Source organism: Haliotis rufescens, unplaced genomic scaffold (genome assembly GCF_023055435.1).
Source record: "Haliotis rufescens isolate VD_foot unplaced genomic scaffold, xgHalRufe1.0.p SCAF_119, whole genome shotgun sequence".
NCBI classification, from domain to species: domain Eukaryota; kingdom Metazoa; phylum Mollusca; class Gastropoda; order Lepetellida; family Haliotidae; genus Haliotis; species Haliotis rufescens.
In genome coordinates this window covers 122,399-186,049 of record NW_025963801.1, presented here as the reverse complement: position 1 = coordinate 186,049, position 63,651 = coordinate 122,399, and the positions used below count along the sequence as shown (strand labels likewise).

Below are 63,651 nucleotides of genomic sequence, written 5' to 3'. Positions count from 1 at the left end.
GCACAACAAACTTTTGATCGAGACAAATCAGAGTGGCTTGATGCCATTTTAATGAGTATGAGAAATTGTTAATGAGTTAAAATAGAAATTTCATCTTAAACGACCTTCTCCTTTCAATCACTTGTACATTGAGAATGAACATATCCATACATTTCATCATATCCTGTAACACAAAGGATACTGTGCCAAAATTTTCCTTTGGAATTTCCCCTTCCAAATCATAATAAAGCCAATTGGCGCATCACAGAGGAAAGTCACAAATAAATGAAAACATTAATTGAGTTTTACTAACAGTTGTAAGTAGTTTCAAATCACCACCAAGATTAGAATGATGAATTTGAATTTAAATTTCATTGTTAATTAAAGAATGACTATGGGTACACCAAAGTAGAAAATCTGATTACTAAGAACATGATTACAGTTATTGTCACTGTTTTGTGTAAACTACCGGGAAAAAGGAAGAAAACACCCGTGTTTTGTGGCGGTTAAAAATGACACAAACACGAAATGCTTATTCGATGATGATGTAATTGATGCGGGTGTCATTGGTTTTTTGCAATGTTTCTACCACTGTTTTCAGTGCAGTAACGTTTGATAACGATGGTAAGTTAAGGACATATTCAACTTTCAAGTCATATCCTTTTTTTCCGGCAGATTAGTTCTTGGCACCGGGTGCCACCGGTGGGACTGGATAAGGTCTCCTTTTCGCGGACACCTGGTATTATTACTATTTGATAGTGATTCATAAACACATGCTTATGCTATAGTCGGAATCTTACAATCGACTCTGCTTTTGGCAGAGATTTTTTTATGAAAATGGAAGAGTTTTGTCGATTTTATTCAAATCTATTTGTACTTTGTGGTCATATTACTGAGCACAATCTTGATATTGAAATGTTTACGCTTCATTCCGCTATTGTTATGTTTCTGGTTGAAAAGGTTCTACATTGTCCACGTGGTACAAATTTGGAAGTGTCCGTTACATGTTTGAGCCAATGTTCTGTTAACACGTGTAATGGCTGTTAATTCATGGTAATGAGGAGTGAACCATCTGTTTGTTGTGTGAAGTGTTGTTAGGTAATATGTGTGATATCATTATCAAGGTATTCGCACTGCGCTGAATTTCATCTTTACTCACTCTGTGTATTTAAACAATATATATTTCCAAAACAAACAAAAAGAAATATATATAATATACGTTGTGGAATGAAATCTTTTCAATGGAATTGTTTTCATAGATTGGGCTGAATGACATTATATGATGCACAAAAAGGCTAAATCAAGTATTTGTTAACGGACTTTTTTAAACATGACAAAAGTAAATGTTTTCATGTAATCACCTAGTACATATTCATTCTTCATCAACTGATGGACTATCATGTTTAGTTATTTAGTCATTTATTTATTTATGTTATATTGTGTTTCTCTCCGTCTTTTTCACTTTCCCAGCGAGTATAATTTATATCAAAATATTAGCAGCAAACATGAAAAAATGAATTGAAATAACTCCAAGACCACATTTTCAACCTCATCTTTATAAATCTGTGACAAGGGTTTCAGGGTGAATTATTGGTTCAGGTTCTGCAAGACGACCCAACGGAATCCAGCTAATGACTCTGAAAATATCTGCATTTAATAAACGCGCTTCCTGTTCTCCCCTCGGTCCAAGTGTCAGGTAACCTCATCAGTACAATGAAGGTGACATGTCGGTATTAACGTTCTCTCCGCTACAACGGTGTCTAGGCCAGAAGAAACCTTAGCCATGCTGGCTCATTTACATCCTCTCATTAGCAGTGAGTACTGGAGTATCAAATATCTTAGGATTGGATCGAGCAACCTTTCACTGACTGATGCCAGAGGGGCACCTGGCAGTTGAAATGACAGGATGTTAATAAAAGCTACAAAACTCTGTTCTTTATTTGTAAGACATATCTGCTAAAAGCAGGGTCGATTGTACGATTCCGACTATACTATGTGTATGTGTTTATGAATCATCATTAATGATACCAGGTGCTCGCAAACAGGTGAACGTATTCTGTCCCACAAACATCTGCAAGGACAAGTCAGTTGTTTACTTGAAAAACACGTCCCTGATATGTCAAACGTAGAACTGTTCTCCATATGTATGCTATAAAACGTTTTGAAAGCTTTACTGAGGCCTTCAGTGGGGAGTCGTGAGTCATATGACGCGCTTTGAAATCTTCGTGGGATGTTGGCTTGTACCTCAAACGATGTGAAATGTAGACACCAAAGTAAAAGGATGGAGGAGCTGGAATATTGCTCGACACAAAGGGAAAATTGACCATTGGAAAGTTAAAGACATCCCTCTAGCCTTACAGTCTTGTGGATTCTTTTTTGTCACTCTGAAGCTTTATGCATAGATCAAAATATGAAACACATGAGGCGGTCTCATTGGTCTCCTTTATTTCTAGCTAAATCATAACTGATTTTAAGTTATCAAGAAATATATATTTTTCACCGCTATTTTGCCTGTTGGGTCCAGTGGAATCGCCAAGGTCAAGAACGTACGTGGCAATAGAAGCACAAAATAGAAACCATCCTCATATAAATATGAAACCAAGCATAATGTTAACTTCTATTATCAGAGAAACTATCAATAGCACGAAGATACACGAATTGATCCCAAATAATATATCTCTCAAAAGAACATTAACCCATGCAGAAATCAACTTCTTAAAACGGGGTCTGAAATTCACGCCAACACCAAACAAGAACAAAGAAAGGTTGAAAGTGGATATATACATCATATTTGTAGAGGATTGAAATTTATGGAATATTTTGAATGATTTGAAAACTCAGAGGAGGCTGCTGCACTAAACGTGAGTCATGAATCTAATCGTCCATTATTAAATACAAAAGTGGGTTTAATCCTAAACGAAATAGAGACACATATCTGGATGAGTTTACGATACTATCGAGAAATGTCCATTAAATAATCCCAAAAGAGTAAAACATAATTCATCGGAGAGATGAGCATTATGGGCATTAACAAATGACCATTCTGTTGTGGTCAACGAGGCTAATACAGGTGCAGATGTTGTCATTATAGATTCTGCAGTCTGTGAAACTAATGTGAATGAATTATCCCATAACCGTGATTCTATCGGGAAATTAACGACCACAAAAATGTCGTGGTACAGAAACTCAAAGAGCACATAAAACATATTCTCATGAGCTCCATGAAAAGGAAAAAAATATTTATGTAATTACAATCCTCAAACTTTAAGATTTTATGGACTGCCAAAATGCACAAAAGAAATAAACTCAGCAGTAAAGGAAAAAAAGAATTGTGAATATGTTGAAATGAAGACCCCCCCCCCCCCCCCCCCCCACACACACACACCCCCCCCCTTAGTCCTACTCAACGTTTTAGCAGCTTCTAAGATAAATCACGGTTATGTGGCAGTGTATTTTTTTGCTGAAAAATGATTGTAACTGTGTTACATTGCTTCTGTTGAGATTCGGTAAACGCTCATTACATTGTGTTTGGGCAGCGATTAGTTGTCAGAAACGTAGTACTATTTAATGTGAGCAGTTTCGAGGAGGTAACGATATTTAGATGCTAGTGTGATAAGTAAACTTTCGGAATGCCGTGGACTGTGATGGTGTTATAGAAACATGTGGAATGTTCTATGTTGTGAGGGCACTATGTGGAAATTTCTAATTGTTAGTGAAGCGGTCGGGTAGCCTAGTGGTTAAAGCGTTCGCTCGTCACGGCGAAGACTCGATTTCCGACATGGGTATGTGGCCAATGTAGTTTTGCTGACCTGTTTTACCTACTAACTGCCCAATGGCCAGAAGCTTCATATGCTGACTGGCCAAGCTTACACTTATTGTTAAACTGCATGCTTTGATTACACTGCATACTCTCTCAGCAAATGAACAGACAGAACTGCTCAGACCAGCAAAGGATTAAGAGATGATATTGAATTAGGTGAGTTAAATGGTTATGATCTCTATCTGGTGTTGTCTTGAAATAATACAGTATGTTTAAAGTGTTATATTAAGTAAACTAAATGTATGTAATCTAATATAAATTTCGATTATGTCGAATTATTTAAATCCGCACTTCAATATGATATGTGAAAGTGTTTTACTTCAAGAATGTTTTAAAAAGCTTTTGCTTGTACAGATTCAGAGGTGATACATGCGAATCATTGTTAACAAAATGTGTGTATTTAATGTTATATAGTGTTTTAATTTATGTATTATTTATTCAGATCATCTATGGTGTTGCCATACGTGTGGCAGTTGGGATATAAACCCTTGTATCATCCACACGGTATGCATTGTGTTATTTATATTTGTCTAATACTTAAGATGTTATCTAAATGTTCAATTCAATTCAATTCTTTATTGTATGAAAGGCCACAGGCCCATATACAACGGAGTTACATAACATATTTTATAAAATACAAAGTCAAGGTAACAATTCACTTCGTAACAAAAAAGCATTATGTATGTACAAAGCCAGTTGATGTGTGATAAGATCCTTGCAAGACAGTAATAAAGACAATCTTTTAGCAATAAAATGATATAGAGACCACTGCGGTAAGTACTTGTCTCTTAGATTTTCGTATATAGGGCAAATAAACATGAAATGTAATTCATCTTCGACAACAATTTCACAAAATGGGCATAATCGTATCGATTTCTCAAAAGATGAAAATCTCCCTGTGTTAATTTTTAGATCATTCAGGCCAAGTCTAAAACGAATAAGGGTGTTACTGGAATTCCTGTACCGTAATTTGATAAATAGGATTCTGGTTCAAGCAATGACTTGAATTGGCGATAAGTATCATATCTTGAACTTTCATAAATATCTGAATGCCATTTCTGATGAAACATGTCAATGGCACGCATGCGAAAGAACTTAATGAAAACATTTGCATTACCAATTGTCTGGGACAGCCAAATAAAACCAAAGCCATATGTAAAAAGCAATGTACGAATACAAGAAGCCCATGTGTTCTTTCCAAGATTGTCGAGGTGAACGAGCATGTTGTAGGCTTTCTTGGGTAAACGGTGCTTAGGCATTATTATTATTTTACACCAATACTTCAAACAACGAGTGTAAGATCCAATGTACAATGGGAATCTCCCGCATTCTCCATAAACCATATTACTTGGTGTAGACATACCAACATTCAAAAACTTTTTACAAGCGAGGAGATGAACCTTTTCAATTGTATAGAACTCTTTACAACCCCATATCTCAGACCCGTATAGTAAAATAGGTTGTATTTGAGAATCAAATAATTTAAAATACATTTTTGGTGAAATAACTCCGAGCTAAGACATAACAAAGTGGACTTGTAACAGAGCTTTCTTTGCTCTGTTTGTGAGATTAATTACTGACTTATTCAGATTCAGTGTATGGGTAAACAATATGCCAAGATATTTGTATTCATGCACAACATTAATACATGTACCTTTAAAAAAACATTCCTCTCTTGTGGCCACTCGACCACCTCTACGAAATATAACAATATTTGTTTTATCAAGATTAACACTAAGTTTCCATTTATCTGAATATTCCGAAAGTATGTTAAGCTGCTTCTGTAGACCAATAATCTAAATGTTATGACCACATTTAATGTAATATTATAATATCATTCATTTCTGTCTTAAAGTATTGTAAATGTGTATACAGAATGTGTAAGCGTCATTGTGTATATATTATTGTCAAATGAAAGTCAAGGAGTTATCTCCCTTGTATTTCGGTATTGTGTTGCATGTCTATTATTGCTTATGTTCTATTATAATCGTATAGCATACAGTCTATCTAGTGGTCTAATGGATGACTGATATATGTAATACTTACTTGTAATAAGCTTATGCTATGTATCTAGCATTAATGATAATGTTTTCCTTATTATTTATTATGTAATTATGTGTTTCAGGGTGTCAATGTGTGCAGCCAATTTCTTGTGTCTCCCGCCGTGACATTGCCAGTTACTGGTGTTTCCCGCCGTGACATTGCTTGAATATTGCTAAAAGCGGCGTAAAACCATACTCACTCACTCACTCACTCACGCATTCACTCACTCACTCTAATAGTTAGTTAGACTGCATATAAGAGGACACGAGCGTGCCTCCCGTGTCTCTCTCGCACATTTCGTCTCTCACACAGTTCATTACATCAAGACCAGCATTCGTGTGAAGATCACTCATCAACCCGGATTCCCTGCCTAGGTCTTTCTCGGAAGCTTGATCGCTGTCGCTGCTGGGTGAATATATTATTGTCACTGACTTTTGCGATCACCACTGTATTTTTGTATTTTATACTGGCCACTGGCATCATATTATATATTGCCATTGAATATTGTACAACCACTCTATTGCGTACTGCCATTGTAATGGTGTGCAGTAATTTGTATTGATTTTTTTTAACTTTGTGAATTTCGTAACATTTGTTGATTGTTTTTCATTTGTTGGTTTCAAACTAAACTCGTTTACGTACAGATTTCTGGGTTAACATATTGTTTCAATTTGGAAATCGTTACGTACTACAACTTAAACCTCTCACGAAAAAGGTTCCAAGTTTGGTTCGAAATGTGATAGACTTTTTCCAACACCTGTCGGAAGTCGTACCACCGATGCTTTAACAGTGACCTTTGACGTGGAAAATGTGTATACACTAATATACCCCATAATGTAGGACTTCAAGCGGTACGATAAAAATTAACTAGGCATCCAGATGCTAGTTTACACACACGTTCATCATGGAATCTTTGAAATGAATTCTGGAGAACAATATATTTTATTTCGACAATGGGGCGGTGAGCCCAGTGGTTGAATCGTTCTCTCCTCACGCCCAAGGCTCGGTTTGGATTCCCCACATGGACACAATGTGTAAAAGCCCATTTCTGGTGACCCCAGCAATGACATTGCTGGAATATAGCTAACCATACTCACTCATTCACTTATTTCAACAACAGGTTTTACCAGATAAATTTGATCCAAGTACTTTTCTGTCCTAAAAGACTTTCATGTTTTACCTTCAGAATCAGGACTGAGAATATGCCATATTTCAATTTAAATATTTATGTAATATAAAAGTAGAAAACAAACTAACTAGTAATATGTTTTCACAACAATAACTTCCTGAAACATTTGTCATTGTTTTCAAGGAACATTGGTTACAAGTTGTCACAATCATGGTGGGATGCTGCTGGTAAATCTGCAGTGGTAAAGTTATTAATATTTCTACATGATTACTTTTTTCAGAGTGATATTTACATTGTTGTAATATTTTCTTATAACGAACGAGATCAGTAGATACATGCAGATATTGTTAAACTTGAAACCTGGCGCCGTGCAAACAGCAAATCAACGGAACAGCCATGTGAACACAAGCACCTACATACATACGCTACTCTGGTGATGAGATATACAGAAGAAATCAAAGTAGAAAATTCTATGGATGGAAATACAGCTAAGCATATTCGTAAAACATGGAGAAGATATCTGGACGACTGTTTTCCTATTTGGTTCTAGACAGTGGACGAACGGAGAGTAGGATCATAGGACCTGTCAACCGAGGAAAGAGGCTAGGAGCACTACAACAGTCAGACAGTCGCTTCAACAGCCACTATGTATATTTGTGCACTCACACAACAATGTATTTACGCCTCACACTATTGTCACGAACTAAGGCGTCAAAGGCATTATGATGTCGAAAATATTATGTTGGCTGTCGCCTATTAACACGTTTTAGTTATTGTAACTAACTATTTCGTCATGGGCATTATAACGACACAACTACTGCTGTTGGACGTCGCCTATGACTTGTTTGTTTCTTGTTTTACGCAACGTTTAACTATATACACAACTATATGACGGCGGTCTGTAAATAATCAAGACTGAACGTGACAATCTAGTGATTGACGTCATGAGCATCGATCCCCGCATTTGGAATACGATGACATGCATCAACTAAGTCAGCGAACCTGACCACCCGATCCTGTTAGTCGGCTCTTCCGACAACTATAATCGCCTTTTACAGCAAAGAATGGGTAGCTGTTCCACCCTGGATCTTCACCGGTCCGCCTACGACTACGTTGAAGTTTCCATTATACCTGAAGAGCCGTTGAGTGGCGAAAGATCTTGCATTAACGAATTTTGACGAGCACAAATATCTGGACTCGATATACGGTTAAAACTCTGTCCTTGGTCCTTTGCTCTTCAAACTATGTACCAGATCGCTAGGGGACATCATAGAAAGGAAAGAGCCTTACTATCCGCCGACAAACATCTTCTTTGTCCACAGGAGGAAACTGCACTCGTTATGCAAGAGATCTTTAGCTCAGCAATTCTCTGGAATGAACTCCCGCTAGAAATCAAACTGGCACCACCCTTGGACTATTTCAAGGAATTGATTAAAACACACCTTTTCCGAAAGTACTATTATGCGTGGATGCTTCCATTTTTGCCCCTATTGCCATGTTCATATTTAAAAAATAAACGACGAGTGGGAGTTGCATATCGAACATAAAAAAAACATTGCAGGGAGAATAAATGATGAGGGCTGCAGCCTCGAGTGTTTTCCCTGCAGTGTTTTACTGTACGACAAACAACGACCACGAGTCGTTTATTGCTTATATGATGTATCAACATTAGTACAGGTTCTTTAAGGCGGTTGATAAAATTTACAAGCTTTAAGAATATTTACCCAAATTGTAATAATGATGATTCCCTGATTAAAATTCGACCTCGGCAATGTTGGGTTAAGTGTGATATTTCACGCATATTCTCACAATCCTCACATACCGATTGTCATATCTCTCCCACTTTTGGATGCGATCGTTCTGCCACTTCGTTTAACTGTGTAGCCCAGCTACATCTATGGGGAACAACCTATTAGACGATTCCCTCTCAAAATAACGTCGTCCAATATACGACGCCATCAAGTTGTGAGCGCATGTTCGAATCTCCAGAATTGGCGTCAAGATAGAACATTGCTTTATTACGAAGTAACCACGCCTCGTTCGTCATTGCTCTTTGTGATTTATCGCGTTGCGATGCGTTGCCATCTTATATTGTAAATTACGTAATTGGCATCCCTATTATGTACATCCGGGGTAGAATAGGTCTTCAGCAACCCATGCTTGTCGTAAAAGGCGACTAACGGGATCGGGTGGTCAGCCTCGCTGACTTAGTTGATGCACGTTATCAATCCCACTTGCGTGGATTGATGCTCATGATATTATTCACTGAATTGTCTGGTCCAGACTCGATTATTTACAGGCCGCCGTCATATAGCTGGACTATTGCTGTGTGCGGCGTTAAACAACAAACCAACCAACCAACCCTATTATGTACGCTTTGAGCATATATTTGATGTATGGAATTTAGCCCGTTGTAAATACACTTCATCATTCATCAAAACTCAGAGATGTTGATATATTAGATGTCAGACGACACGAGGTCGAGATTCTATTTATCATCCAGCATCAGCCGTCCCACGTTTAGACTCGATTATATACAGACCGCCGTCATATAGCTGGAATATTGCTGAGTGAGGCGTTAAACAACAGACCAATCAACCAACCAACCAACTCAATCTTGACCCTACTTTTAAGTATACCATTGTATGCGTTGTCTGTAAAGTACACGAATTATGTGATCAATATAAGTCTTACCCAGCAACCATGAACAAGGAAGGTGTCCGTGGTGTTTTTATTCTGTTTCGCTGGAGCTACGCTCTGCTATCATTATCACCTCTGGCAATGTATCGCGGTCTAAATGCATTGACCTTCACCTCTGGCTCGTACATCAATGTATTGTCGTGATGAACAAAACATCCTAAAGCAATAACCTTGTTGTCTTATATACTTGCCGACAAAGGAAACAAATACAGAATCTCACCCGAGTGTCTTTTGATATCAAATATATCAACACGAGTTGATAAAAGTGGGAAAACTCCGAGGCTTGCCGAGGATTTTTTTTCACTTTTATCAACGAGTGTTGATATGTTTGATATCAAAAGACACGAGGGTGAGATTTTATTTATCATCCAACTTCATTCTTCCAACTTTTTCAGTTTGTAGACAGTAATAAGCAGTGTCTTAAGTGTAAAAAGTACTGCTAACAGCTTTAGTAGCAGAGCCATTAGTGATGTCATTTGATTGTGACGTCATGGTAACAATGACGTCACAATGGTCTGCAAAGCATTTTGATGCAATTTTATTGCAGCGATATCTAAAGTCTAGATATCGCTTGTTATCATATAATGGGTAGGTTTTTCGGCAGGATAAAGACAACGGATAAAAACGATATCTGTTGGGGTCATATGCGGATAGAGATGCAAATATCAAAGGTCAAGTAGGGACTACTTTCACTGTTTACAAACAAACATGGCGTCACTCTTGTCATTCGGCGATCGAGTCAGAATTTATCATCGGGAATCTGGAGAAACTACTGGGATAATTGCTTTCATTGTCAAAAGAACAGTCTAATATACTGAAAATCAGTGTCTAACTGTGACGTAGCTGAGGCATTTTATAAGTTTTGGCAACTTCCGAGATATAAATTTCGAAACAATGTTTGGAGGGCACTAGTCCTAGCCAAGCGGGATCAGTAGCCATATCTGTGCTCGTAGGCCTCTGCGGCTTAGAACCTTTTCCACAAATTAAAATAGTTGGATTTGGCCGAAATATGTTTGAATTGTTACCTTGTTTCGTTTTGTTGCTGCATTTCGTAACGCTATGACAGGACAGACTGACTGTCAACAACGTCTGACCGTGACCGTGGCCGTAGTCTCCTAGACTAGGGTTAGAGTAGCTTCCCTTTGACAAAGGTCAGTTACTCTAGTGGACAGACCGATGGTTTGCCGCGAAAGGCAAGTAAAAACAATTCGTGTTGGCAATTGTTGTTTTGCGTACATGTTGTTTCGCCTCTGTATAAGAAACATGTTTCAGTTGGAATTATATTGGCTACTGTCATTGTCCGACTGACACATCACTTACCCTGTGACGTAATATATATTAATGCGCACATTCCATGAATAGCTGCAATGTTTCGGTAATGTTTGTGAGAGAGGGAAAGCGATTTTCAAGCACAGAATTGAAGAATGACATTTTATGATAAAGATTATCACGCTTGTTTGTTTTGGGATGGTAAATATCCTGTATTAGGATATTTACCATCCTCAAACACACCCGCGTGATAACCTCTATATCTCACCCAAGCGATATCTCCTGTGAGATTTATGGGTGATAAATAGAGAAGTATGTACGTTAAGAAGTGATGTTTCCAATGTGTACCAATTAATGTCAAAACTAACAATCAGTATGTTGACTATGAGTAATTTTGTATATATTAACCAACATGGGTGGTATTCGCGTTTCTTTTGGCGGTGTGTATATAAATGCAACATAATTATGTAACTCTTGTGCAGTGAGGTAAAGTTTGGTTTCGCCTTCAAGATTATTGCACTGCTTTTGTGACGTGTATGCACTCGTGCGTGTGTGTATGTATGCGTGCGTGCGTGTGTGCGCGTGTGTGTGTGTGTATGGCTTCTTATACTAGCCTAAAAAATACCAGTATTGCTACCCCCTGGGATGCCTTGCCGCAAGGGGGGTGTAGCTTAGTGGTTAAAGCGTTCTCTCGTGACGCCGAAGACCCGGGTTCGATTCCCGACATGGGTACAATGTGTGAAGCCCATTTCTGGTGTCCCCCGCCGTGATATTGCTGGAATATTGCTAAAAGCGGCGTAAAACCATACTGACTCACTCACCTTGCCGCAGGTTACAGGGATACACAGACACATTATATTGACTTCGATCCGACCAGTACTTGTTTTATCCCCGTAATGTCGAGCGCCAGGCAGAGTAACAACGATTAAATAAATCTTGTAAGGTCTTTTAAAACGACGCGACCATTTATATCGAACCCTCGACCTTCCGGTATGTGGAATCACAAAAGGTTGCTGGGTTAGACAATCAAATGCCAAGGAAAAATTATTATTTGCAATATATTCATGTAATTATGAAACTGGTTACTATATTGCTGAAATAATGCCGATGCAACGTTACATTTTAACTCCCCTTCAAAATAGTGAAATAGATAACGTTTTTTTGTTTTGCCTTGAGCCATCAATTACAGCTGTGACATAACTTTTGCTGAAGCATATGCTTATGAATAAGGTACAGTTTCAGAGATCAAAACAGCCCCACCCCGTCATTTATGTCGCATTGTGAAGCACGACAAATATCAGGCTGGTGGATGAATTACTGTTTCAGTCCAAGGGAAAGTCTGTCTGGTACAATCAGTGTCTATAATCAGGCAATTCGATATTGACTTAACATTTCAGCCAATATGTATATTGACCGATTCACTCAGGCAATGTTCATATCGACTGAAATTGTCAGTCAATGTACATATTGCCTAATTATTGACATTGACTGTATCTATAGAAACGAAACACCAATTCAGTGTACCCAGCTGTCACCAATTCCCGAGATGCAGGATTCTTCAGTCAAGGGACACTATTGATGTTTTCCGAAGTCGAGGAAACGCGTACTAGGCACGAACATGAATCATACATTAATAAATCACGATTTACAAAACACACTGTATATAAACGATTGTGCTAAAATCTATCTTTGAGAATATACTTCTGTCGTGCCTTTCATTCTTATTGGACACAAAATCGAATCATAAAATATATCCGCAAGCAGTAAGATAGGACTCCAATTCACAAACTGTCTGAGTGGAGTGGGAGTCTGTTGAGGGCAAGTGCCATTGAGGTAGATACAGGTGAGGTGAGGTGAAATGGGGTTTAACGTCGCATCCAAGATTATTGCACTTATATAGCGACGTGCATGTACGTGTGTGTGTTTGTGTGGCTGCTTGTACTAGTCCGGACTGATGCCGATTTATAGTGCTAGCCCACTGAGTTACCATGCCGCAGTTTAACATGAATACCCCACTCAGACACAGTATACTGACTCCGAGCCGACCAGTCCTTGTTTTAGGCTCTTAATGCCTAACGCCAGACAGGGTAACAACAAGTACCACCTTTTAACGTCTTTTGGTATGATGCGGTCGGGGATCGAACCCTGGACCTTCCGCTCTCCGGGCGGACGCTCTACCACTAGGCCACGGAGGCGGTAAGGTAGATACAGAAACGAGTATCATGTCAAAGATTGTCTGCTCTCGCATTGGAACAACGACTTGGGCTACTGGTGCTTAGGCCATCTGGTCTTATGCTAGACATATGGAGAACACATTTGACGCATCTATGACTAAAATGATGCCCGATGCAATTCCCTATGGCACCATGCGTTACCGTTGTTGTTTTTCCAAATAAACACTTGACTTGCCTTTGCATGTGTCTTTGAAGGGTGCCACCGGTGGAGCAGGATACACCCACCTTTTCGCGAACACCTGGTGTCATCACTATTTGATAATGATTCATAAACAAATGCTCATGATGGAGTCGGAAGCATGCAATTGCCTCGGCCCTAATGGAAGGGTTTTGTCACTTTTATTTGACAAACAGGTGCATGATTTGAAATGGCAAACAAGTCCCTAGGTTGAAAAACACCAAATTGAATACACAAAGGTAAAACCAGGAATAGTCTACCCTAGACTTGTTCTTATCATTTCCATCATGTTTAGTAATTATATATAATTACAGTATACGTTATTGGGGCATGTATACACGGAAACGAACTATTTTCCTTCCTTTTCAAACAACGTCTAAATTACCAGCTTCTAAGCTAAAATTAATTCCTCATTGTATGAATATTTTCACGGACGTTGTACTATCCAGGTTTCTACCTGTGATTGAATACTGTTCCGAGGATGAATATTGTCAAAGAGTTACCGGACAGTTCTACAATGCCTGAGCTGAAATGTTTAGCCGGTAGGCTTAACGTTAAAGGGGCACTTCTCCGAGGGGAACTACTCTTTGATTCCAGTTGTCTGTCTGCTTTGTCTGCTGTGTCAAATTCTATGATGTATATGAATCAACGATTTAGAATTACCCAAAATACATGTATACAACACGTCAGTTTTACATACAGCGTTAATTACAACACACAGGCCCGAGATGGTTGAGAAAGGTCCCCCCGCTAATGTGGATCTACTCGTACCGAACAAATTAGAGGCAGAGTTATAGCCTTGCGGTAAGCCGGTTATCTATAAGCTAGCAATAAGACAAGAACTAACCCTGTACGTCAGGTTAGAGACAAACGGTTTATAAACTTAAACACACGCCGTGGACATGGTGATGTTTTCGGCGACATGTAGGTCGGAGTGGTTGCATTTGGTAAAATATATAACAGCAGTACAAACATATGACCGAATCCTGTCTTATTTGGGAAATTACTAGTTTCTGTTGTAAATAAAAGCTGCAAAATCCTTTCCATAATCCTAAGAAATATCTGCTGAAGGGAGAGTCTATTGTTCGATTCTGTCTAAACCAAAATCATATGGTTATGAATCACTATCAAAAGGTGATGATACCAGGTGTTCGCGAAAAGGTGAGCGTATACTGCCCCACCGGTGGCACCCGTCACAAACACATGCAAAGGCAAGTCAACTATTCACCTGAAAAGACACGGGAACATATGATACAAATCAAAATAGGGAATTGCATTGGACATATTTTTGTCACTGATGCGTCCAATTTGGCAATGTCTACCATAAACAATTTGAAAACTGTACTAATGTCTTGTTTGGTATAATCCTGATGAGGGGCGCTCGGGTAGCCTAGAGGTTAAAGCCGAAGACCCGGGTTCGATTCCCGACATTGGGAAAACGTGTTAAACCCATTTCTGGTGTCCCCCGCCGTGATATTGCTGGGATAAAAACCGCGTAAAACCTAACTCACGCACTCACACACTATAACCCTGATGGACAAGTTTGTTTGTTTGTTTGTTTGTTTGTTTCACGCTGCACTGAGCAACATTCTAGCTATATGACGGCGGACTGTAAATAATGGGGTATGGAACAGATAATCCAGTGATTGAAATCATGAACAAATATCCAAGCAATTGGAATGCGATGACATGCGAGCCAACCAAGTCAGCGAGCCTGACCGCCCGATCCCTTTAGTCGCCTCTAACGACAATTCATAGTCGGCTTTTACGTCAAGAATGGGTTGCCGAAGACCTGTTCTACCCTAGATCTTCACGAGTTTCCAACAACTTTGAGGAAATGCAGTCTTTCACGTAGATACATTTGGACACAGTGACAACGAGATTTTACCTCAGCTTCACTTGTTTCTTGTCTTCCAGTGCTGTCATCACCAATCAATCACAGTCAGCTCGCTGAAACCTGCCATTGGAATCACATGAGAATAACACAGTAGTATGTGACAGTGTGATACTTATGTGGAAAAAGAACGTTCTCTTGTGTCAAACGTGAAATATATTGATTGTGTACGTGTATATGTTTGAAGCATATTATACTTCTCGTCTCGATATTTATTTGCTGGGTGGGTGATACGTTGTATATGAATGACTATAATGGGGAAGGATCCTATCCCATAATGGTCCCCTTTTGTTATATAAGTATACAGTCATGTATGTTATTATATCAACTGTTCACATAAAACAAGGGAAGTAACTCTTTCACCTCTGTGTCCATAACAATAACGTTCTGCTTCTTGTGCTGTTTGCGTGTGTGTGTGTGAGAGAGAGAGAGAGAGAGAGAGAGAGAGAGAGAGAGAGAGAGAGAGAGAGAGAGAGAGAGAGAGAGGGCTGATTTTGCCATCCTGGACTCATGCTGGTTTTATAGTGCTAGGCCACTGAGTGAGTGAGTGAGTGAGTATGTTTTTACGCCGCTTTTAGCAATATTCCAGCAATATCACGGCGGGGGACACCAGAAATGGGCTTCACACATTGTACCCATGTCGGGAATCGAACCCGGGTCCTCGGCGTGACGAGCAAGTGACGCTTTAACCACTAGGCTACCCGACCGCCCCTAGGCCACTGAAATACCACGCCGGAGTGTAACAGGTATACCCTACTCAGACACAGTATATTGACTCCCAGTTGATCAGTCCAGGTTTTCTAACATAAATACAGAAACCCAGGCAGGATAACAACACGTAATATAACGTCCTTTGCTTTAATGCCGCCGGGGCTCGAACCACCGACCTTCCGCTCTCCGGGCAGACGCTCTATCCACTAGATCACTTTGGCGGTCTGAGTGAGTGTGGGGTCTTAACGCAAGATTGGATATTTCAGGTCATTAGCTGACCAAAAGTAGGAAAATCATCAATATAGGTTTACAACTTTGGTGACACAAGCATGTTATGGTGTTGATCAACGATCAGCGGTTCCTGGTATGACTGAGGCACGCAACCTGGTGTATCATTTTTTGCTTCAAACATTTTTTCCCGGCAGGAAATATGGAAGATCAAAGATACAACCTTTGAAAAATATTGTATGGTATACAATTACAGAAAGAGACCAATTGCGATAGCAGTGGTAACATGCGTTCCCATGTTTTTTGGTTATTTTTATTTAATAATTTACTTACCTTCGCATGTGTTTCTGACGAGTACCGACGATGGGGCGGGATATGCTCACCTTTTCGCGAGCACCACATCATTATTTCATAGTGATTCATAAACACATGCTCATGATATAATCGGAATTGTACAATCGACTCTGCGTTTAGCAGGGGTTTCTTATGAGTATGGAACGGGGTTTGTCGCTTTTGTTCAGTAATATCACGACGTATAGGTGAATGGGGGGAGAGATATAACAGCACAAAATAAAACAGGTGTTGTCACTGTTGGGAAACCCAGGATCACTTTTACATACTGAATGACCAGCTTAGACGGGGTCAGATCTGGGATTCGAACTCAGAACTACCGGATCCCGAACTGCCTGTTACAGATGAATTGATCACCTGGTGGCTGCGATACCAGGACAATGATTAAAGTGAATCTTTTGATAATTAGTTCCACTTTGCCAAAATCAATGACAGAGCATTTGCTATTACTATGTATGTAGCCTACAACATAACGGCAGTCGGAGACCCCATATGGTTCGAGATATTGCTGGCAGACGTTTCTTTAATCTCAAACACAAAGGACACTGTCAGTTGAGAAGATCGATACGCCAGGGGGAGGTAATTCTAAAATGACCGCATGGTGGCACTAAGTGAAACTGATATCACCATAGCAACATGTTTGAATGGGTATTGATTATATTTCAGTGCTGCGTTTCGGAAAGTGCGTAGAAATTCAGAACATGACAAACATGGATGCGAGTCTTTTGTTTCATCAGCTAAGTTTTCACGTAGTTTGTTGGAAGATGGTTCTATTAATCTCTTTGACACACGTCGACCAGGTTGAATTTTAACGTCTACATTGTCTTTATATGAAGTCTTTGGATTTGATTGTGTTGATAATTACATTTCTATTTTGTTACCACCCTCATCTCCGTGGGAATTCTGGGTTAGATTTGGCTCCCCGCAAAGTATGCCTGTCGTAAGAGTTGACTTAATGGACCGAGTGGTCAGGCTCGGTGATTAAGTTGATAACGTGTCATCGTACCCGGACCCCGTGGGACGATGCTCGTAATATCAATCTCTTGTTTGATTTATCCAGCCTTGCCTGATTACAGGCCGTCGCCATACAGCTGAGATAATGCTAACTATGGCGTTATTATAAAGATCTTACTTCTCTTGCAATTGCGTGTCCTTTTGCTGCACAGTATATTTTCTTCAACCTCCATACCGTGTACAAGTAGTACATGTAAGCGTCGCAGGGGATAAACATGTCCTCAGTGTCCCACGCTTGTCGTGACAACTGACTATAGAGGTCGGGTGGTCAGTTGACTGATTGCATGAACCCTGAAAGCGTGGGTCGAAGCTCACGCTTTCCGGCACTGATTGATTGGTCAAGACTTATTAATTACAATTACGATATATACGTAGTGATTGGCATGTTCCTGACGTTACACTGTCACTTAATGTGCCCTTATGTCTGTCATTAACAGAAGATGAAGGCAGTGACTAGTTGTCTTCTCATCCCTTTATATTGTAAGCCCGACTGGTAAGGCTCGCTGACAGTTATGTACGTCGTCGTGTCTCAATTGCGATGCTCTGATGTCAATTACTGGATTGTCTGGTTCACACCAGATAATGTACAGATCGCTGTCGAATGCTGGATTATTGATCAGTGCGGGGTTACACAACAAACAAACAAACAAACAAACAATAGAACACTCCTTCATGAGTCACGACAGTCACTGAAGAACGCCAGCTATATAAAAAGAACACATCGACCAAACGCATCTGGGCATTTTTCCAACACGGACTCCTCAAACACGTGGATGACCTTCCAAAAAACGCCTTTAGGCCCCACACTGAGGATTCCTCTGTATGTTTGAACGCTGCAAAATTTCAATACACACTTCATAGGAAATTAAAAGATGTTGAACGGTGCCCAATATTCCCATGAATAAATCACCCCGCCCCTGCACGAGCATAGCAAGCTCTGTGTTGTTCTAATCTCATTGATTTTTGTGTTTCGTATTCCTTGATGACCACAGCGCTGGTGGGGAGAACGATGGAACAGAAGCCATTCCCAGTGTGTCAGTCACTAGCATAGCTCACTCATAGTTGGTCTTATGGATATCTAGATAACACAGTCTACAGTAGGGATAGCAGCGGATAGCTCATGTGCCTAGGATTGGGCGTGTGGTGGCTCATGTTCAATTGAATCTTTTAAGGGTAAGTACCTGTGTTCTCCGCTAACCCCGGTGTATTATTCAAAAGCTTGATGTTGATGATGCGTGAGGGTATTAGGAGTTGTATATCCAGCTGGCAAATGACCTGTCGACTTGCAACGATCTTCGTAAACTGGGGATTTATACACTGACTGTGATACGTATAGCATATTGTAACAGTACAGGTAAAATAGGACGCACTACATAAACAGTGAGCTATACTAATTTAGCGATTGACGATGCATTTACATGAAATGAAACCTTTTGTTGACAAGTTTTCATAATTATGCCCTCGGTAATTAATTAAGATTGATAAAATTGTCACATGCAGTAAACTACGAGGTGTCACAATTTAATCTTTAAACTTGTTGATGTAAGATTTGCTTTGGTTGTTTGTGGTACTTGTAGTGCTTCAGGGGGAAAGATAACGTTTTCGCCTCGGTGAGTGCATCAATAATGCACTGACGAAGATTGATTGGCTGCATCTTGCGTCTGTGCTGCATGCCGTGATGCATCGGGGCATCTGAGGGCAGCACATTTAGGAGAATCCTGTCTTTATGATGTTCTTACATACTTATTGGATGTCTCACTAATCTTACCGTTCAAAGAAAAATGTATTGATCATTGTCAGTTATGTCATTAATCAACTGCAAGGTATTAAGAACGAATGTAAAACTCAGGAACAAAAACCGTTCCTGCATAACACCCGTTGATGGTGATAGTTCTAATTCGTGAATGCCTCGCAGGGTGAAACAAACATATTTTAGTTCTATATTTACACTGCGAAATAAACATATAGCCTTTTCCATATATTGCAGTACGTGGAAACGTTAAATAGGAAACAGTTAACATATGTGCACTTATGACATGTATAGCAAATGTGTGTTGTTATAGGTTGTGGTTGTGGTTTGGGTTTAACCTTTGTTATCAGTATCCTGTTGCCACAATAGGTGTATCAATAAACCACTGAAAGGTACTTTTTTATGAAGGTAATGTCTTTGTGTCAACATCGTTACTCGAATCAATCTCAAATATGGCCTTTGTAGTATTGATGCGGGAACTAAATAACCATCAATGATCTCATATAAGGCGATTGAAGTATTGTACAAACATTGAATGTATATTAATGTGCAGTATTGTGAGCGATCGATTCATTGTAATAGCCATTTATAAGTACCACTTACGTGTTTGTGTATTTTGATAGAAGCTTTACGCAAGGATGTTACATGTTGTTGCGGTACAAAAAGCTTCTGTAAAGAACATCTCTATTTTGTTGAACGCCTCACTGTTGTTCGTTCTGAATTAAGACCATTACACTGCATTAAGTTGTGTGTAGATGGATGTAATGTGTATTTAGACTTCTGTATTTGGACTCGCTGTCCGAGTGGTCGTGTGGTGTTGTAAACGTTTCGATGGCTTCTGCTCTCCAACACATCTTGGGTTCCAGCAATTGTTCAAAGCATAACTGTCTATGTTTTCTTTGTTTCTGAACATTATTCAACCATTACACGTGTTTAATGTTTTAGATGGCATTGGTTGTGCAGAGTAGGTTGTGAAGCTTTCTGTACTGTGGCACGACATGGCTGAAATATTGCCGATGTGACGTTAAATCTTCACTCACTCATTTCTGTTCTCTGGTCGTTTACCAAATAACAAATTTAGCCATGTGAACTTGGTCAGTCCTGCAAATGTGTTTGACATCATGCCAACCATTACTATCTTGGTAATGGAATTATGATAAGTATGATGTACAAATGATCTCATTCAGGTCTTTCAATTGCCTCCACCGGAATGATAAGAAATTGTCCATGTCAAGCAATATTAAAATAAATTATCTTTTTAAAATTTGTTATACTAACCCAATCAATTTGATGATATTTGACATGAGTTAACATGTACAAGACTTATAAACAATCTATCTTATCATCCTACAAAACTCAATTGGAGCCGAATGGTTATTTGCTTTGCCTGTGCCTATACAGTAAGCACATCCAAGGTTTGTGTCGTGCTTATCCTCATTTTCCTGGTGCGAAATTTCGCCGATGAAATGACTCGAATATCCATAACCTACTCATTTCAAAGGAAATTTCTCCTGCCTTTCTCCGCCTGGCGAGTAAATCACTCGGCCGTCGATGTATAAATGTCGTGGGATAAAGGATGTTCTGGTTGGAAGCCATCTTGCACGGAATCCGCCAATAACTTTACGTCGGATGAGGGCCAATGAGGACTTCAGCGACAGATCCATTGTGGTGATAATTGGAGCCTTTGCCACAGTTTGCTACGTTCAGATCTCTCCAGACGAATTTGTATGAACTTTACTTGCTAATAAAGCATCGACTCACACCTATCAGTCTTTAATGGATAAAGCTAACCTGTTTTTACATATGAAATGTTGAATATATTTTAGATTTAGATTTTAAGTAAGTTTAAGCTTCTATGTGATTCCCTCTGTGGGTTGTCAGGCCTTATGGTAACAATTGACACAATGCAAATTGATAAAGAGGTTTTCTGAGCTGTCGTTGGAAACTATCAATAATCATATATTCTTCTTTGGGTTGATGGAACTTCTCACAACACTTGTGAATGTATTGTTTAACTCATTTTACCTTCAGCTCAGGCTGCCTGGGTGGCGCTGTGTATGTAACGAGTTGCCATAAGGACAAGGCTTTGCGTGTGTGTGTGTGTGTGTGTGTGTGTGTGTGCGTGTGCGTGTGTGCGTGTGTGTGTGTGTGTGTGTGTGGTTCGGGTGGTCAGGCTCGGTGACGAGGATGACTGCGTGCCAAGTAAGCTATATCAATCACTGGTTGGTCCAGTCCAAATTCGATTATTTACAGGCCGTTGTGTAAGCATTGCTGACTGCGGCGTTAGACAAGCCGATGAGGAAAAAAACATTATCAAATACATACAGTTCTATGGAACCGTTACCGTTATGTGTAGAAATCATGCATATGCCCACCATAGGTGAGGTGAGGTGATATTGGGTTTAACGTCGCGCTTATATAGCGACGTGCATTCACGTGTGTGTGTGTGTGTGTGTGTGTGTGTGTGTGTGTGTGTGTGTGTGTGTGTGTGTGTGTGTGTGTGTGTGTGTTCATGGGTTGCCCTAAGGCCAGGTCCGCGTGTGTACGTTTACAAGTTGTGCTGTCCCCACAGTAAACGTATTGCATGTTCGACCAAGGCCCCAAGAGCAGTCATACCGAACTGCTTATATCTCTCATGGTCTATTTCAGGTTTTTTAAATCATCTCCATCTCAAATGAAATGTTGTCTCCATGGCAACCGCACTGAAAAATATGTCATAGACCATATGTGCCTAGTTTTCTGAACTGTGAGATGACGAAAGGTGCAGTAAGACCCGACAAGAAGGTTACATGCCTTTGCTGTAGCCACGACATGAACCTAATAAACATTTAGTGAGTAAGTGATTATAGCACATTGTTAGCAATATTCCGGCCATACCATGGGTTACTCATGGACTGCACACATTGTCGCAATTTCGGAAACCTGGTTTTCAATATGACAAATGAACACTTTAAACACAATGCTTTTAACATTTATAATAATGTTTAGAATTCAAAATTGTTTCCCATGGGCTGACATATTCAAGCAAGTTTGCAGTGTTCTTTCAAAACGGATATGATGTTTCTTTTAAACTGTTCTATAACAGATGACACGATTGGCTACTACGTGAATTCAATATGCAGAGATGTGTTGCTTTTTCGAAGCAGGCCTAGGGTCCTCTGGCCATGGGATTCGTATTGATAATGATCATTGGTTTCTATTGTCGTGCACCGTAGCCATGCACGTGGTCTCAGACGCCAGAATATAATTGAATAGTGTTCTAAGTGGCGTTAATCCCAACCAACTCGCTCACTTAATTCAACAGGCCTTTGTGATTCTAACATGTTTGAAAAAAATTAAAATGTACTGAATTTTTACATCTTTTCCAATATTCATATGACATTTCAAAAGAAAGATAACACGGCCGTCCATGATTCCACTATGAATGATAATAAATGTTAATCATCATGATGAATTACACAGATGATTTTACTCTCCAGATCAGGGCTCATACCTCCCAAATGATGTTGATTTGCTCGAGTAATTGCTGTTATAAAGCGTGTTTAAACAAGGGCATCGATAACTGGTCATGACGAAACTGCTTCTTAACACATAACCGAAACCTGTGACATTAATCACCCTACTACATTCTACATATGACAACAAGAAGTTTTGATGCAACAATACCAAGAACCGATAATCAAAACAAAACCTTAGTGATGGATAGTTAATAAATGAATGTCATTTACTGAAAGTCAACAAAAGTACTACGTGAATGCGATGACAAAAATCCAGTTAGACTTGGGAGGTGTCTGTTAGCACTGCACTGTTTGGTCAATTGATCACTGTATGCCATAATAGCAGGCAGTATTTGGTTTTCTCGCTGTTGGCTGTTGCTTCTCTAAGCACATTTAAAACCCTCTTGGTCATCTCAGTGTACATTTCATTAATATATACTGTCGGATCTCCAAATTAAATCACACTGTGTAGTACCCTTTAATCTTTTGTCTGTTTTCGCAAACCAAATAGTAATTACATGTGTCGCAACTGGTAACTCAAGTCATCGCTAAATGTGGAATCATATATTACTTGTGATATGTCTTCCTACCAACGTAGACTTATAGCCATGTTCCGGTGTAATAATTTCAGACTTGCTGTTGAACTGGGGCGTCACAACAACATCCCACATAATGAACGTGTCTGCACTTTCTGTTTTTCGAAGGGACATAACCATGTTGAAGATGAATTCCATGTTCTTATTATTTGTGACCAGTATTCTAGAGCAAGAAGAAACTCTTTTCCCAAGCGTCTCGTTACCCCTCCCTCTATTGAGAATTTTATAAGACTTATGTCAGCTGAAAACGAACAAATTATAAAAAGCTTAGGTAACTTTCTCCTCCAAGTCATGAACATTCGAACGGAAACACAGTCTTGAACGTTAAATCATTATTAAATCTACTCAGCATGCAGATATATATACAGTATATTTCCATTGTATTATGGGCCGGTGGCCTGAAGTCCCGAATAAATTTGTCTGTCTGTCTGCTAAACGCACTGCGAGCACAAATATGAAACCTTGGGTCATGCGAGAGAATTGTATGCTTGGACACATTACTGTTTAGCATAACACTGTGGCTGAAAATACCACCATTTATATTCTAAGTTGGCCATGAAAATCTGTTGAACAATGATAGCGTTTCCAAAATATGTTTTATTTTAAGCTAAGCTTAAGCTTGAAAAAGCTGGAATAATTTCCCTTTAGCCATAACCAAACACAGCCTATTGGAACTGGTGATAACCAATAATCCTATTCCAAACATTTTTGTTGCTCGATTTTGCCATTTTATCATCACATTGTCAACAACCTCTTCATTTTGCAAATGGGACAAAACCAAGAATGGTAATTATAACCTCAAGCCGAGAAGAAACCAAACAGCATCCATCACAAGAGACACCTAGGAAAATTAACTTTAAGAATACAATGGCCAGTCCGCCTCAAAATCGATGTGTATAAATCTTGAATAAGCTTCATCGGCCCATGGATGTACAAAGTGTCATGTTTGTCAGGTCGCTATCGCACACAGCTTAACCTGTCTAATGCGTGGCATTATAACCGTCGGTGTTATCGTTGTTTTAGCTGGAATATTGGCCGATGGAGTGCTTGCATTAGACAGATTAAGACTTCCTGGGAAGATTCCGAGCTTGAAACACCTTTCACGAGACAATTTTAGATCGTCATGTCGCGAAGGCGTAATTGAGGGAAATGACAATGACAGGGACGAGTAATTAGCGTCGTTGTACTCTCGTCTTTCTAACGAATGCTTACTGCCTGAAAACACGAACATTGATTTATACAACATTCTTCCTTCACGGTGTGAAACGTTGTTAACTGGCAATCACTATGCAAAATGACCGTTGTGATTGAAAGTTACCAAACATGTATTTATAGTCCTTGCGAAAACATGGTCACAATAAATCTTGTTTAAGCATAGCCATTTCAGATTTACACAGGCGGCAGTTTGTGTGCCAAAATTCATGGGCTCTTGTACCGCATTGCCTTATTTGGTATTCAAAAAGAACAACTTTCAGATTTTTTATGAATATGTAAGACATGACAGATTACATTTCTATGTTGAAATACTGTTCATGAATTATCAAATATATCATTTACAAAATATTTGTTACTTCATTTGTGTGACAAAGTCACCTGTGAATCGGAAACTCGTTTCAAATCATATTTCAAAGTGCACTAATATTAGTTTGTAATACAGTGGCATTAACAGATTCACATAACAGAAATCTAGTAAAATAGGTCTGTGTATGATATATACAGGGACGCACCTAATATATGATTTTCATCGAGATTTCCACAGACATATTCAACTTAAACATTTGCTGGGATTGGAAGGAGTTGATCCTTACACAGAAAGTCAAAATGACAGTTCATGTATAACACGTTGACACTTGTGACAGATCTAAAAAGAATTGTATCATTTATTTGTTATTGGCTGTAGCGCACCGTAGAGCATTTCATATTTAAAACTGAATTGCAGCATTGAACTACATTTATAACCAATATACACCAAGGCGACGACTTTATAATGTTAGACAAACAACACCCGGGATGGTGCTATTAGAGTGTGTGACATATCCGGACCAAACTGTGTGCCTCATTAAAATTAGAACATAAAGACAGCTAGGTATTCGGTGTGTCTTCCCCTTGCTTCCATTACGGTATTCCAGGCACCGTAATTACGTTTAGTCTCGTGCCCAGAGGCTTTTGAAGGCAGTTAATCCACCAGTGTGCGCAGAATGCAGACCCCTTCAGAGGATACTCTACTCCAGTTCATTAGAAATGGTTCCAGAAAATCCGGATATAAGAAGGAAGTAGGGGCTAAATGGCGGCTAGTGGGGATCGTTAAAGGCCAGAGATACATGCGGTCGTCGGCTTGGCTTCATTGTTGTTTGGTGAGATATGCCTGGTGTATTACTGACAGTGACATATTGCTTCAAATGACGGTTGTTTGCGCTCTGTTGATGGTTCAGCGGATAATGTGCGTCAGAAGATGGAAAATGTATTTCAGTCATGAATATTTTATTTTTTATGTTCTTTAAGTTTCGACAGTTTATTCTCTTTTGACGATTACCTACATTGTGTGAATATGGCTTAAACAACAGCATAATTTCGTACTGACTCACTGAGTCTCTCACTCAGTTACTGAGAGATTCACTGACTAATCCACTCACTGACTCACTCATTGACACAATCACTCGACAAATATGACTCTGACATAGATAATAAAGATCACTATTTGTACACATTCAGTTACACTGTTCAGGAGAGTCCTCTGCATCCTATGCTTGTCGAAGAGACTTCTTAAGAGAATCGGGTGGTCGTTATCATATGCTTGTCGAAGAGACTTCTTAAGAGAATCGGGTGGTCGTTATCATATGCTTGTCAAAGAACCTAAGAGAATCGGGTGGTCGTTATCATATGCTTGTCGAGGAGCCTTCTTAAGAGAATCGGGTGGTCGTTATCATATGCTTGTCAAAGAACCTAAGAGAATCGGGTGGTCGTTATCATATGCTTGTCGAGGAGCCTTCTTAAGAGAATCGGGTGGTCGTTATCATATGCTTGTCAAAGAACCTAAGAGAATCGGGTGGTCGTTATCATATGCTTGTCGAAGAGACTTCTTAAGAGATTCGGGTGGTCGTTATCATATGCTTGTCAAAGAACCTAAGAGAATCGGGTGGTCGTTATTAAATGCTTGTCGAAGACCCTAAGAGAATCGGATGGTCGTTATCATATGCTTGTGAAGAACCTAAGAGAATCGGGTGGTCGTTATCATATGCTTGTCGAAGACCCTAAGAGAATTGGGTGGTCGTTATCATATGCTTGTCGAAGACCCTAAGAGAATCGGGTGGTCGTTATCATATGCTTGTCGCAGAACCTAAGAGAATCGGGCGGTCTGGCTTGGTGACTGATTGCGGATCAGCGTGTGTGTGGCTGCTTGTACTACTTGTACCGTCCTGGACTAATGCCAGTTTTAAAGTACTAACCAACTGATATACCATACCGCAGTTTAACATGGGAACTCCGCTTAGACACAATATACTGACTCCGAGCCGGCGAGGAGTTGTGTCATCCCCGTAATGCCGAGAGCCAGGAAGGGTAACAGTTGCGTCCCTTGGACACGCCAGAAACCTATGTTTGTGGGTGCCAATCCCGGTTCGCCCCGATCATGTTTCTAGGTTTGTCAGCACCATACCCGTGCTCGTAGGTTTCACCGAAGTGGTAAACGTTTGAAACCTGCATCACTTCGGGCTTTCCTCCCACATTAAGCTGACACGCCGCGATATAACTGGAATACTGTTAAAAGCGGCGTTAAACCCAACTCACCCACTCACTCACTCATTATCAAACTATTAACAATGACTTGACAGAAGCATGTACAGGGCATTTCGGATACCATACATGACGACGGTAAGGCAAATAACATCTGTCTCTAATTTCAACACATCCAATAGGGGAGAAGGTACGTTAAATATTGATGTCAGCTATGTCAATTCCTATCAGATTAAATTTTTCCCCAACTCAATTCCTGTTCCAGCATGGCCTTGCTGTGTCTTTGCAGACACGTGTTGCAGAAAACCAGAACGCGTTTATAAAATTTGGGGATAGAGTATATGCTGGCTGCTCTCGTCCGGTAATTGTGGAGCGTGATTTGTCAGCATGCAGCCACGTCTTCTTGCAATGTGCAGCCTCCTGTTTATATTTCAACAAATTACCAAGCGACAGTAACACACCACGAGCAACAGTGTTGTCCGGGGAAGCTGGTTAGTGTCAGTGATGTTAAAAGCATTTGTGTTTTTGGAAACCGAAATGCTTGAATCAACGATGACTAACTACATTAGGTTTTTAGTTTTTTAGTCGATTTGAGATTCCAGCCTATTCACTGGCACGGTTGGACTATCAACGAAACGCGGTGATCTAACGATAATCGTTTTAGTGCTGAATACTACATAAGGTATGTGAGAGTATGTACTCACAAACAAATAAGCATTTTCTGTCTGCACTGCTACTTTGAATGATTAATGAGGCGTGAGATGAAATGGGTTGGATGTGGCGTTCAATAATGGCACTTATGTAGCGACATGCATGGATGTGTAACTATTGGTACATGCTGGTTTTATACTTCCAGCGCACTGAGATACCATGTAGTAATTTACTATGGATTCACCACTCAGACACAGTATACAGATCCTTGTTTTTATCCCTGCTATGCCGAACGCCAGACAGGGTTACATCAAGTACCATCTGTACATCTCGGCTAAGGGATCGAACCACCGACCCTCCGCTCTCCGCACATATACTCTATCCAGTCCAACACGGAGGCGTTCGAATGATTACTGATGTACACATGTGTGTGGTGCATACGTAGCTAGTGGGAAGTCTGGATGCAATAAATAACACTCTTCTCTGATTTTGATATCATTCTACTCTTTCATACATTTGTGAAAGTCTTTTTGTTTGTTTGTTGTTTAACGCCGCACTCAGCAATATTCCAACTAAATGACGACGGCTTGTAAATGATCGAGTCTGGACCAGACAATCCAGTAATTGACATCATGCGCATCTATCCACGCAATTGGTGTACGATGACATGCATCAACCAAGTCAGCGAGACTGACCACCGATCCCGTTGGTCGCCTTTTACGATACACATAGTCGCCTTTTATGGCAGGCATGGGTTGCTGAAGACCTATTCTATCCCGGAACTTCACGGGCCGTCTGGCAACAAATACACACGCACCTGGTGCTGACAAACCAAGTATTATAATCAGGGCGAATCGGGGTTCAAACTCATGAAGGTTAGAACCCCTGACATTCTATTTAATGTACATTGAATTGACGGAACTATGTTTTATTTGGCGTTCACGGGTGTCATCTTTCATCCAAATGTTAAAGACATCAAGTATTATGTTCTCTTCAGACTAAAACAACTGCAATCCGTTGGAATTCTAGGTTAGAATAACTCCCCCAAAACCCGTAACCCGTGGTTCGGGTGGTCAGACTCGGTGACGAGGATTACTGCGTGCCAAGTAAGCTATATCAATCACTGGTTGGTCCAGTCCAAATTCGATTATTTACAGGCCGTTGTGTAAGCATTGCTGACTGCGGCGTTAGACAAACCGATGAGCAGACAAACATTATCCAATACATACAGTTCTATGGAACCGTTACCGCTATGTGCAGAAATCATGCATATGCCCACCATAGGTGAGGTGAGGTGAAATTGGGTTCAATGTCGCGCTTATTTAGCGACGTGCATTCGCGTGCAATCACGTGTGTGTGTGTGTGTGTGTGTGTGTGTGTGTGTGTGTGTGTGTGTGTGTGTGTGTGTGTGTGTGTGTGTGTGTGTGTGTGTGTGTGGCTGCTTGTACAAGTCCGGACCGATGCCGATTTATAGTGCCAGCTCACTGAGATACCATGTCGAAGTTTAACACGAATACCCCACTCAGACACAGTATACTGACTCCGAGCGGACCAGTCCTTGTTTTAGCCCCTTTATGCCGAGCGCCAGACAGGGTAACAACACGTACCATCTTTTACCGTCTTTTGGTATGACGCGGCCGGGGATCGAACCCCGGACCTTCCGCTCTACCACTAGACCACGGAGGCGGTCCACACTCATAACACCAACATTATAACATAACCTTTTAGCTTGATTGATTTTGGCAAGACCCAGATCCAGTTTCAGCAAAATATCAATCTGATTTTTATCGATGTTGCTATTCCTAACCTGGCACGACGACCTCTTAAATAGTCCCGTGTTTGACGTTGCATTGTGGCACCGGACGCCCCTGTCCGTGGTCCTTTCCGGTCTCTGATTCATGTACATTGCGTCTCATTACATCACGTCATTGATCACGTCCACATGTCTTATTATAACAGCCGTTGTAAATGTCACATCTATTTCTAGGACGGTAACAACTCAACGGCATCCATCGATTTGTGCTTTTTCAGTAGGGCGCATTCTTTTTCAAAGCATATAATCCCGGAGTGACTGCGAAGACAGAAACCAATGATCAGGAGGACTGATTGTGTCTGATAATTCCCTTGGTGGTCACACAAAACATGTGCATTTGCGTCTCAGAACCTATCAATACCAATTCTTTGTAACAGTATGAAAATTAATTACGACCCTGTCCACTTCGTCCCCTTACCGTTTAGGAATTTTCCATCTACATGTGTTGCTGATGAAAGGTCATTTCACTGCAGTCGTGTAAGACTAATACATTGCGAATTACCCGATGCATTGAGGCGACTAAGCCTATAATATCCGTTGTGGGATTGGCTGGAGTTGAGAGTCTTTAATGTTCATTCACTGTCACGACCATCGCTTTAATAACTTTTCTTGTAACTAAGGAGTTCAGCATGAGCAAATTCCCAAATGCCTTTTGAAGACCAGACCTATTAAATATTTCGAAAAGATTGTAAAGAAATCATTATATCAATATGACATTCAAATGGTACTTGTGGGTACTTTGACCTTTTCAAGTACAATGTGCTCTTACTGCGTCTTTGAAGGAGTTAGCCCACATCGGTTATATTGTGGTGCCATGCCCCAATAAACAAAACTCCTATTCTGACATCAAGCACTGAAATGCTGAATGCTGACATGAAATAAACATATGATTTGTTTATGCCTGGACCCAAGAATATCCATAATGTAAATTTAAAGACAAAACATTGAATTTTGTACCATAGATGTATTCATCTATTTAAATGTCCTTTTTTAGCTCTCATGGATATAAGATGATGTATTTACAGGAAAAAGATTTAAACTGTAAACGTGTGTTGTGCCCAACGAGACTAAATACAAGAGATGAAACCCCTTTCATATTCATCAGAAATATCTGCCAAACGCAAAGTTGATTACTGGATTCCAACCATGTCATGATAATGTGTTTATGAATCACTATCAAATAGTGATAACACCAGGTGTCCGCGAACAGAAAGACTAAGGAAGATAGTGCATTTCGATTATTCTCGCCACTGTCAACAAAATCCTAATGTTGTATATCATACCATTACTTCGTGTCTTTTTTTTTCACGTGCAATTATGTCCAGAATTGTAAACATGATGTAAACTATGCTCTTGTTCCACCTTTGATAGTTTTGAAAATGAAATAACTTGACTTTACTTGACATAACTGGGGCTATGGTCGTCACTTGATATAAAGTCCCTCTAAAAGAGTATCACCGACAGTATTGTGAACCATACGTATTGCTGCCATGAGGTTATGAGGTATAAGAAAGGACAAATTGTTATAAAAGCAAGAAGACTACTATTCTCGACAGGTCCACGAAATGAACACCACCTTGCCTGCATAGGTTACAGAAACATGTGACACTGAGTATTATCATTTTTATTCTACAGATAAACGCACACACACACACGCACACGCACACACAGACATGCACATCATGGACACACACACACACACACACACACACACACACACACACACACACACACACACACACACACACACACACACACACACACACACACACACACACACATACATACATACACACAAACGCACACACACACAGAGACAGACACACAGACACACACACATACATACACACACACAGACACACATACACACACACACATACACACACACACACACACAGAGACACGCACATACAGACGCACACACACACACACACACACACACACACACACACACACACACACACACACACACACACACACACACACACACACACACACTCCGGGCTGCTCGCAGCTCGTTCAGGTTGTTTGACTTAAAATGGGCCATATGGTGATGACGATTAACAATATGAATCAGACTGTTATAAGTCATGGCAGTGAAGTGATTCTAGACATATATATATATATATATATATATATATATATATATATATATATATATATATATATATATATATATATATATGTTATGGCTAGATGTTCATTCAGACAAAGGCTGTCCTGAATCGGACGCTGAGACACGTCTACCATTTACTTTAAACATAAATTGATGGGCATAATATATTCTACTCTGATGTTTGATACGTTTGAGGAAGATAATTCGGATTCTCAAACTAAGCGATCCTTGCCTGGACATTTCTCGCAGAATTTCTGTACCGGAGCGAAAATATAGCAAAGAACATAAGCATTTGTCAAACGAATGTTACTAACATTGTGATCATTACTTATAGATGTGACAAACGCATTGGGATAAAGTATGCACATTTAAGGACAGAACTCTTTTCATAATCAAATGAAATGCAATATACCCCTGCTAGCTGTATTGTACACTGATATCCACCGAATCGCAAGGACATAGTTGGTAGTGTCCTTTTATAGGCTTTTTGTTACAGAAGTGAGAAATAATTGATGAGAAACATTGTTAGGTCAAACAGCTTAATGAAAACATTACAACTCCAATTGTCGTATACATTGTTTTTATTTCTTTAGAGTAAGTTTGCTTATTGGTATAAAAGGGTTAGTGTATCTTTCACAAAGTGAACAAATGACTTGCCTTTGCATGTGTTTTTGACGGATGTCACCTGTGTGACAGGATACGCTCACCTTTTCACGAACACCTAGTATCAGCACTATTGGATAGTGATTCATAAACACAAGCTCATGATTCTGTCGGAATCGTACAATCGACTCTGAGAATTTTATGAATATTGAATGGGTTCTGTTGCTTGTATTTCAGTGCAGCTAAATGCAACTCTTGTTTGTCGTCAACTGATGTGAAGATATTTGGAAATGTAACAGTCATTACAGAAAGGCAAGACTAAAAGTTCCCATCCCATTTTCATGTTTTCTGTTTTACTTTGCAATTTGTACAAGGTCGTCCCATTGTAAAATAAAAGATGAAAATGGGAAAGGAACTAGAAGTCCTGCATTACTGTAATTACTGTAAAATAGCCCTTGCGTATTAAAGTTGATCTTTTTCCTTTAGCCTTGGAATGGCTTTACAAGGCGCAGCACACCTACTTGGTAGCGAGTTTAAGAAACAATGACCTAAGAAACAGTGCTTCGTGTAATGTGAAGATGCTCCTCTGGGACGACTGGTGAAACTGATGCTGTTGCCGCAGGCCAGTGTTTGTATCAAATGGAACAGTGAAAGCCAATCCTCTTAAAGAATTCGTCTTGAGAAGAAAGGCCGGACACCGCCATGTTTAACTTCTTTTCATCGAATGCCTCCGGGAATTGTCGAAATAGAATACGTAAATGGGTATTCTTGTTTACATCGAGTTTCTTGCCTCCAGACATGATGCAAAAAGCTACCATTATTTCACTGACAAAAATAACCCAAGCAATTTTTAAAGTGGTTCTACTTGTATTTTTATCTTTACAACTATGTGGTAGACATGTTTACAATGACTAAATTACAAAACTATGTATTTTCAAAATGCAGCAAATTGCTTTCCAATATGTTATTTTTAGTGCATTGTTGAACACAAGTTTGTTTAAATAACGATTATTAATTTAGCTGTGTTTATTTTGGCAAGTGCACCAGTCAGACTTTATATTATCAGAAATGCAAATATCAACATGCTTCATTTAATGAACTAGTCATCTATTTGAAAATTGATCTGATTTAATGCCACACATAGGTTGAAAACTAAATCGAATGAAATATATTGAAATAAGCGTACGCGTTCATCTGAATTGAATGCTCATCGTCAGCGTTAACCTGACTGTAAACAGATCCTAAGATCGATTATGTTCATTCTGTCAGAGTGTAAAGCCAACGATATTTTCCGGGATCAATTCGTTCACTGTTATCTGGTCCATCTCTGCCATCAGAAACAGGTCGTTGTTGCTGGAGTGCAAAGAGATTATCCGATAGTACTGACTGAAATGGAACACTTTGGTGGTATGACCCTCGAAGCGTGGGAGGAAGCCTTTGTGCTTTAAGAATATGATTCCTTCGTCAATCCAAGCGTTATATCCTGATTAATTTCCAGTCGTAATGCATTATGTTCAGCAATACGTATCATACTTGAAAAAATCGAAATAAGATCAGATGACTATAGTTGGTTGGTTTGTTGTTTAACGCCGCACTCACCAATATTCAAGCTATATGACGACGGTCTGTAAATAATCGAGTCTGGACCAGACAATCAAGTGATTGATATCATGTGCATCGATCCACGCAATTGGGATCGATGACATGCATCAATCAAGTCAGCGAGCCTGACCACCCGATCCCGTTAGTCGCCTTTTACGACAAGCATGGGTTGCTGAAGACCTATTCTACCCCGGATCTTCACGGGTCAGATGTTATATACTCCACATAGATAGAACACATGACCAGGACATGGTGTGGAAGTGACACAGTGCTGACATAGTGCTGACACAGTGTTGACATAGTGCTGGCATAGTGCTGACACAGTGCTGACATAGTGCTGACGAAGTGCTGACATAGTGCTGACACAGTGCTGGCATAGTTCTGACACAGTGCTGACATAGTGCTGACATAGTGCTGGCATAGTTCTGACACAGTGCTGACATAGTGCTGACAAAGTGCTGACATAGTGCTGACACAGTGCTGACACAGTGCTGACATAGTGCTGATAATACATGTAAGTTCCCCAATACCCATAAATTGGCAAGACTATTTTCCAACAACAGCACTGAACACTTGCGAAATATATGTACAATTGTATCTATACTCGTGAAAGAGTTCTAAAACCCTTCATCTTGATGTTAATTTAAACATGCATTGTATGTATACAATGTCCTAAATTGCTCTATGTATATTTTTCTAATGTTAATCATATTTTGTACTCTTTTACCACCGTGGGTGGTTTTGGGTAAATAAATGATTCTGAATCTGAATTTGTCTGAAGATGGTAAACGTTATCAGTTATAAGTGGTTTGGTACTGTCGTGCTGAAGGTGACGTAACATGAAACAACGTGAGGATGTAGCTTTTGTCCTGCACTTGCGTCAGATCTGTGCTCACCGTGTGGGAGAATGCCAACCACATTATTACTCTGACAAACTGTCGGCCTCCCGTTTCAAGTTGGGGGTCAAACGTTAATGGCGACGTCCAAAACCTCTGAAAGGCCGTCATTCTCTGAGGCCTGCATGCCTTACGACTACGGTTCTGCCTGTTGTCAGATATCCTTTGCAATCCTTGAATTGCTACTGTTGTTGGTGTTGCCGTTGTCGTACACGTTTACCGCAAATGACGTATGCGTATAACGTGGTCCTGGGCAGCCGTTGTTACACTGGGTCGAACTGACCTGGGTCTGTCACATGAGCTCGAGGTACCATTCTGTAGGTACCGTTTCTAACGTCTAGAGATGAAGATCTGGGACACATTGAATATCCTGGCCACAGCATTACTGTTATTTTTCTCCTTCACGTTCTCCGCCAAGGGATTAATAGCATTGGCATCATACATCAGATATATTAACCTAAAATGATTATTTGCAACCCAGCATTGTATCTCTTTACTTCCCATTATAGAACTGTATTTAATCTTGTAAATTAATTGTAGCACCAGCTGCTACCTACTGCGTGGAGGTAATTATATTTATTGAACAGGGAAATGGTATTTGCTTGGAATTCCAAACGTCTTTATGCTGCGCCTACAGCTAGTGCAACTTACCAATAGTCAGCGTTTATTCAAAATCAATGTTTTCGTCTAGTGTGTGGAGAAGAGACTTGTGAATGCCTTCTAAACACTCTATGCTGGAATTGAAAACTCCTCCCTGGACCCCGTCAGTAGAATACTCAGATCTAGTCATATGGATGTATCAACCTAATGGCTAAATATAATATTGACCTCAAACACTAGCTCTGTGTTAAGTGGGCGGTATTTGTTATTCAAAGAAACTCGATGCTTTTTATTCCAATCATTGTGTTACCCAAGAGATAGATTTGTGCTGGACTCTTAAATGAAATCTCCAGTAATGTTGCATTGCACTAGATAATCGTTACTCTACAATGTAATGGTTGTTATTGAGGCATAACGTAATCGCTTTCAAGAGCCACCGAAACGGCATAGAAGTAACTTTCATTACCTTCAAATAGCGTCTTGACAATGTCTTCCGGCTATCGGTAACGTCACGGACGCAGCTCAACGCACATCTATCGAGAGATGTTTCGATCACCAGACATGTATAAATTGGAAACCATGTAGGCGTTATTGGCCTGGCATGAAACATAACAGTTTAGCTACAAATGAAAATACAAAAACGAAATATGTTGGTTCAGATCACTGTTTGGTTCGAGTGTTTGTTTGTGTTTAACGGCGAATTCCGCAATAGTTCAGCTACACGACGGCAGTCTGTAAATAATCGAGTCTGAACCAGACAATCCAGTGATCGATATCATGAGCATGGACCTACCCAGTTCGAACCCTGAATAACACCACACGAAGAAAAGAAGATTACAAAATCAACACCAACGCAGAAATGCTTTATGCCATCGTAATAACATTACGTACATATGACGAATTTCCTATAATGATGAAACTCCTTCCAAAATCATAAGAAATTTCCAATAAAAGATCCATTGTACGATTCCGATGGTGTCCTAAGCATTTGGTAATAAATCATTATGTCTATCAATATTATGTTTATGACAATCTCAGTATCCCAAAATACTGCTTATATCCTATCCAACATAACTTACCAATGTTTCTTCAAAAAAAATCCAGAAACTGTAAATGCAACTAAGAAAACCATTTGGGTGAACAATGAATATCAATGAACCCAATGTATATATGCTGTTACTCTCTCAAGCAATGATGCAACTGTAGAATGGGCCTGTGGCCTCCACTACGTCATGAATAAACATTGATTGAAGATACCAGACATCCATTTGCCTTCTGAAAATAAAAGAAAATGTGTATGAAGAATAAAGGTGAATCCTTCATGTACAAACAAAATGCAAGAGCAGTGTATATATGATTGAAAAAGGTATGTTCAACAATTATGAATCTTTATAAATAACGGCACTATTAAATGTGCAGTCACAATGTTATTCGTCATTTTCATTATCCCATAACGTTTACCCATTAGTTTGTGAGGTAAGGCACACTGATCAGTAAATAAAAGAGACAACAAATTTTCATACTCATAAGAAATCGGTGCTAAAAGCTGAGTCCATTGTACGACTATATCAAAAGCATGTATTTATGAATCACTATCATTTCGTGAAGATACCAGGTTTTCAAGAAGATGTGAGCACATCTTGTCCTACCGGTGGCACAAACACATACAAAGGCAAGTCAATTACCTGAACTAAGTTAAGCATACTTGGACTGAAGCAACAGCAAATGTGTCCAAAGATACTAAGATATCGAGCAGATATTAAACCTGTACTCTTTAAGACTCGTTGGAGCTCTTACTCGAATTACATTAATTCTCAACAATGTAATTCGATCCATGAAATACATGCCTTAAGATTGTGAAGAACTGATAGGATTGTGCCTACTCCTGTTTCAGAAGAGACACCCATAAGCAATTTCCTTCAGCGCCATGGCCATGACATTTACTCAGGGGTAATCGATTTTTCATCAAATACCTCTTTCAATATCATTGACACATTCTGGAGATGGTGTCAAGTAATAAACAAGGATGTATCAGGGGTAACCTATTTTGGTTCTCCCATGTATCCTGGTAATATTGGGTTAGCTGATCAGTGCTTTCATCCTCTTTTCAAATATTAGTCGTGTGTGCAGTGAACCCAGAGTGCTATTTGAAAAAGGACATTACTCTTAATGTCAGGCTTTTGTTAACATTTGAGAGAGCTTGATTTATTTTATTGCCAATGTGCTGATTAACATTTTCAAATTGCGTGAGCAAATGGTTTAGATTAAGAAAGCCATTGAATTTGGATTCAGTTTAGTTATCTAAATTACTTTTGAAAATTTACTCTTTGATTTTCATACTCATCGAATGGTTATTATGATACCTTGGATAAATATTTCATTTCATAACCACATTTAGCACAAATTAAAAGATCAAATACTATATTACATGAAAATGTGGAAATGCCTTCAGTGTGTCGATGACATTGAGTCAATGGCAGGATCAGTAGGAAAACAGTTTTATCGTTGCACCTCAACAGATATTTTATCAGGGCATTCTATAAGAGAGATAGTCAAATATGTCCTGTATCTCTGTCCAAAATGAAATTATAGCTTGTTTGGTTTCAGGAAATCATTTGTGAATAATTAGTGAGAAAGTATTACAATATTAGATATCATCCCAACCTGTGTTTTGTTTGGTAAACTTATACTGTTGTGAGGAAGGAAATTCAGGTTGAGAAAATGATCGAAGTACTGGATAAAGCATATTAATTATTTGACTACTTTTTAGTTAATTATAATTAAACATTCAAGATTGAATTACGTAAAGAATCAGACGATGTTCAACTTGTTAGTACACTACCATTGTAGCACGAAATGCAACTAGATAATGAAAATATTGATTATTTTGTTAGTTTTATGTAAATGGAAAAGAGAAACACAAATGGCAATATATCATCGTTAGACAACTTGATTGTTTGACAGACACAGTCGAAGTGGATACCGATACTAACGTTAAAATGCATTGACATATTTGATACTGAGGATCCTGTATGAAATTTATTTTCAGAAAAAAACATAATATGTACAACCAGAGTGGTTTGATGATGAATGCTGTTACATTTCTACATAATATATAATCTCTTAACTGTTTTCAGAAACTTGCTAACAAAAAAAAACATTTTAAAAGTTATTGAAATTGTGGAAACAAAAATAAACAATCCGAGGAACATAGCAAAGGCATGAAGAAATATTTATTATCCACTGTACGATCCTCTGACTATATCATGAACATATGTTAGTGAATCTCTATCAACTACGAACGGGGCATATGTAAGAAGTGGTCATATAACGGTAGGGAAATGAAGTTGTTAAAGCATATACATATCTGGGATAAGCCCTCAAACGATTTGGACAAATGCATGTGCTTTGACATCACAAGGCAGCAAAGCTCTCCTTAATTCGTAAATACAATGTAACTGCCACAAATGCATTTGAAGTATTTGATCAGAAAATTGAGCCAGTTTTTACTTTTAGAAGTAAGATTGTCCCCCAACAGTTCTGGAAATTTATAATAAGAATTATTTTCCTGTTCAAAACCCGTGTCACTTGTGGTGACTGAGGGATAATCCCTTTATTAGAACTCTTTTCAATATTGGCTCTCTCTGATATTTACAAAATGTCATATATTAACGAACCCGTGAAAGATTATCAGCATGGTTGTGTTAATATGTAACACGTCAATGGCTCTGTCCTATAACCTGTCCCACATCATAACATAACACATCAAACTGTCACAGGAGAGTGTCACAGGAAACTACAACCATATTACAAAAGAGACCTTCAACTGCACCATAAGTAATTAAATTAGACACATTCATCAAAAGAGCCTCTTACTCAAGTTAATCATCTGCTTGTATGACTTTTCACTGACAAAAACTAAGTTTTGCATAATGTAGCCATGGAAACAAAATACAGCTGTGGGTTAATCATAAAATAAGGTGAATTGAACAAATGATGCATTGGCTATTACATGCAAAGGCTTGACGTCAATCCCCGTGTGACATCAGAGAAGTAGAGAATCAGCACACACGTTTTTAAGGGATATGATCAATGGTGACAGGTAGGTGATCAAAACAAAAGTCTTAGGCTATTGCATGATGCTTAGGAGTGGTTTTGCCATCATCTAAATTAAAAAAAGTGGAAATACATTGAACAACGTGCTTGTTTTATTAGGTTTAACATTTCAAATGTTACAGTTATGAGAGCTATGTTTCAACGTAGCTTCTGACATTGTCGCTTCTACCAGTTCGTAGGCAAGAGTTAAAGTATTCAACTGCAACACGCCCCACTCTCTCTCGTATATCGGAAAGTATTAGTGACGAATGGGGCAATGTGTGTGCATAAATATATTCCTTTAGATAAATAAAAAACAAAGGAGAAGGTCAGTTCTTTAAATGTTTGTTGTTAAGATTATAAGATATGGTATTTCGATAGTTGTGCACGTTTTCGTTTTCCATAACCTTATCAACATTACCAATGCCTCGTGACAGCAATTGTCATAGTGATGATAATGAAGAGTGTTAAAAGTATGTCCTGCCAACACCTGGTTGCAGAAAGCATCAAATCTCGGCTTGGTCAAGATCAATACATAGCATGAAAGGGCCTTGGTTACCAACCCGGAAACACAAACACTGATGTTGGTCATTGTGGGGAAGCTACTGCCAAACCAGAGTCGTAATTGCTGTAATATCTGAAAGCCTAACGACGTGGTTGGTTAACTCCACACAACATATTCACAGGGAACTGTTTACTGATGTACTGCTCTCTGTGCAACATCCTATTGTGATGTTTGCACCGTGTCCATGACGCTCATGATAAGCATTTGGCGATTTTACATGAACAGTTTAACACAGGCTAACTCCACATAATGGAAACACATTGCGTGTGTTACAGTATCGGCTAAAATATCTGAGTCGGATTTATTTGTTTCCATAACTACATCAAAGTAATCATTTTGAATAATTTAGAATAATACAAATATATCCTGTGTGTACAAAAATACAGACTAAAGAACTTCGGTGCTCGATCCTTCTCTTATGCTGGTGCCTATCTATGGGACTCCCTTCAGCTTCAAACGTGCACCTAGTATCTGCCAAACTCAAAACATAATTTTTTAATGCTACAACTGAATGTGCATATTTTACCTATCTTACTGTCACCTCTCTTTTGTATATATGTATTAATTTTCGCTGCCTAATCAAACCCACCCAGAACGGAGAATGTGAATTATTATTATTATTATTATTAGTAGTAGTAGTAGTAGTAGTAGAAGTAGTAGTAGTAGTAGTAGTAGCAGTAGTAGTAGTAGTAGTAGTAGTAGTAGTAGTAGTAGTAGTAGTAGTAGCAGCAGTAGTAGTAGTAGTAGTAGTAGTAGTAGTAGTAGTAGTAGTATTTTTATGTTGGGACGGATCCTTCATCTTATTTTGGATATTTATTTTTGCCAGAATTTGTTTCTTTTTTAATATGAATAATAGTTGAAAAGATATTGAATTCGTGGCGCTTAAGGGTACAATAATGGAAAAGAGTAAATATTTAAACTATTGTGTTGGTTGTTTCAGCTCCCAGACAGTGAGCGAGCTAGCACAAGGATGAGTGACTGGGGCGTGGCACTGTTGGTGATCGTCATCTGTGCTGTGGTGGCGGTGGCAGCAGCGGTGTTGTTCAGGCTGTTCGGCATCTACCATCTAGCAGCGTGCTTCGCCAGTGACGAGGAGAAGGCGGTGCTGACAAAGAACGAGCAGGGAAATGGCTATATGGTGAGATATGGCTATATGGTGAGATATGGCTATATGGTGAGATATGGCTATATGATCGATGGACCATAATCATTTTGTATCCACAGTGTCAATGATAGTTGCTGTTATTTACCATTCAGTGAGCATGGTAGACACTTTATCTATCCTGATAGGTAATGAAATGTAAGGTCAGCAAATATTCCACCATGAAAATGGTGGGGATACAAAAGATGTGCTTCATATTATCGTCCGTTCCAATCGAACCCCGAGACTCTATGCTACCCCGCCGCCAGTAACAAACAATAACTGATTATCTTAGTTGACCTTAAATATCCATAACAAAAATATTATACAATAGTCTGGTCCCTGAATCACATCATAATGTACGTGAACATACCGTTGTCGCTTGTCAAACTGAAGCACAAAACTCATCTTAACAGGATAACTGGAGAAAATAGCAACACTTTATTCATGAACAGTATTCTGAACACAAGTGTTGCATGTCTTCTTGCATCATATATGATCTACAAATTTATCTAATATTTTTCCCCTTGTCATCTTGGTATTCAAATATAGACATGAAAAACATTTGTTTTTAATGTTTACCTATTATGTCAGTTTAATATGTACACAGTTATGGCAGCATTAAAGATTGATGTCTCTGTATTGATTGATACAAGACACAAGAGCTGTCTGTGTTAATCCATGAAAGTTGATCTGTGTTCTGTGATGAACAAGTTGATGCTATTTGTTTAAATGCTCCAGGGTACCTGGGCTTTTAAACCGTACTTAGAGAGAAAATAGGACTAATGTTTACTTCCCACATACAATCTGCTTGAGGATGTACTTCCCAAGAGAGGTTCAGTGATGTGTCTTGAAGAAAGCTGGACACTGTCTGAAAGGTCACACGAACAGGCTCGGTCAGTTTTCACTGGGTACAGATAGTTTTGAAAGGCTTTTGTATAAAAGAAGACAATTAATGTATGACCAAACAGCGTGTAATTAGAGTTCTCTCAATATTGCGCGGACGCCTCGACTCGACAAATTGCAACATTATCAATGTACATTAACGACGAGTAACCTGTTTTGATATATACCACATTTTTGTCAATGGCCCATTTATGCATATGCCTATACCGACCCTAAGGATATGCGGTTGTCGGCATGCAGTGATTTGTTTTGTTCATGTAGATGCATAGGATAAAAAAACTCCTTAACTAAACATCCCCTCATTGGCCCATTTAAAGAGCAAATCAATATCGTTGAACCGATAACCGGGCTATTCTCGTCATTTACCCCAGTGGTTCCAACTAACATGTACTATGTTTTTGAGTGGTAAGGATGCATGCATATCTGCAAACACATCACTGCAGACATACGTACCACTAGCTGGAACTTGGCTCTAGATCAACACACGTCCCATTACGAAATATCTCATTATTGGAAACTCCCCTGTCTGGTAATCCCGTGTGATCTCTACCGATGCCTACGCTGCAATAGGGGGTCACTTTTGCTGTGTTCCGTGACGGCACAGATCCCCAGAGTACACAATCTTAATTAACAGAGTTGTATCGTTTTGGGATCGCTTATGCAATGCATCCTAGATTCGGCCTTCTTGCTGCAGAAGGGATCAACTCAACTCCCCAAGGACACAAACACCTCCAAGTCCTTCGCATGAATTGATCAAAGTAGCAGTAAGACTACATCTTCAAGGATGGGGGACTGTTACAGTATTTGTTTTCTCCGTTGGCAGGTGAACCATTCCGAAAGCGCTGAGTTCGTTCTGGACACGAGTGGGAAGTTTGTACAGTATGACACGCTCAATTCGGACCCGAAGTACCTCAACCTCGAAGCGGGCAAGGTTGCCAAGCAGGAAAGTGTTGACAGGACCAGCCCGGTATCCGTCGGGACGAGCTCCGTCAGTAAGTTGCATGTTGCATCACCCACAAGGACATTCCGTCCTTATCTCATGGCCTTGGATATTGTAGATGTCAGTCCAGCATCACCATGTCATATTACGTTTCCTTCTTCAGAAAATATTTGTAGAAAACAAATCATCAATTTTATGTGTTCTGTCGATGGATTTGTATTCAAACATAACACCTATCAACAAATGAGTTTCCTCATCAGTATGCACAATGCATATTGTTCATTTTATGTTATACATATACCAGGAGAGAAGAAATTAATCAATTGATGGAAGGTCATTGAATAATTAACGTCATATGTACAGAGAAGACAACGGGCATACCTTTCTGTCGTTTTTCCCAATGTAAATGCGATTATTATTGAGAACACCAATGATTCAAACCGACACGTACATATACATGTAGTGCATGTACCCAAGCATTGATATTACCTCTAACAATGCGTCAGTTACGTCATGACTGACCTTGGCAATAGATTTTATCGCCTTGTATATCGTAATGACTATAGTCACTGGGTCAAACGGAATCGATAAATTACAATCCCACCACATCCATTGCAGGCTTCGGAACGCTGCTTATTTGGCAACCTTCCATGATATTTATGTGTTGGAGACCAGTGGTACGATAGAATGGCGTCAGTTACAGCCATCAACACTTGATGTACAAACAGCAAGGGCTATACGTTATTACCATAAACTGTACTACACGCAATGTAAGAATTTTAACCTAATATCTTTAACAGAACATTCACGTCAATATATAAATATACTATTTCATCAATGATAATGGTGATAATCAGCCAGTTTGCCGTTATTCATCCCCAAGGGAATTCATAGTCAACCACAACAGACAGAAGGCATTCTGCCATACGTTACGTACAACTTGATCAATTTCTTCCAGGGTCACACCATTAACACCACAAACCTTACACCTTACTGGGAGATAAATATTAGATGACTCATTAGTTATTGTCCCCGAAACAGATTGGATTATTCAGGGTCTGATGGGCAATAGACAATAATCTGCATAGTCAACGCAATCTCTGAAGGCCAATAACAGAGGGGTCCATGTGGTTAACTATGTTGCCTGGCACGTAAGTGGATATTGCTAGGGTTCAAGCATGGTATATTAAATATCCATAAGTTGCTTGACCACCATTATTAGTCACCTATATTTCCAAAATAGCTTCAGCTTTGTAATGGATCGCACCCCGCGAGATTTCATTTCGAATATTGAAAGTAGCATTTCTATTGAAAATTCTCGGAGAAAAATCACAAGGATATGTATGTCCCAATAACATACAGTAAACTACGATATAACGAACTCAAATGGACCACTTATTTTAGTTCGTTATAACCGTAGTTAGTTATAAGCATATGTACAACATCTATACAGCAAATGGCCGAGACCAAAACTCCAGTTCGTAATATCCGTCAGTTCGTTATAAGAGTGTTCTTTTTAAATGTATTTTACTGTAAATGTAATGCATTAGGTACTAAATCATCACGCTAATTCACAATTATTGAAGTTATGAAGGAAAATTTAAGTTTATATTTTTTTAATTTATCGCCTCAATTAACATTTAAAAACAAGAAGTAAACCTTAACCATGGAGATTGATGAATACAATTCATCTTAGCTCAGAACTATCTAAGTTATCAAACGACATGAACAGACAGAAAAATAAACACACACCACCATCCCACAAAGTCTGACACACATACGCTCACACTTCGAGGGCGGTGGGGTAGCCTCGTGTATAGTGTTTGTTCGTCACGCTGAAGGCCCGGGTTCGTTTCCCCACTTGGGTACAATGCGTGAAGTCCATTTCTGGAGCCCCCGTCGTGTTATTGCTGGAATATTGCTGAAAGCGGCGTAAAACTATACTCACCCACTCTCTTTGAGCAGGGAAACGCTGGGGTGATGTAGCTGGAACAAAAAATATTGACATGTCATATTTTCATAATTTTCTTTCAGTCTTCTGTGTATTGATATAATGTCTAAATATGTATCATATTTATATTTATATTTGCTCTCTCCGAAACCAATGGAGAACAAATCGATCAGTCATTCACTTATTCATTCATTCTCAGTATTAAACGACATGAACAGAGTAAAGTACACACGTCCCACAAACCCCGACACGCATACATTCACACTTCAAACAGACCTAAGCGTGTCGGTTATATCAAATGCCGGATACTAATTTGGGTAAAATGATACTCAGATACACTTAGACTTCATTCACAACAACGTAATGATAATACGTCACTCCATAGCCGGAAACAGCTCTTGACGTCAATCACAGCAATTGCACCTCCTGTGGGAGTCGTATCGGTTTCACTACAATCGACGTTATCATAATTAGTTGTTATCATAACCAATATGAACCAAAGGGACGATGATTGACATAGGATATGACATGAAAGGTGACATTTAACAATCTTGTTTCATATACTGGAGTGAGTGAGTGAGTATGGCTTTACGCCGCTTTTAGCAATATTCCAGCACTATCACGGCGGGGGACACCAGAAATGGGCTTCACACATTGTACCCATGTCGGGAATCGAACCCGGGTCTTCAGCGTGACGTGTGAACGCCTTAACCACTTGGCTACCCGACCGCCCCTTCCTATACTGGAGAACAACCAAGGTCGATTACTAATTGACATGGCCAATGCGTGGGGTGCCTTGTATCAACACCTGCCGTCATCACTGATTTTCAGTGATCCATTCCTATAGTATTCATCTCAATTTTGCCTAGTAAAAAGACGCCCAATGGAATCTGTTTCGGCATGTTAATCGAGATTGATTATTTCCAGCGTTAACGTTTTGTATTATATTGCATTGCCTACTCAAATCGACTGGATTAAATATTATTCCCAAATCTGAATATGTCCTTGAGGTGTGCCCTGTGCAAGGTTCACCTCAATCTCATTAAAATCAGACCTTAGTTCTCGCAACCGCTAAACAAATGCAAAGATCTGAGGACATCCCATTAGGGGTCACGTTAGAACGACCTCACATCCGACCAATCAGAGCGTCGCTTTACCAGATCATGAAAGTGACAGTCGGAATGTGATTTCGAATCATGCATCCTCGAAAAATGACTGAATCCATACAATCTAGACTCTCTATTAGCCATTCCAGAATGTTCTTTTGTTCAGGTTTCACATTTTTAATGGAGAATTTGTCAAAATACGTTTCGAAGCGTAGTCGCCAATTTGAAATTAGTGCCGTAAAGCACGAGAAAGCTGCCTTCTGAATGGCTAATGTCGACTTCTTGTCAGTCATTCCATTGGTCGTCAAAGTTCGCACAAGGTCGGTCTGACGTGACCCATAATGGAGTGTCCTCAGATCTTTGTTTAGCGGTAGCGAGAACTAAGATCTGATTTTAATGAGATTGGGTTCACCTATTCATGTATGCGTTCTGTGATTCCAGCATCAGATCTTGACTTCACCCATGCCGGTATACGCCGAGCAGAGTCCTGTGAGAGCGTCGCATCCGATTCATCTGTCCTGGAAATGCAGCCGGATATGCCAAAAATTGGCCAGCTGGAGTTTGCCCTGGAATACGACAGGTATAAGACTATTGTAACACAATCTACACATATCGTTCTTCTATCATGATGATTTTAGTCTGGCGTGTATAGGTGGTTCTTCCAGGTTAATTCGAAAAGGGCCTTGTTGGTCCAGACACCAATGACCCTTGATAGTTCCGTGTGTGTCCATCAACTGAGGGACACCTCGTTTGTTTGCGTGCCCAACCAGCGCTTCACGTCTAGACATGCATAATAGCAAAGATACTGTTTCCAGTGTAATCTCGCCTTGACACACAAGCTGCTTTTTGTTATCGATTTCTTATAAAACAGATAGAGTGAGTGAAAAAACGATTTGCAACTTGATGTAGAAATAAGGTCGTATTACCCTCCTGGCACATGTATTCACAACGATTACTTAACAATCGTGTAGGCAGAGAGCATAAATACATTTACAGCTGCCGTGATGGTGGCCCAATATTGACGTGTGAGAGTGTTCTAGACATCAACGTCCCCTCTACGACACTGTAAGCTCCACGTTAACCTTACACTGTTTAAGTGTTGAGATTGATTTGACGCGGGCGGCGAGAGAAGGTTCTTGTTCGCAAACTTACACCAGTCGTTTGAATAATGCTAAAGGGCGCGGCGGAGTGAAATGGGCGACATATCAATCACAGATTACGTATTTATCCCAAGTATCGGATCTTGAGATGTGCATGGTTGATATGGTCGGCGAGCTGAAAGGCTCCATTGATTTCATGCATCGTTCATTCCATAGTTGGTTTGCAGACTGGCCGATTGTCGTGTGTGGCTGGAGTTTTGCTTTTTGAGTAAGTGAGTTGGGTTTAACGCCACCTTTCACAGTATTCCAGTTCGACAAGGCGTGTCAGCTTAATGTGGGAGGAAAGCCCGAAGTGATGCAGGTCTCAGACGTTTACCACTTCGGTGAAACTCATACACGGGTATGGTACTGACAACCCTAGAAACATAATCGGGGCGAACTAGGGTTCGAACTCACGATCATAGGTTTCAGGCATGCCTAAGGGATGCAACTCTGCAAGGCGAATTGCACCGCGTAGACAAGAGATATACCCGTGACTCGGCGTTCGGCAACAAACACCGAAAAACATTTATTTTTCTATGCAAATTGTGTGAGTGGCGGGTGATACCGGTACAGCAGGATGTGCTTACTCTTTCGCGAATACCTGACGGCATCACTGATTCTCAAGGATCCTTTCATATTATTTTCAGTCCGCCTCCGTGGTCTAGTGGTAGAGCGTCCGCCCGGAGAGCGGAAGGTCCGGGGTTCAATCCCCGGCCGCGTCATACCAAAAGACGTTAAAAGATGGTACTTATTGTTACCCTGTCTGGCGCTCGGTATTAAGGGGCTAAAACAAGGACTGGTCGACTCGGAGTCAGTACACTGTGTCTGAGTGGGATATTCATGTTAAACTGCGGCATGATATCTCAGTGAGCTGGCACTATAAATCGGCATCAGTCCGGACTAGTACAAGCAGCCACACACACACACACGTGCATGCACGTTGCTATATAAGTGCAATAATCTTGGACGCGACGTTAAGCCCAATTTCACCTCACCTCACCTTAAAGCAGACCACATGTCCCACACCAAGAATCATGGAACACTATGTAATTCTCCGAGGAATCCAAAAGAGAATCGGTTTCTTAAAGGCAAAATACTCACAGATCCGTATAGTAATATCATTTCTCCATTTTAAAAAAACGTCATTTTATTCAGTATTTGATGACAAGGAATGGCAGTTGCAACAGATCAAAAAATCAAATTCACGTCCACGTAGCTGAGAAATCGTGTTTATCGACTAACACCTTTTCCACAATGTTCGATAATGTATCTGCAAGATATCAAACTTGTTCTCCCTTCAACAACACTTGTTCATACGCCCTAGGTAATTCTCGATTTTTCCAGATTCAATTCCCATTGACGCACGTTTTTCAAAAAGTTTCTCAATTGCTTTACAGTTATTTCTCAACGCTCGAATGACACAATCGAGAAAAACCTTCAGACATCCCATCCGTGTATTCCATCGTACTAATATTTAAAAACATTCGGAAAATTTGATTTTGTACATTAAAAACAAACTTATAGATTTTTCGGGGAAAAGCTCGATTAAAATGTTTTCTATTACCAGCGCGATGACAAAAAAAACCCATCTTTATAAACTTTCCAACAAATAACCTGATCGTTTTCTTTTCTAAAGAGAAGTCTCGGAGCTGATTATCAGCATCATCCAATGTCGGGATCTGGCTGCCAACCAGTACTCTGGGACTCTGGACACCTACATCCGTGGAGTGTTGCTTCCTGACTCCGGGGCAAAGTTCCAGACAAAGGTATGTCTAGCCACGGGGCCTGTAAGGTTATTAAGCCATTTCTTGACGCCAAGTAGTGTTATGTTAAGGAGACTAGTAACAGTCGGTTCATGAAGAAGAACCGCAGAGCCCTTGGACGTGATTCTTGTCCACAGTTACTCGTGCGCTCTCTGACATAAAACACGTCCCTACTTGCTCTCAAACTTCAAATGCATGCTTACTTTTGACTTAACTTTCATTGTGGAGCATAGTAAAACCAGAGCTCTTTGTAGCACGAGAGAGATGTGTTGGTGTGTTGATCATGGTGCGCGTGCTTCAACAGCCGTCGTGGGATGAACTGTGCAATAATATTTAACAGAGTCCAAAACATTATTTTATCAATCGGTAGTACGTTTTCAGTAAATGCTGACATGGTTAACAAGAAAATAGAACCTTGAGCAAGTCATTTATAATTCTTCTGTTTTCTTTGTCATCAAAGGGTCATCTTATTACCTTAATTTGGACTAAACCCTTTACAAATCCACCACAAGAAATCTTTGCTGAGGTGATTTGTCGATTTACGATTCCGGTTGTATCATGAGCATGTGTTTATGAATCCCTATCAAATAGTTATGATACCAGGTGTGCTCGACAAGGTGTGTGTATCCCGCCCCACCGGTGGCATCAGTCATACTATTTTCTAAGCTTTTACGGAGTTTCTTTTCACAACGTTTTGTCACGTGTCACCGCAGTCGAGAGATCAACTATCATACGTATTATACGATGTGGGTTCGAACCCCACTGTCGACTCGTTTTCCGAAAAAACTTGAAATCACTCACATGAAGGTCAAATATAACATAGTCCCGACGATTCCAAATGTACATTAAATGAAATGTCAGGGGTTCTAAACTTCATGCGTTCGAAGCCCGAGTCGCCCTGATTATGATACTTGGCTTGTCAGCGCCAGGTGGGTGTGTATATCATCAAAGCGGAAAACACCTCTCACCGGCATCACTGTGAGCTACCCTCCCACGTCATACCCGTGAAGATCCGGGTGGGAATAGGTCTTCAGCAACCCATGCTTGCCGTAAAAGGACTATGTTTGCCGTAAGAGGCGACCAACGGGATCCGGTGGTCAGGCTCGCTGATTTGGTTGATGCATGTCATCGTATCCTACTTGCGTGGATAGATGCTTATAATGTTAACTGGATTATCTGATCCAGACCTGATTATTTATAGACCGATGTCATTTAGCCGGAATATTGCTGAGTGAGGCGTTAAACAAAAAACCCCAAACAAACAATCATTATCCGTGAACAGGCCCGCTTGTGATTTCAATTCCCAGAATCGCTTAATTATGACCATTAGTTTGTCATCACCAATGCAGTCAATATGGTGTATGTCAACGATATTCTTGTCGTTGGACGTACGCCCTACTTAAAGCTGACACACCTGATATAACTGAGTACTGTTTTCGGAAGACAAACTCAACTTCATATGTGGGATATGTTGGTATAACGTTCAGCTCAGAGACAACAGTTGCTACATAATGCCTCAAAGATTGTTCTAGGCGAGTATAAATATTCTAACCCACAGCATCATCAATAAACTTTATGTAAAACAAACATGCATGTATGAATGTCTATTTCCCGAGGGAAAAGTGTTCTCGAGATGAGTCGGAATTATCTTATATTTATTCTGAAGCGAGATCGCATGGATACACAAAGAAATATATTACTCAAAAGAAGACAAAGAACACCCGATCTTTTCATATGACTATGGTTAATCTGTTATATGAAAAAAGCGGGTGTCAATTAACTTCTTTTGAGTAGTTTTTTACATTTTCTACGTAGAAGAAGGCAAATGGTCGAGTATTTTCACCAGGAATTTAAATGGCAGAGAAACTGTTCCTTAATAGCTTCCACGTTAAACCTAACAACAAAATAAAACCATCAATCTCATGTGATCGGGAATCAAAGCGACTGGCTGGTCTTCATAATTGTCCCGTTTGTATGTTTCCAGATTCGCTACAAGAAGCCATTATTTTCAAATTGTGTTGTTTTGGTCAAGAAGTGAGTTTTGTCGGTTTCAGTTAATAATATTCACAAGAAGTACATTTCAATAACAACACATACGTTTTTCAATAATTCTAAGACAGTTCTACAAAAAGTCCATTTACGAATCCGACTATATCACAAGCACGTGTTTATGAATCACTATCGAATAGTGGAGACACTAGGTGTTCGCGAGAAGGTTAGCGTATCCTGCCCGCCGCTGGCACAAACACATGCAGGGGCAAGTCAATTCGTAACCTGAAAAAAACATGAACATATGACAAAATAAACGGGTAAATCAGTAAAAGGGAATTGCTAATTTGACCATTTTTGAATAATATCTGATCATTCATAACTGAACCTGACGTTAAACGTCTTGGCCAAAGTCCCATTTTTGATTTTACCAATTCTAGCATCAATTCAGATCCATATGCATAACGAAACACATGAGAAAGTAGGGGACACAATTGGTGCCCATGGGGATGTTTACTTCTTGCCTACCGAAATTTCACAAAGATGTTATTGAGGTCCACCATATCACATATTGTTTTCTCGGATGCGTTTGCTTTCATTTTTGAAAAATTGTCCCGAACCTCTAAAGATGTAACAATATATCAATGGTCACCAAGTTAAGCGTGTCTTGCATCATCTGTGTATGATCGGTCAAAACACGATTGTGTGTTCGCTATCAATACAATGAATCACCGAATGATAAGCGCCACATAACACTAACAGCCATGACGCATTTCTCCTGAATAATCAAGTACAATAAGGTATTGCGTATAATACGCTCGAGCTTCCTATTTTCGTCGCTTTGTTATTATGGAAATACAAATCGTGAAATGTCAATAACAATAAACAATGAACAATAAACGGCATCATCAAAGATGCAAAAGTATTTCTAAACATTTTATTCTGACACGACGAGACTGCAATACCCGTTAACAGAGCATAAATCAATATGTTCTTTATTTCCTTCAATATCTGAAGAGTTACCGCTCTAAAACAGACCCAATTGCCAGTGGAAAGAAATGTGTAGTAATCAATAAACGCGCGATGGACACGACGATAGACGCCTTGTTTGGTTGTGATACGAACCAGGCAAGCTCGACTGTCGGTTAAGCTGATTGAAACTCGCGCCGTCGGTGTGATTTGAATACATGGTTCCGTATTGAATAATAATAGCAGTCATTCTGTAAGTTAGTGTCATAAGGCGCGGATTTTCGTGTCCAATTTGAAGGAGTCTGGTGTTATGGTATTCTGAGGAATTTTTACAAAATTTCTTCATCATGTTTACTGATCGGTTTTCTTCCCACATATGTTGGAGATAGGGATTTCAAAATCAATGCTGCTAAACGCTCCACACCATAATCGCCATCTCATTGTGTATCTTGTGAAACAGCCTGATTAGGTTCTCAAAAACAAGTAATCTGGTCCGCCAGAATGCCTTCCCCGTTGGGACCGACTCCGTGGTCTAGTGGCAGAGCGTCCGCCCGGAGAGCGGAAGGTCCGGGGTTCAATCCCCGGCCGCGTCATACCAAAATACGTTAAAAGATGGTACTTGTTGTTACCCTGTCTGGCGCTCGGCATTAAGTGGCTAAAACAAGGACTGGTCGGCTCGGAGTCAGTATACTGTGTCTGAGTGTCGGCATCAGTCCGGACTAGTACAAGCAGCCACACACACACACACACACACACACACGTGCATGCACATCGCTATACCTCACCTCACCTCACCTCACCTTCCCCGTTGGGATCGGGAAACGCACATTTAGGTCGCCTACAACATCTATGATGGTCGTAAGTGAGTAAAGTGAGTGAGTGAGTAAAGTTGTACGCCGATTTTAGCAATATTCCAGCAATATTACAGCGGGGCCCACCAGACATGGACTTCACACATGCGGGAAATCGAAACCGGGTATTCGGCGTGACGAGCGAACGCTTTAACCACTAGGCTACCCCCTGGCCCCGGGTCGTTAGAGGCTACTGAATGCGACTGGGTGGACAAGCTCTGTGACGTGGTTGACTGCACTGGACGTTGCTCATAATATCAACCACTGGTTTCATTATGAAAAGGCCGCTGTTATATGTCTGGAATATTGCTAATTGCGGCGTAAACCAACATACCGAAGCCATCCTGCATAGCATTGGTGTTTAACACTATTTTTGCAGTGAGTAATTGATGAGTGACTCTGTAATATTGTTATAGCACTCATACGATGTCGTATCCAGTTCCGGTTTATTGGAAAATGGATTTACCATGAAAATTGTATGAATGGCGGATGCTGCCGGTAGGGCAGGACATGCTTACCCTTTTCGCGAACACCTTGTTTCATCACTGTTCTTCTGTGGCCCATTTATATTCTTTTAACAGCTATTTGCCCTTTACGCCAAGCGGTATCTTTCGGCAGAACATATAGGCTTGTTATTTACTTGCACTGACAATTTATATTTACAACTGAAACAAGTAACAAATAGTATGAATTTACTTCTGATGGTTCATTTACACAATCGATAATGCATATGAACACAATATCTTATGCATTTTGTATGTCGAGTCACACTGTGTGTGGACATCTGTTCTATCTGTTCCAGACCATTAAACACTCTACAGACCCCGTGTACAAGGAGCGCTATCTGTTCACCATAGAATCGGAACATCTGGACAGAAGGATGCTACAGTTCCAGGTGTATGCAGTGGACAAATATGCCCGTCAGAAGGTGATAGGAGAGGCAGATATCCGAGTCGGGGACGTCGACCTCAATATGCCCATCAAGATGTGGCTCAATCTCAGAGATATTGCTGAAGAGGTTAGCAAATACCGCTTCTGATGATATTCATGTTCTGTTTATCCCATTGATAAGGTCATTATTGAGTTTTTACTTTTTCTAATATTTAGTTCTGAATTGAGTCGATGCTACAAGTGGAAGAGGGCCATCGGGAAAGAATCTGTTGATCATTGTCTATTGTCGTGCTCAATTTTAGGGTATTACACTGGTATCACGTCTACATATAAATTACATGTAATGAAACAAGAGGCCACGTTATGGACTCATTCATCACCATAGATCCCTTTCAGAAGTGACGTCACAACTCCATTGTTCCATAAGGAAGATAATTTATGGATGTCAACTTCTTTAAATATGAGGAACACAACGTTTCGGAGTATATACTTACTCCTTCATCAGGAGACATTGTTCCAATCTCTAACTTAGCACAGAATTTCCCATGCTCATGAGAATATGTTTGGTTCAAAACAAATCTGTAGCAGCGAAGAGTCCAGGGTATTTATCATAATATAATTGAACTATGATATTGTCCCTTATTTGATTAGATATATACTGCTCAAAATAAGTTAAAGAACACTCGATTCTTATATAGTAGTATGAACGAATCGAGTGTTCTTTAACTAATTTTGAAAACTATACTTTATGATACACATGATACACGTACATGTGATACCAGCGGCGTTTGCTAAAGGAGGCAACAAAAAGCTGTTTTAATGATAAACCAAAAGTACAGATGAAAATATACCACTCCTATTTTGATAGGGATATTGTTTCCTTTCCGTGTTACACAAAACTGATTCACATAATATGTCAAGTGTATATTAATATAGAATGATATGTCAAGCTATCCCTATCAAACGTTGACTAGTATATGTTCTGTCAGATATGTAAAAGATTTGGGAGGAGGGTCAGTACTTTATTTGAATATAAAGGTACAAGTGAGGGGCTAATAGAACCAAAATAAACAACAGCTGTTTTAACAATGACACAAGTAAAGATTTCGATGATAATATGATCTGGCAGTATATGGATATCACTTGAAGAATAAGTATTATATTTTATCCTAAAATCTCGACCCCATGGTTTTGGATAAGAAATCTGCAATGTAACTACAAGAGAAATCTTACAATGAACATGTTCCACTAGAAACCAACTGAGTACGGTGACATCCTGTTCTCGCTGAGCTACCTGCCAACCGCCGAGCGGCTGACCATTGTCATCGTGAAGGCCAGGAACCTCAAGTGGAGAGAGCACAAGGACAGCGGAGGTGAGACAACTTGACCTCTTGATGGGAAGCACGAGCACGCCAAACTGTACACTGTACAGTGATGGGCCCCGTTGCACAAAGCCATCTTAGCGCCACGACTATCGAGAGCCTCTGTTAAAGCAAAGAACTCTTGTGCAACGTGGCCAATGGTCGCTTGAAACCTGACTGAGTGAGTGAGTGAGTTTGGTTTTACGCCGCTTTTAGCAATATTCCAGCATTATCACGGCGGGGGACACCAGAAATGGGATTCACACATTGTACCCATGTCGGGATTCGAACCCGGGTCTTCAGCGTGACGAGCGAACGCTTTAACCACTAGGCTACCCGACCGCCCCCATGAAACCTGAACTTGTAGCATACGTCAAGGTCAAGTGATCCAACAGTAACCTGCCCATTCATGTCATTCTTTCTTTTACAAAGTCTTCTGTACAAATATATTGTAAGTATATTCAGTTACTAATGACTTGTGCCATCAAATCTGAAAATACATAAATTGCTTATTGAAGTTGTTAATACAAAAAGATATCTCTAATTTTCCGTAACAATTTCTTTCTAATTTCTCAACTGTAATACATGTATGACGTCATTCTGGAATGATATGACGCAATGATGACCTCATGCATCAATGATGAATAACTGCGCCATGTTTGCATAATGATGATACGAATCAATTAAATCAAAGACGCATAAATATTAGATAAGATATTAATATCATGACGAATGTTATTTTAGAATTTAGGTCTTTATAGCTTTTTAAAATAGTATTCATACGAAGTGAAAAGTGAAGATTTCCGGGGTTCGAATCCCATGTAATAATGTTTTTTCAATCAGCTTTTGGCACAAAGTCCCTTTCGTAGTATAGGCCCTCTTTACTGACCTACACGTACAGATAGACAGAGGAGGGAACGGTGATATAGGAAGGCATGAGTATGGCATTAGCATTCTAATACTAGTGACCCATGTACGGTTTCACAATGAAGCAAATGCATCAGATGCGGATATTAAAATGTCTTTTGATTGGTTTGTGTTATGTAAACATTATCTTTAATGAACATATTTGGACATATGTAAACTATATTCTGTAACATAGCTATGCGTTTCCTTCCTCAGTCTAAGATGTCGGCTGTTGGTGAGTGTGAGTGAGTTGGGTTTAACGCCGCTTTTAACAGTATTCCAGTCATATCTCGGCGTGTCAGCTTCATGTGGGAGGAAAGCCCGAAGTGATGTAGGTCTCAGACGTTTACCACTTCGGTGAAACCCACGAGCACGGGTATGGTGCTGACAAACCAAGAAACATAATTGGGGGCGAACCGGGATTCGAACTCATAATCATAGGTTTCCAGCGTGCCCAAGGGACACTACTCTGCACAGCGAATCGCGACGTCTTAGACGACTGGGCCACTCCTGCTCCCAGTCGGCTGTTGGTATGGTCAGGGTATATGATGTGAGCACAATGGGGACATTGTGTGCGTTATTACATGCTGTCTGCGTTCTCGACATAAGACCAAGATTTATACCTGTCTCCTAGTCCCACATATAACGTTATAGCCCTGATATTCCCTAATGACTCTCGCCAAATAATGATTAACATGGACGAAAAAACGTCTGGAAGTTCTTCATATAAACAATTATGTAATTACTTTTGCCCATTTGGTCTGATATAATGATAGCATGTATCAAGCATTGCTATATCTATACTATGTCAGTGGAACATGAACTACACTATGAAATCAGGGCGCCGATGCATAATACGATCTATGGTAAATCCACGTTCCAATATAGGACTGAGGGGAATCGTTGAGTTATGATCGTTTTAAGGAATGGATTCAATTCCTTTTGTGTCTTTCTTATGTGGTTGCTAAATGACACTTTGACCACTAAACAACAGCCTTTAACCTATTTAAACTAAGATCTCAACCTGAAGACCCGTGAAGATCCGGGGTAGAATAGGTCTTCAGCAACCCATGCTTGCCGTAAAAGGCGACTATGCTTGTCGTAAAAGGCGACTAACGGGATCGGGTGGTCAGGCTCGCTAACTTGGTTGATGCATGTCATCAATCCAAATTGCGTGGATCGATGCTCATATCAATCACTGGATTGTCTGGTCCAGACTTGATTTTTTACAGACCGCCGTCATATAGCTGGAATATTGCTGAGTGCGGCGTTAAACAACAAACCAAATCAAACCAAATCAAAACCAGAATACCAATATAAAACTATTTCACTTATAATTTCGTATTTCAGATCCTTTCGTGAAGGTATATCTGATGCAGAATGGCAAGAAGATCTCCAAGAAGAAGACGACTGTGAAACGAGGAGAGAAAAACCCTATATTCAACGAGGCCATGATTTTCTCAGTACCTTCCACTGCTTTACCGGTCAGTATCTGTCTTCTCATTCAAACACACACTTCTAACCCTAACCCTATCTTGTTTTTTAAATACCAAGCTTACCAGCCTCTTAACGACAATTTTATTAAATGATTTTCACAGCAACGAAAAGTACTTTGCCACAATAAAATCTATGGACAGCGTTTATGTTCTTTCCGTTATCGGATCTTTGAAAATAATTTTTTTTATATAATTATATTATTTTGAAGCTTCGATTTTTTTATGCATTGACATCGCATGAATATCGTTACACTGTCTGTTTCATTTGGTTTTGAGACAGCGACTAAAATGATCGTGGTGTTATTGTGATAATTTAAAGCTTGAATCTATCTTTTTAACTGCATAATTGTTCAAGTGAATTAATAATTAGTATTGTATGTTTATTTTAGTAAACAATCAGACTATAATATGGTAGAGACACCACGAATAGTCTTCATGGGTGATCCATGTTGGCATTCGAACACAACGACATAAGAATACGTCAAACACAAGGCAACCTAAGGCCCATTTATATAGTGGCTAACCAGGATGGTCTAAAAGAGAAACATCTTCATATTCTGGAACACATTTCAAACAAAACAATAACACCGCAATTAGCTACATGCATGTAGACTTTTTTCCCTTTTGCCGTGCCAGAAAACTATCAGAGTGCTTTCGTATCCTAGATTCGCCGAATATGTTTCTAGGTTTCTGACTGAGTGAGTGAGTATGGTTTTACGCCGCTTTTAGCAATATTCCAGCAATATCACGGCGGGGGACACCAAAAATGGGCTTCACACATTGTACCCATGTCGGGAATCGAACCCGGGTCTTCAGCGTGACGAGCGAACGCTTTAACCACTAGGCTACCCGACCGCCCCTTCTAGGTTTCTGAGCACCATACCCGTGCGCGTAGGTTTCACAAACAGCAATTGAAAATCTGCATTCCTTCTGCCATTTGATATTGGTGATGGTGGTGGGGCCCAAAATGACTTATTTTCAAAACAAAAAAATCACCTTGCAACAATGTATTTTTTATTTATTTTTTGTAGCAGACAATTTGTGTCTTGTCAACAGTCTGAAGCATAAGTATTGTTTTCAAGTATTGTCTTCGACAATTTATTTGTTTCGATATAACTCATGGTATTGTCTGGTCCAGCCTAGATGATTTACAGACCGCCGTCATGTGGCTGGAATATTGCTGAGTGCTTCATTAAAGAACAAACAAACAAATCTTACCTCGCGCATCAAGGTGACACGTTGTTATGTAACTGGTGTAACCAGGTGTTCGCGAAAAGGTGAACGTACCATGTCCCTCCGGTGGCACCCCCACAAACACATGCAAAGGCAAGTAAAAAAACATGGAAACATATGGTAATGTTAAAATAGGGACTTGCATCGGACATCATTGTTGATTCGTCTAACTTGGAAATGTCCTCTCCATGTCTACCAATGTTACGTTTCGAAAGCTTTACCAAGGCCTTGAATGTCGTAACCTTGACCAAACAACGTTTGAGCAAGAGTCGTATGATAGTCTTTGAGATATAGTTAATTCTCTCACTCGATGGATGTGAAAATAGTTGTTAAACATGGCACGCACATGTAATGTAAAGCTTGTTTGCTTCCAGACTGTCCAGCTCCGAATAACAGTTGCTGAGTTTCTCCCCGACAATCGAACGCCATCATTAGGCCACGTGATCGTGGGAGCAAACACTTCAGGAACGGAATTATCCCACTGGAATCAAATGATGACATCCCTACGAAAACCTGTGGCCATGTGGCACTATCTAAGGAAATAAAATCCCGTGACATTTACTCACTGGATGATCAAATATGAATGGATAGCTGAAGAGGACTAAAGTAGAAACAGTGGTTTGGCAAATGGCATCAGGTGGAGAACAGGCCAACAGAGGGGAGAAAAGCATTGCGCAAGATGGTCCAAAGGGACACTGAGACGATTGTCGTGTCATAAGGTGCGGAGAAACAGATGTCGTTTGACTGTCAATGTACCTCATGATACATTGGTCAAGATATGACTGTATACATTTCTTAGTCAAAGCCGTAAGGTATTGATATTGCAAGGGAAACATACTTCTAAAAACAATTGGAGACGTGAAATCAAAATTAGATCATACAACAGTGATAATTTAATTGATTGTCTGGGTTTTGTTGAAGGGGGGGGGGGGGGGGGGGGGGGGCTGAATTCCGGCATTGTTTTTTTTGTGTTGAAAGTTTCCCAGCATAACGAGTTGGCAAAGTAGGATTTGCAAAGGAATAATGACCATCAAGTGATAGTCAAAAATAGTTCAGTTTGCTTATGGCTACTTCATTAATTTTGGTTTAATCCACAAGTTACAAATAAAACCATGTGACAGTGCAAAGCATCACTTTTACACAATTTAATTGAGCATTCTTCAATAACAAATCTAGATGTTAAAATGTAATCAGGTAGTATTAAATATCTAGAAAGAAGAGTTCGCTGGAATAGTCATCGTTTCGGTCTCCTGTTTGTCAATCTTAGAATGTGTTCAAACCGATGACATTCTAAAGATGGTTGATATTGATGACAATTGCTGCTGAAACAGGTGTAATATTCCACCTGAATTACAATAATACCACGTATTACAGAAAACGTAGTAGAAATAGCGTTTACAAATGTTACTTAAAGGATAAACATAACACTACTGCTATAGAATTACGCAATGATAATAACAGCAATATTTCATGACAACCTAACTCAAATAACACCAGATTTCCAGGACTGAATGAAGACGTATATGTTTGGAAAATTCAATAGTTTATGCTTTATATTCTACGCGGCTTTTGCCGATACTGAATTAATTGCATTCAATTTTTCAACAAATATAAAGTTCCGGGCAAACGAAAGTATACATCTCAGTTAATGGTGGCTTAAAATGGTCGAAATGGTTACTCGATGGTGATGTATTTTATACGGGTATCATGGTGGTTCATTCTGCAATTGCTTCCAGGCTAGTAACGTTTTGATAATGTTTGTAAGTTTTGGGTAAAGAGTATACTTTCTTTGGCCGGCAGTATATTTTATGAAAAGAAGGAATGAATATATGGAGGTCTGGTATTTTATTTTGTTATTTCAAAAGTCACCATCTAATAACGGAAATATTGCGTCGGTAAACAAAATACAAACAAATACAAAAATAAGTTATTGTGGGTTTGTTTGGTACATCCGTCGTGGGATTAGGTGTGAACAATAAACAATAACACACATACTCCAATGATTTGTTAATTAACTATCAGTAAAAATCAATTTTAGTCATATTTCATCTTTAGTAATACACACAATCTGTATGGTGCTTATATAGACATCTGTTCACCGTTGCATTGCCCAATGTTCAAGATTACGTCATATTGAACCACTGTCAAAGGGAGGTTACCACTCTGCCGTCATACCCTTGAAGTTATTCTGCATTGAAGTCCTTCATTACCATCAATATTTGCATTGTAGTGTATTTGAAGCACATACGCTTTTATTGTTTAAACGTTTGAGATTTTATATGGAAACAAACCACTTGGCTTTGTTCACTTGTTAGACTATTGTTTCGTTGGCATTTATTGTGATAGACGATTTGCAGTTAGCTGTTGTCTGTTTCCCTTCTTTATCCTTTATTGTATAAAGTTGAATGTACAGTCATGTTTTGTGATAATCCTATTATTATTGTCAAATATATATGTATATAAGATTACCACAAAATTATTTTTGTTACCAATTAATGCATATATATGTACGTATCAGGATGTAATGCATTATAGATGCTATAAAACTTACTTTTGCTCAATAAAAAAGTGTCTCAAACTGCTATGCCTTTGCCAAGGATATACCCAGTGTAACAAAGACATCTCACGAAACCTGTCATATTCAACAAAATATTCGTACTCAAAAGTGTATTTATCAAAACTATTTATCAATATTCTTCATAACCACATGGATCTATATGTACGTTTTAAAAATATGGTATTGCGTGTATGCTCATGACGATTCTTGGACTAAATTAATTTTGACTTGACTTTGAAGGATTTAACCAAAATTGACGTCACAAAGTCGAACACCTTTGTCTGGAATTCCTTGACCAGAGAAATAGTTCGGCGTATCCGTGGTTCGACACATCCGACTCGACATTTTTACCATCTTAGGAGTATAAGTTTCTTCTGGAATGTATTTGTCTGGACAGGACTTTGAGTTCGGTGCAACAGGAAATTCGACACATCCGTATTCAAGACAATAGGTTTCGACTATTTATTGGAATTATGTCTGTGAAACGCCTCGTGTAATAGATGCAAATATGCCTTAACATTACGTTTTTAATCAGAGGGGATGTGTCTGTGTTACTAAACTGACGGACAAAAGAAAGTTTACACCCATGTTTGATGGTGGCCAAAATGAAACAAACAAGAAATGGTTACTCGATGGTGATGTATTTGAAACGGGTATCATTTGCAGTTTTTCGGCGACTGTTTTCAGCCTAGTAACGTTTTGATATCGTTTGTATTTGTTTTTGGTTTTTGTCAAACCAAATTTCAAATATATGCTTTTCTTTTTCCGGCAGTTTAGTTTGCATAATATCCAGGGGATAAATTGTGGTTTTATCACATATCATATAGATTATCTTCTATTCGGTAACATTCAGATCAATTTCAATATTTAGCAGTGTAGAAACCACGTCTTCTTTCATACTTTCATATTGTCCATCAGATGAACCTGGCACACATGTGTTGTTTCTTTACAATAGTAGATTAAGACAGTATGTATTTTATTAATCCGTTTCTATATTTATACTGCTTTGCTATGCCTAGCTAATGAATATTAGTACATGTGTTATACAGGTTGAAATACACATGTCTCAATGCCTATACTTCCCACTTGTTTCTAGTTTGTTCAAAGGGAGACGTTTTACGTTTTTACCAGAAGTCGCAAAATACTTTTACAGTACTTTAATTTGAAAAATAGTGAGTAATATTACCACTGGCAGTCAATTACAGATTTGTAAAGTTATATGTCTATTAAAATGCATGCCTGGTGCACGTGGGTGACAATGCTGAAAAGTTATTGACTGCTCAGTTTGCACGAGTCACTGACCGAATGTGAGCGAATATCTCCCAATGCATCTATGAAATCAGTATGATGTTTTTTTCTCATTACAATGCTACATGTTTACCTTCCTATCTTTAAAACTCCTGTTTGTTTCCCTGTCTTTGTTTGTATTGATCTCCCATTTATATATGTATATACAGTGTGAAATAAACAATATTATGGACCATAATGTGGCTATTCTGTAAAGTTTCGTCAAACTTTATCATATCGTTCTATGAAATAGTAGTATTTTATACCATAAGGGAGACGGTCGCTGCATTTCGCAGTTAAGAGTTACATCTCTGAATTGATTAACGTATAATGATGGGATATGAACACATGATCAGCGACTTTTGCCAACAAAGGGAGGTAACTTGCAATATAGACACCGAGCCAGGCCAGAGAATAACACGGCGGTGGACACCAGAAATTGCCTTCACACATTGTACCCATGTCGGGAATCGAAACTGGGTCTTCGGGTTGACGAGCGAACGCTTTAACCACTAGGCTACCCGACCGCCCCTCCTAAACCTCAAATATGGCTGCCGACATATCGGCAAATGGCACAGAGAATGCTTCGAAAAAGCTAAACGAGGTCTTAGTGTTCTTTAAAGAACCATGAAATACAGCAAGATATGAATGATGAATGTTGTGGTCTGTGGTGTACCATTCGTCTATACCAAAGTCTTCAAGTAGGTATTGTATTATTTGTTTGTTTGTTTGTTGTTTAACGCCGCACTCAGCAATATTCCAGATATATTACGGCGGTCTGTAAATAATCGAGCTATCGCCTCTTATGTTTAATATTCATAATAATCAACGACCTTCTTTAAGCTATTGATATAATGTCACTTGTTGTACCAATTGATGATGGCAAGGTTAGCATTCTCACCTATGCAGATGATGTTCTTCTGAATCTGAAAATAACCTTAATTTATGTTAGGCTGTCTGACAAGTTGGTGTGTTGGCAATGACTGTAAATGCAGCTAAGTCCAACATTATCGATTTTAGAGGACCGCCTGTTACATGAACAACTGAAGTTTTTAGATCTGGTATAGATTTCTTTGAACTTTTAGACAATTGCAAC

At 39.5% G+C, this 63,651-nt stretch overlaps 1 protein-coding gene across 1 annotated transcript; it reads left to right on the top strand.

Annotated features, from left to right (window-relative positions):
• Nucleotides 1-18,523: 18,523 nt before the first annotated feature.
• LOC124119974 (synaptotagmin-12-like) lies at nt 18,524-59,631 on the top strand. The gene is made up of 9 exons (XM_046482686.2): nt 18,524-18,723; nt 41,007-41,204; nt 42,937-43,105; nt 46,552-46,690; nt 48,889-49,018; nt 53,627-53,842; nt 54,968-55,088; nt 57,333-57,466; nt 59,086-59,631. Exons 2-9 carry the CDS (start codon nt 41,037-41,039, stop codon nt 59,254-59,256), a joined length of 1,248 nt encoding a protein of 415 aa, XP_046338642.1. The 5' UTR covers nt 18,524-18,723; nt 41,007-41,036; the 3' UTR covers nt 59,257-59,631.
• The last annotated feature ends 4,020 nt before the right edge of the window (nt 59,632-63,651 follow it).

Bases quoted from the DNA above. Each gene is read 5' to 3' on its own strand.
- LOC124119974 (XM_046482686.2), top strand. From the start codon at position 41,037: ATGAGTGACTGGGGCGTGGCACTGTTGGTGATCGTCATCTGTGCTGTG. The intron at 43,106-46,551 runs GTAAGTTGCATG...CTGTGATTCCAG, and splicing joins CGTCGGGACGAGCTCCGTCA to CATCAGATCTTGACTTCACC. The intron at 49,019-53,626 runs GTATGTCTAGCC...TATCTGTTCCAG, and splicing joins GGGCAAAGTTCCAGACAAAG to ACCATTAAACACTCTACAGA.